The sequence below is a fragment of the Panicum hallii genome, chromosome 3 (genome assembly GCF_002211085.1).
Source record: "Panicum hallii strain FIL2 chromosome 3, PHallii_v3.1, whole genome shotgun sequence".
Classification (NCBI taxonomy): domain Eukaryota; kingdom Viridiplantae; phylum Streptophyta; class Magnoliopsida; order Poales; family Poaceae; genus Panicum; species Panicum hallii.
In genome coordinates this window covers 51,629,660-51,701,748 of record NC_038044.1, presented here as the reverse complement: position 1 = coordinate 51,701,748, position 72,089 = coordinate 51,629,660, and positions in this window count along the sequence as shown.

Here is a 72,089-nt window from a genome sequence, read left to right as displayed (position 1 = left end):
CGTCCTCAGTGTAGACCTCACCATTGGAAACAAGACTGTCCTGACTTCGTTCTTTGTCGTCAAAAGCAAAAGTACCTACAATGTTTTACTTGGCAGGGACTGGATTCACACTAACTGTTGCATCCCCTCCACAATGCATCAATGTTTGATCCAGTGGGATGGGGATGAGGTGGAAGTGGTCCAGGCAGACGACTCGATTGAAATTTCGCATGCCGCCATGAGCATCTGGGATGCGGAGGATCAAGAGCCGATTTCAGGGATGAGCTTGGAGGGGTGTGGTTGCATTGAGGCTACAAAAAATGGAGTAAGGCTGGTCTTATCCACCGGCCTCACAGAATAAAGGAACCGCAAGAAGCGAGACGTTGCAGCGAAGCTATAGAGGCCGATTCCTGCAATCGGCCCCAAAAAATTGAATTTTTGATGTCAAGTATTTTACATAGTTGTTATGGGATGGCCAGCGCTGGCAGCCAGCCTTATTCTTTTTGTAAGAACTTGGAAAATAATGGGATGCGTGGAGTGGCCGATCTTAACGATCGGCTGGAATTCTTTTTACTATCTTCCTTTTCCATCTGCAGCATTGATCTAACGGAGGATGGGAAGCTAGGATATGGTTTCACATCGGCTGACGAACTTGAGGAGATAGATATCGGTCCTGGGGATAAGCCACGACCAACATTCATAAGTAGGAAGTTGCACCCATCCTTACGAGAGCCGGTGATAACTTTGCTGAAGGAATATGCCGATTGTTTCGCATGGGATTACACAGAGATGCCTGGGCTGGACAGGAGTATAGTCGAGCATCGGCTCCCTCTTAAGAGTGGATTTCGACCATTCCAACAGCGGGCCCGGCAGATGAAAGCTGAAGTCCTGGTTGAAGCAAAGAAAGAAGTAGAGAAGATGTTAGAAGCTGGATTTATCAGGACTTGCAGATACGCCGAATGGATCTCTAGCATTGTGCCCGTACAGAAGAAGGACGGCCGATGGCGGGTGTGCGTGGATTTCAGGGATCTCAATAGAGTCAGTCCGAAGGACGAATACCCAATGCCTATTGCAGAGACATTAATCAATGCTGCTGCCGGCCACAAGATTTTGAGTTTCATGGATGGTAATGCAGGTTACAATCAGATTTTCATGGCCCCTGAAGATATACACAAAACTGCATTCAGAGTGCCCGGTGCAGTGGGCCTGTTCGAATATGTGGTTATGACCTTCGAAAATGCTGGTGCTACATATCAGCGTGCTATGAACCACATCTTCCATGATTTGATTGGCAATCTGGTGGAAATTTACATCGATGATGTTGTGGTAAAGTCAGCATCGGTCGAGGGACATCTGGATGATCTACGGCAGGTTCTGGAACGAACTAGAAAGTTCGGGCTCAGGATGAATCCAAAAAAGTGTGCTTTTGGTGTGTCAGCTGGGCAGTTCTTGGGCTTTCTGGTTCATGAAAGAGGAATAGAGATTGGCCTAAAAAGTCAAGAAGCCATACGCACTATGGTGCCACCCACCACCAAGAAGGAGCTCCAGCAACTTATTGGCAAGATTAACTTCATCAGGAGGTTTATTTCTAATTTATCTGGGCGGATTGAACCCTTTATGGAGTTAGTGAAAATCAAAACCAATGATGAGTTCCACTGGGGGGCAGAACAGCAACGGGCATTCAAAGAAATTAAAAAATATTTGTCGAGGCCACCTGTGTTGGTGCCACCGCAACAAGATAGGCCATTTTACATATATTTGTCAGTTGGCGACACCTCTATTGCTTCAGTGGTAGTACAATTATATGATGGCAAGGAGAGGGTGGTATTTTATCTCAGCAGGAGGATGTTGGATGCAGAAACAAGGTACCCCGATATGGAGAAACTTTATCTTTGTTTATTTTTTACGTTTACCAAGCTTCGCCATATCCTGCTATCGGCTGAGGTAATCATCATTTGCAAATCATAAAGCACATGCTATCGGCTCCTGTATTGAAAGGCCGATTGGGAAAATGGATGTTTGCATTATCAGAGTTTGATATCCGTTGTCAACCCACAAAAGAAGTTAAAGGGCAGGCGTTAGCGGATCTCATTGCTGAGAGGGTCAATACCAATATAGCAGCACTTTCTGTACGAGCCTAGGCTATGTACTTCGATGGATCAGTTTGTGGAGACGGATGTGGCATTGGCATCTTACTGGTATCGCCTCGAGGGGCAACGTATTCTTTCTCGATCAGATTACCTGCTACCTGTACCAACAATCTTGCAGAATATGAGGCGGTGCATAGAGGCATGGAATTGCTTCTGGAAGCCGGAGCTGAAGCAGTGGAAGTCTTCGGGGATTCAAAATTGGTAATCTCCCAACTTACAGAAGAATACAGGTGCAAAAGTGAGCTGCTATTCCCGTTGTGGGTTCAATGCCAGGAGCTAATGGCCCAGTTCAGGTATATAAATTTTTATTGGATACCTAGGGCTCGGAATGCAGAGGCCAATGATCTAGCGCAACTGGCTTCAGGGTACAAAACCGATGGGTCAAATCATCAGGTGTACTTACTGGACCAGGGAGATTGGAGAGCCGATATCTTCAATTACTTGAAGGATTCGGCTCAGGGGGCACCCAAGAGGATACGGTACAAAGCCATGAGGTATGTCCTGATAGGGGATGATATGTTTTACAAAACCTTGGAAGGGTTATTGCTTAAGTGTTTGGGGCCGGTCGAATCCAATCAGCTCCTGCATGAAGTTCATGAAGGAACATGTGGGACTCATCAGTCGGCTCACAAGATGAAGTGGCTAATTGGCGATCAGGGTACCACTGGCCCACCATGCTTGAAGATTGTTTTAAGTATTATAAAGGGTGTCAAGCATGCCAGAGGTTCGGAAAGATCCAGATGGTGCCAGCGTTCGTGATGAACCCCATCATTAAACCATGGCCGTTCAGAGGCTGGGGTATGGATATGATCGGCAAAATCAATCCTCCATCTAGCAAGGGTCATCAGTTCATTTTAGCTATCACAGATTATTTCACCAAATGGGTGGAAGCGGTCCCAATGAAATCGGTGGCATCTAAGGATGTTATTCAATTCGTCAAGGAGCACGTCATTCACAGATTTGGGATCCCACAGACCATTACAACAGATGGTGGTTCAGTTTTTATTTCAGAAGAATTCAAGAAGTTTGCCGCTGATATGGGTATCAAGCTAATTAGATCATCTCCGTATTATGCTCAGGCAAATGGACAGGCTGAAGTGTCCAATCAGAGCCTTATCAAGTTGAGCAAGAGGAAGATTGACGAATACCCCAGACGCTGGCATGAGGTTTTGTTGGAAGCGTTGTGGGCATACCGTATATCCTATCATGGGGCGATAAAGACTTCCCCTTATCACTTGGTCTACGGGCAAGAAGCCGTGTTACCATGGGAAGTTACGGTCGGGTCAAGACGCATAGAATTCCAGAATGACTTATCTGCTGAGGAATATGCTACTCTGATGAGTGACAATGTGGAGGACCTCACGGAACTCAGGCTATGGTCGCTAGAGAAGATCAAGGAGAATAAGGCTAAGGTAGCCCGTGCATATAATAAAAAGGTCAAACCGAAGGAATTTCAAGTAGGAGACTTGGTCTGGGAAGCAATATTACCACTGGGAACTAAGGACGCGGCATATGGTAAGTGGTCCCCAAACTGGCACGGGCCGTACAAGGTTGACCAGGTCCTACCTGGGAATGCGTACATGCTTGAAGAATTGGATGGCGTCAAGTTTCCAGTGGCAGTCAATGGCCAACATCTTAAGAAATACTTCCCAAGTATGTGGGCTGACGAACAGTGAAGCCGATGGCACCCATCAGGCAATAAGCCGATATGGCCAGCAAGCTAAGAAAGGTGACACGGGCCAAGCCGATGGCGTTTTGGCAAGACAAGAAATGAAAAAGGGGGCCGATGAGTATGATCAGCCAATACGTTAACAAAAGGCATCAGAACAGCCGATGTAAAACCATCGACTTTAGAAGTTTTTTTAGCAGGAAATCACCACAGGATTATCAAATAGCCGATGTACAACCATCGACTTCAGGGTCACGACATGAAAATACAGAGTTCATCTTGGGTGGGTCTTCTGGAGGAAATCATCGATGGCAGCAATGGCGTCAAGGCGGATGCAGTCAACTTCAGCGATCACCGCTTCATCTTCTTCGTCCACCCCCGGCACCACTTGCTTGCTCAGACTGCTCAGCTCGGCCAGGTCTGCCTTCAGCTCAGCGGTCAAGACTGCTGCCTCCTGTTTGGAACCCGCAATAAGATCCTTCTCCTCTTGAATGCGCTGTTTGGTGGCCCGGACTTTAGCCTCAAGGTCTTCTAGTTCTCTCTCCAGGAGATGAAGCCGCTGGGCAGAGGCAGATGTGTCAACCTTGGCGTCGAGTGCTGCTTTCTTCTTGTTGACTGATTGACACATCTCGGTGATGATAGTTCTTAAGAGCAATTGGGAACGCTGAGTCTCAATCCGATGGTGAGCCTCTGCCACTTTTGCTCGGAAAAAAGGGAGGTACCCGGCTGGCAAAAGCTTGACTTGAAGGCTCACAGGGAGCTGGGAGTTGACCTCATCAAGGATCTGCTTCACCGTGTTGGAATCCTGGATCAGGGCATCGATCGGACCCGATAGGAGATCCTTCATACGGAGAAGTCGATTGGCAATGCTGGTCAAGCCCAAGAGAGAGTCATCGGCTTCCAATATGGCCGATCCGATTGAGGCAGGATCGAACGCGAGGAGCGCTGAAAGATCTAGATTCTGGTAGAAAAGAGGGTGAGTAAGGCACAGAGGAAAAGACCGAAGTAATTAAAAAGAATAAGGCATACCTGTCCCGAGAGAGATGTAGTGATAGCCGATGAAGGAACGATCGGCTCCTGAGGGCGCGCCCCTTCCGAAGGTTGAACGACGACGGTATAGGCCAGAGGAGCCACGCCTCTAGAAGAAGAAGCAACAACCGGTAAAATAGCGGTCGGCTCTGCTGGAGCAATAGCCGATGAGGTAGCGGTCGGCTCTGCTGGATGTGTCTCTCGCGCAGAGAGGTCGGCAGTGGCTGAGGTAGTGGTTGGTCCTACTGGAGAGGGGCTAACAAGGGACGCTATCACGACTGGCTCCTGCGTACCTGGCGAAGCAGCCGGGACGTCAGCCGATGCAGAAGGACCCTCCAGGACTGCCGCGTCAGGATCATGAAGGGTGATCAAAGCTCTGATGGGCACGTCCACATCCTCCGGTACCTCCAAAGCCAAGCCCTGCTGGCGCGGGGGTTCTTCCCCACTGGAGACATCCACAACGACGGGCTGCAGAGGGAAAGAGTGAAATTAAAGAAGAGTGGCCATGAACAAAAGGCTGGTCATGTAAAAAGGGGAAGGTGATCCGAACCTGGTTGGCGACCGGGACTTCTAGGTTAGGAGGAGATGGTGCAGCTTCCTTCCAAACCTTTCTGACCAGAACCTTCCTCGTCTTAGCGTGAGCTCGGGGGCAACAGCCTCAGAAGATTGCCTCCGCTTGGGGGTCAGCTTTGCAGTACTGGGCTGGATTTGCATGATGCTCTTCGAAGGAGGAGGTGCGTTTTTGCCGAAAAGGACCAAGGGGCGATCGGCGAGAAACGGAAGGGCGATCCATCATCATTTGTCAGCTCTGGGCCATCTTCCTGCTGTAGAAATGGAAAACGAGACCAGAAAGAGTCCAATAGAAGTCAAAAAAGAAGCGTTAGTCAAGAGGCAATACCTCTTCGGCAGGGATTTCATATTCGGAATGGATCTGCTGCAGCATCGGACCTAGAGCTCTTCGGAAAACGTGAGTTTTCCACATCGACCACCACCCCTCAAAATCGACAGCCGAAGAGGTGAAGGTGAGATTGGCAGGGATAGACAGGGGAAGGTCCAAAAAAAGACTGTAACACCTTTGGGTGGTTACAGCATCAAGGAGATCCACTCTGTTTGACGTCAGGAGGTGAAGAAGGAAATGAGGAGGTACTTGTCCAAGACCAAGCTGCCAGGCTGCTATGACCAGCTGGTAAAACTCATACCCTAGCTGTGCTCATGCCAACCGGAAGGAGACAAGGCTGAACCATAATGGAATACAGACGCCTGGTGTCAGCGTCATAGTCAAAATCAGCTAGCCGGAACATGGCTGGGTTCTCAAAAAGTTCAGAGTCAATATACGGGAGAAAGTTTGGGCTGTCTAGGCCTTGGTAAAAGATCCTGAACCAACGTAAGGCATTTGGAGGGTTCAATTTCCCGCCGGGAAGACTGTACAGAGCCTGCCCAAATCTAGTGCACCTAATCTGCCTCCCACTCGGGTCAGGAAAAGAATTGCCGACTAGAGAGGGAAAATTGGGGATGAAGCTCTGGAAGTAAAGATGAGCCCATAACTAGATGAACCACCACGGACCACCAGTTCTGAGTTTTTTCTGTGAAAGAAGGCTCGAAGTCATTAGGTGAAGGTATCTGTAAAGTTCCCCAAGGAATAATTTACCAAGGCCGACAGGGTGACCCTTGGCCAGCTCGTAAGCCAGAGAGAGGTAATTCTTAGTCGGAGCAAGGGAAGGGCCACAAAAGAGGAAATGTTCAAGCCACAGGTTTAGGAAGGCCGTGTGTTCTTTCTCCGATACAGGACCCTTGCTTTTCTGATGTTGGTTCAAGTATGTACTCCAGTTAGCACATTCTGCTTTGGAAGACAGTTTGAAGGGAACTACAGAGAGCCTGTAAGCAGAGGGACAAGCTGATGATATGTCTAAGCCAGTGATCATCATAACATCCAGCAGTGTTGGTGTCATCGGACCATGCCCAAAAATAAAACAATTCAGGGCATCGGACCAGAAGTAGCCGATGGTTTTCAGAAGGTTCTCATCTTTTTCAAGAGGAGAAAGGGATAGAGACAGAGCATCGGCTATCCCGATGGATTCCCATAAGGGCTGATAGGCATCCGCCATTCTGTTATATCAAACTATCCAACCTTCAGGAGGATTTGGCCAAGCGCGGAGGCTATCTGACCAAGACTCTAGATCTATGTCCTGACTCACGAAAGGGATCCGATTGGCTTCAGATGAAATCAGATCTATGGGCTTCTCGAAGGAACGAGGCCCGAGGCAGAAAGAATTAGGGGAAGAAGGGTGTGGTAAGAAGATATCGGAAGCCTGAAAAAACCCCAAGAAAAACAAGGTTGCCGAGGAAAAAGTCATTTAACCACGCAGTAAATTTTACGGTTGCTGCATTAAATTAATGGGGGTCGAAGTTTACCTTCAGACCGAAGACGGCGGCAGCGGTCTTTGAAGATTCCGCCATCGGGAGTCTTGAATCGAGATTTTGGAGAATATTTCTAGGGTTGGTGGCGCAGGATCGAATGTGCGTTTCAAGGAGCAGAGGAGGATTTTGCGGCTGGGGTTTATGAGCAAAAGAAGTGCGCAGTCAGCCTGGATTCCAGAATCGCCGGAGATCTGCTTTGGATTTGAGGTCCGGTAGAGGGTAAAGCAAATTGGAAGGTTATTTTGGATCCGGATTGGTATATTTTAAGGCCGATGCGTTGCCATCGGCTCTTGAGCAGATTGTTATGCGCAAGAAAATTATTGATACAAAAGAAGGTTCCATTCACAGCAAGCCAGTAAGTACAAAAGAAGAGCTAACTGCTCTTTGAAACAAACTAATGGTGGCGCTACAGCCTACCACCTATACACACCAGTAGTTTTGCGGCGCTTGGTCGGCAGAGCAATGCTAGCACCACTATCATCGCTACTGTTGTCGCCGCTGTCATCATTCTCGCTGCTGGTGTTGGTGAAGCCGTCATCGTCTTCGGCTCCTTGGGTGTCGTCGGAAGCTTCGTCCGATGACCTACCAAAGAGGAAGTTACCTGCCATCGGGTCTTTGTCGGAGGAAAAGGAATCGACTTTTTCCTCTGAGGAGGAGAAGTCTTCCCCCCAAGATGCATCCTCTTCGTCTTCTTCCAGCTCGGCTTCAAAGAGGAGTGAAAGATCCTCACCGTCGGTCAGGGATTCATCATCCTCCAACTGGAAATGGAAATCCCATTCTTCTGCATCCCAATGCAGGGGGGCATGGACTTCGTAAGCAGCTATCGGATTATATTCTGGAGTTGGCTCTCGGGAGGTTTCGGATTCAAAAGAGATGACGGAGGAGGTAGAAGAAGAAGAAGCCATAACAAGAAAAAAGAAGGAAGCGTAATGGCTAATGGCTGTGAGAGAAAGATGATTGGGGAAGATGCCGGGGGTAAGTTTATAAAGGTAAACAGAAAGGTGAAGTGAATTGGCACCGTGACGGTTCCCTAGGAGACTGATACAGAGCAGTCACATCCATTGGAAGTCGAAAGGGCGTGGCTGTACGGATCGGAAGCCGAAGGGTCGAGGCGATTTTAAAATAGGTGATTTCGGAATTACCATTGCCGAAACCAGGGGGCATGTGTTATCGCCATAATCTGACCGGGCCAGAAGTGGGCCATGGAGCAAGATGGGCCTAGAAGACAGTCACGATAAGCTTGCGAATCGGACCCTGTGCAGGAGATTGGGGCCAGAAAGGCTGTGTAATTTGGATTTAGGCAGTTAAGAGTCGTGTCATTTTTGGTTAGGGTTAGTTAAAGAGGACAAGTCTACGGACTATAAATATGTACCATGAATAAACAAGAAATACAGAATCATTCTTCAACAACTCTCGGTGCATCGCATCCCCTGTTTTAGGGTTTTCATCGGGTAAGTGCCATGCGGCCCCGATCACGCTTTGCGTGATCGGGGTAGCATCACCCTTGTTCGTTTGTTCATGTGTTGCTCGTTCTGAAGCCTTGCAGATGGCGAGTAGCATTGGTTATCGTAGCACGCATAGAGTAATGTTATCCTTTTTGCATCTTAATCTTGCTTTGTTCGTTGCTCTCGTGCGCTTAATCGTTGTGTCTGATCACGGATGTGATGTTTGTATCTTGTTTTGTCTTTATCAGTAGATCCGATCTGTTATGGCTAGTTTCTGTTTATTTAGAGGCTTAGTTTGATATGTGCATGATTAGGCCTTGCAAACGAGTTGAATGTTCCGGCAGTATGTTTTAGTATCGGCTTGTAGCTTGAATAGAGGTTGCTCTAGGAATCGGCTTTTCGATTGTTTCTGTGATCTCTATTTAGGTTGTTTGTTCCGATGCTTTCGTGTATCTGTTAGGATCAATCACGTGTAGGATGTTCCGATCATGCAGTGAGGGCTTTGTCGTCGTGGGTTGGATTAGATTGATATTTATGAAACAAGATTTATTTAAATATATATATCTGTATGTTGCCTGTTCCACAGATCCGATCCGGTATTGATGCAATCGGCTCTCTATAGCCGATACCGGGGAGGAGGTGATGAGCCGATCACAGCTCGAACTAATCTTTACATATGTCTGTGCACGCAGGAGTTTGACACGTCACACCTTCCTGATCAGGTACAAGATATGGTGGCACGCCTAGCGACTCTAAGCCAGGGTGTACGCCAGATCGCTGGGAGTTGACCGAGGGATCGGGGCCCACCAGCCATCCCAGAAGCCTCCCGGCTCCTCGTGTTGCCAGTCACTGCCCGCCGGTGGGTTTTGACCGACAACAGGATGCACTTAGTCGCAAGGCACATTGTCATTGCTTATCCGTAGCAACTTTCAGTGACACTCTCTGCGATCAGATGAGAAAACTCAATCTAGAGATTATCCCTCAAGGTAGTCTAAATCTATTATCTATCGAGTCTACTCTTCAAGATAGAATCATTATGTCGCAATTCCATGATGAAGGTATCAAAATTATCAAATCAAAACTATCTCAGGGAGAAACCAAATATAAGTGTTTCCACACAGATCATCAAGGAGTTCTATGGTTCAACAATCGTATTGTTGTACCTAAAGATCACCAACTTCGTAAACAAATCCTTGATGAAGCCCATCTATCCAAATTCTCTATTCATCCTGGTAGTACCAAAATGTATCAAGATCTTCGACAGAATTTTTGGTGGACCAGAATGAAAAGAGAAATTGCTAAATATATATCTGAGTGTGATACGTGCCAGAGAGTCAAAGCCAGCCATCTAAAAGCATCTGGTACACTCCAACCATTACCCATTCCGTCATGGAAGTGGGAAGACATTAGTATGGATTTCATTGTTGGTCTTCCTAACACGTCACAAAAACATGACTCCATATGGGTAATTATTGATAGACTTACTAAGACTGCCCATTTTCTTCCTGTGCATACCACTTACTCTGCTAAGAAGTATGCCGAAGTCTATCTTGATCAAATTTTTCGGTTGCATGGTGTCCCTAAAACTATTATTTCCGATCGAGGGGCACAATTCATTGCACACTTCTGGGAACAATTGCAGTCTGCTCTGGGGACCTAACTAATTCGAAATTCTGCATATCATCCTCAGACTGATGGACAAACTGAGCGAGTCAACCAAATTCTTGAAGACATGCTCCGAGCTTGTAGTATTCACTATGGTACAAGCTGGGAGAAATGTCTTGCCTTGGCCGAATTTTCTTACAACAACAGTTACCAATCTAGTCTACAGATAGCTCCTTTTGAAGCGTTATACGGTCAAAAATGTCGAACTCCTTTGAGTTGGTCTGAGACCGGTGAATGTAAAATCTTTGGACCAGATCTAGTCATCGAAGCCGAAGATAAGGTCAAGGTTATTCAAGCCAATCTTAAAACTGCCCAGTTTAGACAAAAGAGTTATGCAGATCGAAGAAGGAAACCTCTGCAGTTCCAAGTAGGAGACTTTGTCTATCTCCGAGTATCTCCTACCAAGGGTGTCCAGCGCTTCGGCATAAAAGGAAAGTTAGCACCCCAATATGTCGGACCCTTCGAAATCCTCAAAATCTGTGGCCCAGTGGCCTACAAAATTCGCCTTCCATCTCAATTGGCTACCATTCACGATGTTTTCCATATCTCTCAACTTAAGAAATGTATCAAAGTACCCACGGAAATTGTTGAAACCCGTGCCATTGAGATCGAACCCGATCTATCTTACACCAAACAACCTATCCAAATCTTGGATACCAAGGAGAGAGTCACTAGGAGGAAGAAGATCAAAATGTATAAGATCTTATGGGATCATCACACCGAAGAAGAAGCAACTTGGGAAACAGAATCCTATCTTCAACGAAATTTCCCAAACTTCCTTCAAGCTAATCCCCAAGTCTAATTATCCAACTCCATTCTACATCGAAATCTCGGGACGAGATTCTTTTTAAGGGGGGAAGGCTGTAACATTTAGGTAATTAGAAACGTAGACACTAGGTTTTAGTGTGAAATATGTATGCTTGCGATGGTATATGTGAGTAGTACAGAGGACTAGGGGTATCATTGTAATTTCTGTGAAATATAGGTCCTTGAGTGCTAAATTGGGTGAAATGGAAGATAACATTAAAACCTAGGATAAATATAATACTAGGTGTCAAATTTATATTACGATAGGAAAGAAAGTGTAAAAGATAGGTTAAATCCTAAGAAAAATAAGTCCTTAAGTAAAAACAGGGACCTAAGCGTGATTAAAACAAAATTCATAGGGCCTTTTATGTAAAATAGTTGAACTGTAAAAGTAACTTTCATGTCTACTTAAGGACTAACATGTAAGAATACAAGTCATCATGACATCCCATGAAAACTTGTAAACATATCCAAAATTTCATCAAATCCACTTTGGTAAGGACAAAAGAATTCAAATTCTACCTTTACTCAAAAATTTAATATGTAAAGCTGTAAACTTTGGCTTTTTGAACTTGAACCTTAAAGAAATATTGTAGAGTTTGAAAAACTCTACAACTTTCATTTTGGGCATTTCCTCATTAGATCTTTATATCAGTTTTAGTTTACCGAGAGATCCTTGGAGTTTCTGAGATTTCCAAATAGGCCCCCGGACCCCCTCCCCTCTCTTCTTCTTCCTCACGCACGTGTTCCTCTGCTCTTCTTCCTGCCGCTGGCAGTGCTTCGCCCCTAGCCACCGCTCTGCTGCCGCCGCCGCGCCACCTCCTGCTGGATCAACTTCCACGCGTCGTCCTCTCCCTGCCCCAATCCTCTTCCCTCTCCCCGCTGTCCCCGTTTGCGCGCGCCACGGCTGTCGGGAGCCCTGCTCGGCCGCCACCTCGCCGTCGCCGTGGAGAGCTCACTGCGGCGTGCCAAGGCCTTATCTTTCATGCGCAACAGCACTACCAAAGCTCCTACATTCTGTTCTCCTGGTTCTTCTGAAAATTCGCGAACCCCAGCTACGATTTCCAGTGCCGCCTCTTCTTCTTCCACTCCGGCGACTCCTACTCATCGTGGGCAGCCACGGTCGACCGCCCACTGCTCTCACCGATCCCCTAATCAGCTTTCCCGACCTCTACTCGTGCTCCCCAGCCCCCAGTCGCCCTCCAATTTCAACCAGAGCACCCTTGCCGACGATCGCCGTCCGCCGCCGCCTCCTGCTCACCGTGGGCAGCTCACTCCGAGCCTTCCCGCGCCACCACAACCCCTCAGCTAGCACTACAACAACCCCGTCAAGCTCTACGACCCCTTCGTTGATTCCGTAGTACACTGTATCACCTTCCCGACGCTCGCCAGCGTCTACCTCCGCCGCCACCGCCACTGTCTTCGCCGATCGCCCCTAATCCAAAGCGTATGTTCCCAATTGACGGCACCAATACCTTCCCCACGGCTCACTGGTGCTTGCGCACAGGTTCTTCGCCGGTGTTGGCTGCTAGAGCACCGCCGTCGTCGTTGACCCCTCCGCCGCCGCTTCGGGCTCTCGTCGAAATCCCCTTTCCCGACCACCGCAACCCTCGACACGTGGTGCAATCGAACCGCCGTGAGCCCCTGAGACTTTCCCTTCCCTCGGACCTCGCCGCCGGTGACCCCCCTCGCCGAAACATGGCCGTCCAGTCCCTGCTCCCCTTCTGCCCCTGACTGAGGACCTCGAGTTTAGAAGAATTGAAAACCCAGGGGGTTATCTGCAACATTTAAGACACATATGAATAGTGCTAGAAGGACCTCGTGATGTTAATTGTGCTGTCCACTTTGAAATTCCATATCAAATAAAGGAAAAATCACAAAAATGCAAACTAAAATTTGATAGAATCCTCATTTTAAGATCTACAACTTTCCTTAAAGGATGAATTTCAGTTTCTGAATAGTTTGTGCTTTAATTTAAATACTAAGTTTAGTTAGTTGTAGGCTAAAGAAAGGTATAGTAAATAGTAGAAAAATGATAAAAATATGAAACCAATTGTGTTAGTCTTGTTTTAATAGATAGTATTTAGGAAAAATAATTAACCTACTATTTATATAATATTTTCTTAATATGTGGATTTAATTATGAATAATGCATAGTTAACCTTGTATAATAAATATCTATGGATTTAAATGTTGAAAAATCATGAAAATAATTTGAAGTACTGTTCTAGAGTAGTATAGCCTATCCCTAAATTTCCAACCTAGGGTCAAGTACAAATCAACCCAAAACAATTAGAACATACTATGATAAGTCCATAGTTTAATAATAACCTAGAGTTAGTATGAATAATTAGCAAAACAAATAAGTAAAGCTATTCAAAATAATTATTTTGGTATTTAAAACCAACTCAACATGTTACCCCATGCCATTAGTTAAATAATTAGGGTAACCAACCCTGTTGCTTAATGTAACTAGATAAAATAATTAATACCCGATAAATAACTGCCCAATAGAGAAATAAATAATAAGTGTACAAAGTAAATCATATTTTCGTTGGATTGCAACTTTATCATGAATTAAAATACAAGAATATGCATTCCTTAACTTATAGCTTTGCATATCATGTAGACTAAACTACTCTCGCTGACGGTGGCTATGAAGTAATCCTGGATCAGGAAGTGGAAGTTTCTGATGACCCTGGGAACACAGTCGAAGGTCTAACTGAAGCTCCGAACCAAAGTTCGGAAAACTTTGACCCTACTGCCCCCAACCCCACGCAAGAAGGCAAGCCCCGGACATAACCTCTACTTTATTTACACTGCAACCTATATTATTTACATCTATCTATGCATTACGTTCATAGGTATTGTATGAAAAACCCTAGTTACATTTTCCAAGGAACCAGTGCATTGAATACTAGCACTTGAGTTTGAATAACTGCTCTGCTAATAGGACCGGTAGAAGTCGAGTGATTTCCTGTCACTCGCGCGATATAGGAGTTGTAATGTTTACATTCCTGTAATCACTATAAGGATGACCGACGGGAATTTCGTGAGGTATCATGGTTGAGATGATACCCCATCTGTGTTGTTGAATTTGATAAGGTCGCAGTGTGTGGTAGCGGTGGTCAAGCGCTTGAAAGTACTAGCCACATGCCACGAAATATGGTAAGCGGTAAGCCTAGTAACCAATCGGCCCGAGGAGTGGACATACCTCCCACCACTCGTATTTTGGTTTTTCCTGTTACTCGATTCGACGTGTGGGAATACGTGTTGCCAGGCAACCAGGAGGACGGTCGTATAGTCGCTCTACAGACGTACGTCCTGCACATTGGATGTGCGTATGGTTCTGCAGTCGCTTGTGGTGGCTCTGATCCATAAGTCGGAATGAAAGGCAAATGGTTGCTTCGGAACAATCGTTGGATGTTCCAAGCATGTGAGTTAGGTTTACCCTTGCAAGGATGAAATTCGATTCAAGAATCGTCCATTTCTCGCGGAGATTGAGACTGCTTGATCCCTTTACCACGTAGAGTAACAAGAGCAACTTTGTGATTATTAAAGAGGTTGTTTGGCAAAAGATTCTACTATGCTTGAATAGCTATTGGTGCTTATCTAGAATGGATAATCACATAGAACTTGAAAGCTAAAAGTTGAAATTAAGGACCTACTCTTCGTTGCTTTTCAGCTGAAAACTCTACCCAAAACCTGAAAAGCCTTCATAAGTCTAGTTACATGGTTAAGTGTGCTATGAACGGGTAAGCCTTGCTGAGTATTAGAATACTCAGTCTTGCCTTGAAACTTTTTGTTCAGGTAATCCCCCTGATGACTCAGCTCTGCCTGTACCGTGGTCCTACCCTCTACCTGATGGTTGGTCCGTGGAGTGGGACCCGTCCCCGGCCAACATAGATGCTTCCGAGTGATATCATGCCAGGGCTAGCATGATATCTGAACTGGCGACGTGTACAGTGCCCATGCTTTAAACTCCGCTGCTTGACTTGAAACTTTGAATTGTTTGTAATAATTTCCATCAGTCGGGAACTGATATTACTTTAAAAACATGCATGTAATATTTCTGCCTGTGCTGTAAAATGTGATGGCATTTGTATCTCTAGACTCGCCTTCGTACGAGGTACCTTGTTTGATCCTGCATTCGGTGGTTTATCGGGACATTACCCGACAGGCCAAGGGGTTACACTGTTTGAAGTACGTTGGAGCCCTTGAGAGAGGACTTGCGTACTTGATCCCGTGTAATTCAGGTTGGTTCTGCCCCACTGATGGACCGTTTAAAGTGGTAGAGCGAATTAATGATAATGCATATAAGCTAGACCTACCTGTAGATTTTAGGGTTAGTCCCGCATTTAACATTGCAGATTTGAAGCCATATTTAGGAGAGGATGATGAGCTTGAGTCGAGGATGACTCAAATGCAAGAAGGGGAGGATGATGAGGACATCGCCACCAACGATACATCCGCACCTACACCAGTATCTACTTCACCAACACCACTTGGTCCTATTACTAGCACTCGTGCTCGTCGGCTTACCCATCAAGTAATTTCACTCTTAAGCTTGGGTTCATCATATTTAGATAATGGAGACACATGCAATTTTGTTTTACTCAGGAATAATGGATTGGATCAAAAGGGAAGAGGCATCGTGTAGGTTGGATTCGGACTGCAGGATGATGGCCGCCACGACTTCATCCGAACTCCGTTTTGGTCATTCAAGTACTTCCTAGAAAGCTTATCAAATATACTTTCAAAGGAATCCAGAATCACCTCCATATCTTTTCGGAGTCAACCGCAATTGTCGATTTACTATAGAGTCCTTTTCAGCCCACGGTGCTGCGTCACCCTATTTTGGCCCAATGGGCCGTGTATCAAGTTGAGTCCAATTCGGACGCATCCTAGGGTTGGAACACAACCCCAGCACCCTTGTGGTCATTCTCCCACTTCTTTATAACCATTAGCCACTGCCAAGAATACTCACATTTTGTTAGATGCAATTTAGCTTTTGCTACTTCCTTGTAGGCGCGTGTGCTGATCCAGCCGCCCGTCTACTTGTTTTCGGAACCCCACCATATTTGAGATTCAGTTTGAGACCTTCAATTATATCTTGTATTTTCAGTACTTGTTCTACTTGTTCTTGCTAGTTCTTCAATTGCTTGCAGGACGAGTGCCCTATTGGTCGGGTGTCGCGCTCCACAAGATCACGACAACCATAGGAGGTGGTGTATCAGTTGCTAAGGCGCAGCATCCTTGGAAGGCTGCAGTCGGGCCGTGAACGTCGTCTCCTCCATCAATCGAGTTATCCCACGCCTCTAATCGAAAGATCAGGAACAAACCCTAGCGGATTCGCATCAACATCTTTTGTAGAATTCCCAGAACTCATACGAGTGGAAATTGGATCCCAGATCCAAGATGATAGTGTTGGGGAAGCCGAATCAATGCAAGATATCATAGATGAAACTGAATACTCGATCTGCAAAGAGCTTTGTAATCGGCTTGTACTCGATCCACTTTGTAAAATTGTCAATAGCCACCAACAAATGAGTGAAACCTCCTAGCGCTGTTGTTATAGGCCCAATCATGTCAAGACCCCAGCATGCGAACAGCCAGGAAGGTGGTGTAGTGATGAGGTTGTGTGCCGGGATGTGAGCTTGCTTGCTAAAGAACTGACAGTTGGTACACCGACAGATGAGTTCTTCAGCGTCTGCAAAAGCCATCGGCTAGTAAAAACCTAATCTGAATGCCTTCCCGACTAGTGTCCTGGATGCTGCGTGGTTACCACAGGTTCCTTCATGAATTTCCCCGAGTATTTCTTTGCCTTCCTTAGTCTGGACACACTTCATGAGGATGCTTGTTGCTGATGCATGCTTGTAGAGTTTATCGTCGATCAGAATATACCCTTTGCTCCACCTAATGACACGTGCAACCGCGGTGCTCTTCTCATCGATGCCAGGGTGTAGTGTCTGGTCTTTGATGAAGTCGATGAAGGTTTGCCGCCAATCAAATTCGATCATCATGACCTCTCGACTAGCTTCTTGGGGAGCTTGATTGATGGTCTTTGGATCTTCTCTTTTGATGGACGGGTGGTGTAGCTCGTGAATGAAAACACCTGGTGGGATGTTTGCTCGATCGGAGCCTAGCTTGGATAGCACATCAGCCCCCACATTGTTGTCTCGGATCACATGGAGAATTTCCAGACCCGATAATTTGTTCTCCATCTTGCAGATTTCTGCGACATACGCGTCCATGGTTTCTTTGTTGATATCCCACTCCTTGTTGACTTGTTGGACTACTAGCCAGGAGTTGTTTCATGCCAAGCCAGATGTAGCCCGTGCAATAATGCCTCATAGTTGGCTTCGTTGTTGGAGACCTCAAATAGTATCTGAAATATGTATTTGAGCTTTTCGCCCTTTGGTAAGATGAAGAGGACTCTTGTGCCACTGCCTCCAAGCTTGAGTGAACCATCAAAGTACATGACCCAATGCTCTAGCATATTGGCTGGAGCTGCAACTTGATTTTCTCACCATTTTGCCATGAAATCAACTAGTGCTTGCGACTTGATGGCGATGCGAGGTTTGAAGTCATGCTGAGAGCTCCCAGTTCCACTGCCCACTTGGAGATATGTCCATTGGCATCCCGATTGTAGAGTATATCCGCCAATGGGAAATCAGTGACCACTAAGATCTTATATTCGTCGAAGTAGTGGTGAAGCTTCCTAGATGTGATAAGTATAGCATGATGGGTAACGAACCTTAGATTCAGAAAGAACTTCATTGACGAAATACACTGGCCGCAACACACCAAAGGCATGGCTTTCCTCGGAGAGCTCCACCATGATGGCCGTGCTGATGACGTGAGTAGTCGCGGCAATGTATAGTAGCAGGTTCTCATCTGGTAATGGAGTCGTGAGGATGGGGGTTGTCACACCCTAAAATATTTAATTTTAGGATGTGAATGTCTTTTAGAATGTGTTCATCCATCTTTAGGGTTTTTCGAGAAATTTTCCAGATGTTTCTGGAAATTATTCTCTTTTTTCATAGACCTAAATCCAATTATTGGAAAGCTCTAAAATCTTTTTCTTGGGCTCCGAGTTTCCTTGAAATTTTTGGGATTCTTCAGGATATATTTTTTGTGGTTTAAAAGATTTATCTGGACTTTTCTAGATTAATTATAAGCTTGAAAATATGTTCTAGAAAATGAATTCTTTTTCTTTTCATCTCAAGCTGGACTTAATTCATTTTTGGTCCTATTCACCCCAAGACCATAGAACCGTGCTGTTGAACTTGGCCACCGCCGTAATCTCGTCAATTGTCGCATTTTGACGATAAAAGGTAAATCAAAATCTTCTTCTTGAGGTACCGAAGCGGACACCCATGTTTCGCTTTTTGCCTTTCCTTTACAAAGCTTAATAGCTTGTCAAGCTACCTGACCGCCACTCGCCGTCGATCATCTTTCTTCACTAAGCTGGAGTTATCGAGAAGCCTTTCCATTTGCCCTTTCTTTGTTTCTTTCTTTATCTCGTAGTCAGGCTGAGCCGTTTCTTTGTTGTCCATCCTTTTAACTCTGCCCTCTCCAACTCCCTAAGATGCCCCATCGAGTTTCTCGTTATCCAATCCTTCTCCCTAATCAAATCACACTATAAAGGAGCCATAGCTCGATTTTGATGTTTTCTGACAATGCTCCGGTGTCGTAAATGCTAGCTACGGCGACCTGCGTCGTTGCTACATGACCTTGACCTCTGACTCGCCAAAACCTAAACCTGATCCGACCTAGTTCAGCCATCAACATCCCTCTCCTCCCTTTTTCCTCCCTCAACACGATAGCTATATCATGCCATGCTCATGTTAGGGTTACTGCACCTATAAATTGCAAAGCCAAGCCCTTCATGCTTTACCTCTGTAGAAATCATGCACCTCCGTGCAGCGCAAGCCCTGGCTTGCTTCGCACTCTTGCTGCATTGTCGCTCTACACCTCCTGCCGTTTGCCCATCAAGGCCCTGCGCGCCTTGGTGCTCATCCCCACCTCCCATCCACTAGCAGCCGGCCTCGACCGAGTCCAGGTGCTACACGACGGCCCCTTCTCCTTGGCATGCGTACCACGCCGAGCCAGGGTGTTTCACCCTATAAAAAGCCGTGAGACGAGCCTCCGTTCCAATCTGTTCCTTCTGCACGCCGTGCACCCCCACAAGCCCTCGCGCCTCCTGCAGCCAGCGCCGCTGTCGTGCACCCCTGCATGACCCCCTACTCGCACCCTTCCCTCCACCTTGCGCTGCACGCCGTCACCAACACACGAGGAAGTAGCACTGCTACTAAGCTGAGCGCCCAGGCCCCCTCCCGTTCCTCTCCTGCTGGTGAGGCAGCATGAAATCGGGAGCCAAGCCAGCGCCGCCGCCGATCCCTTCTGCTCGCGATGCTGCCTTGCCCCTGCTGCCTGTGCTCCTATCCCTGTGCAATGATACTATGAGATACTATGAGACTTCTGCAAGTGATCTTTGCAAACACAACAACTTGGGTACACAGATCGGCACAAAATAGATTCTAGGTCAACAAAAACTAAATAAATGCAAGGGTTTTTTTTTGTCTCAGGGACAGCACGAAATAAAACTGGTTTTGTGTGCAGCACACTCCACTCCTTGATTTAGATCCATGGACACTGAAAAAATGTGATTTTGTGTGAAACACACTGCCCAATTAAATTAGTCTACTCCAGCCTGGGGAGTTGGAAAACGTCTAGTAAAAAGACTGAAATGCCCCTAAGGAACAAGACCACCAGCCAGCCTTGCAGCAATTAAATATCATTTATTTAATATATTTGACTAGCAGCAACACCATACCATATTAAAGTGTACACACATAATATTTTTTTACATAACTTAACATGCTACAAAATAACTAATATGACATAAGTGAGCAAGATGCTACAAATTTTAACATGTATCAAATTTACATCAATTTGGCATGTCAAAGTTATCCAATTTACTTCCACACAGAAGCATACATAAAAACAGGCGGAAAAATCACTCCACCATCCACTCGTGGCTCACCTGTCTGCGAACTACGAAGCGTGGCAGCAATTAGAAACGGCCGTGTGGTGCCGCACCGCGGCAGGCCATGAACGGAGGCACAGTGTCTGTGGACCAGAAAATGCGGAGGAAGGGATAGAGATGAGGCAGCATGCTGCATGCAAGCAGGTGGCCGCTGCATTACCATGGTACAGCTATAAAATGAAGCAAGGGTAAAATGGTCTATTTACCATGCATCCTTTTCCCTCCCTAGCTGCAATTTTTTTTAACGTGGCCGGTGTGCAATAGGCAAAATCCTGTTTCAGAATGTCCAACCCGCTAAAACAAAGAGTGGAGTGTGTGCTGCACAGAACCACATTTTGGGAGTGTCCCATGGACAAAAAACCCTAAATGCAATAAGCGGTGGACACAAGAGATTTGTTCCCAAATTTCACTCCCACTAAGAAAGCTACGTCTCCGTTGAAAAGCTCACAAAGAGCCGGATCTTCTACTAACCCTTTACCTCAATCAACCAAAAATGAGAATGGAGTCACTTACTATGAAATTCATAAAGGATGGGTAATACAAACATTCCGAGGAGCACACACACGAGAGGACGCTCAATCGGGCGACGCCGAACCGTCTATGAAATGAACCGGATTCCCGAATCGAGGAATCCGATTCCCTGTATCATCGTGATAGTCCCTGGATCAAGCGCTATCACATACAGAACTCATTTCAGGCATAATATCACAGTCATGCTCATTGTGAGGTCAAACACGGGTTTAATTATTATATAAATCCAAAGGATCTGTAGTACGGGATTTATTACAAGCCTCTCGGCTAAATCGTATAAGCGGAAGGCGCAAAACGGTAGCTAGGTCTTCGGCCATCCTCCATCTTCGGGATCCACCTCCACAGGCGACTTGAGCGTAGCTCGGGCCTCAGTCGTACCATCCGTCGTCGTTGGGGTCGAATTCCGGATCGGATCCTGCATCGTAGCAGGCTATCCCCAAGGAATGGGATAGGTTCACGTCACCATCTGTATGCAAGCTTTATTGTGGTCTACACTACGGATATACAAGAGTTCAAGAAGTAAAGCTGGGGTTTCCCTATGCATGCAATATATATATAAATAAGAATACACATCCCCTATCGATTCCGACTCGGGCTTTTCCGGCATCCCGGACTCCCGGTCACACACACCTTCCAAAGCCACCAAGTCGATGCGAGGACTCCCTCTCCTCGCATCTCAACTGCCCCCTGGCAGGAAAATATTCTAGAGGGAGGTAGAAAACATGAGTAACACTAACTAATAAGAGCAACAGAGGAGTAGGGATGTCCATAACCGAGGACGCGGCTATACGTATAGTTTTCACCCTGCAGGGGTTGTACACCTGGACCCACTCGAATTGACACTAGCCGGAGATCAGCCGACTAGTATACGAAACACCGGTCTATAGAAACGGAATTAGGAGCCACGGCACCATCCGGCTTTCCCGGGTCTTGGGCGCATCCTCCCACGAGAGGTCGCTCCGGGACTGTGAAGCCTCCCATGCATCTCGGGGAACGTGAGGTCAGCACCTCCTTCCTCTGCACCGATACTCGATCCTCCTACCGGCTTGGTACCGCGCTTGCTAAATCCGGACCGGGCCCACCCTCATAATGGGTAAGTGGTTTGCACGCTTAACAAATTTCCACAAGTCATGGTTACACTCACCCGGTCCTTAACTGCCGAAGCGGGCATCTTCGCCAAAAGCGTATCCACCACGGTGGTCCGCAACCGCACCCTTAACGGGTGCCCCAAACACCTCAAACACGTAACCAAAACTGTACCCGCCACAGGTACTCCGTAGGGTGTGCCAAGATACACACCCCAAGCCCTCGATCCACTGTCGAGTTGGGTTGCCCACTCCCGGCTAAACCCTAATCACCAACTCCTGAAGAGAACCACTTCACACACGCCAAGACTATCCATTCATATCCCACACATACACATTCAAGGATTTACAAGGCATTTATATAGTCAACGAGTAAGATGGGTTTGCAAGGAGCAAGGTACATAAAAGAGGCCATGCGGGTTTATCTCGATATATATACATATATACACATAAAGCGATAGCATATCTACAAGCAAATGCCTAATAGGGATTCAAATCATAGATGGGCGTGAACCGGGCGTCTCTTCGAAGTCCTCCTGGGCCTCCGGGTAGTCCTGGTCGTCGGTCAGCTCCTCGCGGACGCGTCCTATTCGTAAATACGGGTAAGAGTAGGGACCAAAGTGCAAATGTGCACAAAAGGCTGCAAATAAGATCCAAATCACCACAATGCCTATTCTAACAGGTGGTTCATGATTTTAGAAGAATTATGAAACTAGTTTCATAATTTTCGGAGGTCCGGATAATTTATTATGAATTTTTCTAAGGTAAAACCTATTTCTGAAATTAATAAAAGAGTTTCAGAAAAGAAAAGCCTTTGAACAGAGACACGTGGCAGCACCAGGGCGTGCCACGTGGCATGCTGACGTCAGCATGACATCATCAGGGGGGTCCGGGATGCTGACGTCAGCAGTGGGCCCTGCTGACGTCAGTGTTGACCGGTCAACATTGACCGGTCAACGGTCAACGGTCAAGGTGGGGTCAGCGGTCATTGGGCCCCACTGGTCAGCCTCACCCCGAGGCTGACAGGTGGGTCCCTCGGGTCAGGCTGCAACAAAAAGAAAAGGGTCACGGTTTGATTCTGGGCTGGAAGCGGTGACGGGCCGGCTCAAGGCCCATCGGCTCGGCTTAGGCTTCGCAGATCAGCTCGGGATTCAGCTCGGCCTGCGGTTCAGCAGGCCGGCTCGGGCAGTGGGCTGGCTAGGCGCGAAGAATGGCTCGGCTTGAATCCTTCGCAGGCCGGCTTCTCTCCTCCGTGGGCTGGGCTCGTCGCTTCAGCTTCTCCTCCTCGCGGCCCGGTGGCCTTCGTCCTTCTCCTCCGTGCTGACAGGGCGGTCCCACTTGTCGGCCTCCGCGGGATCTGGTGTGGCGGGTCCGGATCCGGTGCGACAGAAAGGCGTGCGTGTGTGCGTGTGGGCGCCCAAAGGGCGCTTGGGGAAATGCCTCAACTACTTGGCCGCGACGCGAACGCAACGTCGTGGCCGCGTCGCGGGGGCGAATGCGCACGGCGAGGCCATGGCGCGGGCATGGCTAGGCTGGGGTGTGGCCAGTGAGGAGGCGGGCACGGCCGTTGGGCAGTGCAGGGTGTGCGTGCGCGCAGCATGGTGAAGGCGACGGCGGCTGTGGGGTGCGAAGGTGGCGCGTCGGGCTCCTGCACAAAGAGACGGCACGGCGGCCGGAGGGAAATTGGGGCTCCTATGGCCGGGCTACGGTGGGCTCATCGGCAACGCCGGCAGCAAGGGAAGGAAAGAAGGGAACGGCGGCGACGTGGCTCACCGGCGGTGCTGGAGCAGAGGGTGCTCAGGGCAGCGGTGAGGCGAGGCCGGTGGGTCGGGGCCGTGCAGGAAGAACCGCAGTGTTGATGTCATCGTATGGGACGCCGGCCTGGTGAAGCTCCGGTGGTGGCGTCGGCGTCCTCCTCCTCGAGCTCGTCTCCTCCTCTCCCTCCTCCCCTTGCTCTTCCTCTCGTGTGGCGACGGCGGAATGGTGAAGGGCTCGGGTGGCTAGGGTTTTGGGGCGGCGACCGAGGGGTTCTTATGGGAGGCGGCCCTAGGGTTTGCGGCGCGGGCCCGGACACCGAGGGCGGCGATGCCCGGCGTCCGTGCCACGGCCACGCGGCGGGCATCAGGCGGCTGCAGCGCGGGTTAGTGCTTGGCAGCGCGGGCGGCCGAGGCGCGGGGGAAAAGAGGCGCGCGCGGGTGGGCGGTTGCGCAGGTTGTCGCGGAGCGGAGCGACGCGTGGGCTGGCGGCTGACGCGAGGGTGCGGGGCCGCGGCAGGGAAAAGAGGAAAAGAGGAGCGGGCGGTTGGGGGCTCCTGTCGCGGAGCGGCGGCGAACGACAACGCGGGGCGGAGTGAGCCGGGAGAGGGAGCGGCGAGAGGAAGGGGAAAGCTGACGGGTGGGACCCGCCCGTCAGCTGCCCCGGCGGAAAGAAGGCGTGGCGTCGAGACAGATCGCGATGGTGGGCTGGGCCGGTTTGCGTGCGGGGAAGAAAGGGAGGAAGGGGAGGTTCAGCTGGGCTTGGTTGCGTGGGCCGGTGGGCTGGCGGCCCACTAGGGGTGTTAGAGGTTAGACTTTAGATTTAAATTTGAATAGCCTCTTCAAATTCAAATCCCACACAATTGAATCAAACAAACTCGAAAATCCAAATCAATTAAAATGCACCAACCCCTCCAAACCAAGATCATACACAAAATTTTTTGAAATTCATGGTTTTTGTTAAATAAACCTTCTAGGGTTTAACATGGTATGTTACAAACTCCCCCCTCACAAGAATCTCGTCCCCGAGATTAAAGGTTTACCTGGTCTTCGAAAAGGTGTGGGTATTTCTCCTTCAGATCGGACTCTTTCTCCCAAGTGGCTTCCCGTTCAGTGTGATTACTCCAAAGAACCTTGCAGTAGGGAATGGAGGTCCTCCTAGTCTCCTTGTCTGCCCGGGCCAGAATCTTCACGGGATACTCTACATACTCGAGCGTTTCTTGCAAGTCCACTACCTCTGGGGGTATTGTTTCATCCGGCACTCGCAAGCATTTGCGTAGCTGAGATACGTGGAAAACCGGATGTACCCCAGCAAGTCCTTCTGGTAGCTTCAGTTTGTACGCCAATCCTCCGATCCTTTGGATCATCGGATATTGTCCAACGAACCTCGGGGCTAGCTTCCCGTTGACATGGAACCTCTTGGTGCCTCGGAGTGGTGACACCTTCAGGTATACGTGGTCTCCGACTTCAAACGAGAGGTCCCTCCTTCTCTTGTCGGCGTAGCTCTTCTGTCTGCTCTGCGCTATCTTCAAGTTTTCCCTGATCTTGGTAACATTCTCCTCAGCCTCTACGATAGAGTCTGGACCAAAATACGATCTCTCCCCGGTTTCTGACCACATCAGCGGTGTTATGCATTTTCTGTCGTAAAGCGCCTCGAAAGGTGACATCCGCAAACTGGCCTGATGGCTGTTGTTGTACGTGAACTCAGCATAGGACAAACTCTTCTCCCAATCACTCCCGTAGGCTAGCACGCATGCTCTAAGTAAGTCCTCGAGTATCTGGTTCACTCTCTCGGTCTGCCCATCGGTTTGGGGGTGAAAGGCGGTGCTGTAATCTAGCCGAGTCCCTAGGGATTTGTGCAAGCTCTACCAGAATTTCATGGTGAATTGAGGGCCTCGATCTGATACAAGGCTTCGTGGTGCCCCGTGGAGTTTCAGAATGTTCTCTATGTACAGTTCGGATAGTCGGCTCACGGGGTACGTGGTCTTGACGGGAATGAAGTGTGCCACCTTAGTCAGGCGATCGACGATTACCCAAATGGAGTCATTTCCCTTCTGAGTCCGGGGTAACCCTGCTATGAAGTCCATGCATATGTCGTCCCACTTCCATACGGGAATATCAAGTGGTTTCAGCAGGCCGGTAGGGCGCTGGTGTTCAGCCTTGATCCTTCTACAAATGTCGCACTTAGCCACGAACTCGGCTATGTCCGTTCTCATGTCGTTCCACCAGAAACGGTCCTTCAGGTCTTGGTACATCTTCGTGCACCCTGGGTGTATGGCGTACTTGGAGTTATGCGCTTCATCCAGAATCTCGGCACGGATCCCTTGATCCTGGGGTACACACATGCGATCTTTCAGCCATATGGTCCCTTGGTCGTCGACCCTGTAGTCGGTCGCTTTTCCGTCTCGCATTGCTCGCTTGAGCTTCAGAAGTTCTGGGCATCGTCGCTGTGCTTGCCTGATTCAATCTTCCAAATCGTACTTGACTGCCATTGTGTTCAGGTGCCCTTGCTCTACTATTTCCAACTTCAACCTCTCGAGTTCATTGCACAGCACAGGCTGTTCGTCCCGAACCATCAGATTGCTGCAATAGTGTTTCCTGCTTAAGGCGTCTGCTACGACGTTAGCCTTGCCGGGGTGGTACTGAATATTCAGGTCGTAGTCCTTGATCAGCTCTAACCATCTCCTCTGCCTCATATTCAGCTCTGCCTGAGTGAAGAAATTCTTTAGGCTCTTGTGGTCAGTATAAATATCGCACTTATTGCCAATTAGGTAGTGCCTCCAAATCTTCAAGGCGTGCACAACAGCTGCGAGTTCAAGGTCGTGGGTAGGGTAATTTTCCTCGTGTTTCCTCAACTGTCGGGAGGCATACGCCACAACTTTGCCATCTTGCATCAGCACACAACCCAGGCCTTGACGAGAAGCGTCACAATAGACTACGAAGTCCTTCCGGATGTCCGGAAGAGTGAGGACTGGAGTAGTAGTGAGTCGGGACTTGAGCTCTTGAAAGTTGGCTTCGCACTTTGATGACCATACGAACGGTACGTTGTTCTTGAGTAGCTCGGTCATAGGCTTGGCAATCTTGGAAAAGTTCTCAATAAATCGCCGGTAGTAGCCTGCCAAACCCAGGAAGCTTCGGATATCGGTAACGTTTTTCGGCGGCTGCCACTCGGACACTGCTTCGATCTTCTCGGGATCTACAGCAACCCCGTCTGCAGTCAACACGTGGCCTAGGAAGGCAACCTTCTCTAGCCAAAACTCGCATTTACCAAACTTGGCATACAGCTGGTTCTGTCTCAACCTCTCGAGTACTATCCTCAGGTGCTCAGCGTGTTCTTCGGCTGTCTCGGAGTAGATCAAGATGTCGTCGATGAAGACTACGACGAACTTGTCCAGTTCTTCCATGAACACCTTGTTCATCATGTTCATGAAGTAGGCGGGTGCATTGGTCAGTCCGAAAGATACTACGGTGAACTCGTACTGGCCATATCTGGTCACGAACGCTGTCTTCAGGATATCGCTTTCCCGGATCTTCATCTGATGGTATCCGGATCTCAGATCAATCTTGCTGAAGAATTTGGCCTTCCTCAACTGGTCAAGCAGATCATTGATTCTGGGCAACGGATACTTGTTCTTGATGGTCACGGCGTTCAACGACCGGTAGTCGATGCATAACCTCATGGTTCCGTCCTTCTTCCTCACGAACAACACGGGTGATCCCCATGGTGATGCACTAGGCCTGATGTACTATTTATCCAGCAGGTCCTTCAGCTGATTCTTCAACTCGCTGAGTTCTTCTGCGGACATGCGGTAGGGTCGCTTCGCGATCGGTGCCGTTCCTGGCACAAGGTCAATCACGAACTCGACATCCCTGTCCGGTGGTAGACCTGGCAGCTCCTCGGGAAACATGTCAGGATACTCGCAAACCACTGGCACATCTTCGAGTGTCCTCTTCTCCAGGCTGTTCAAATTGTACACCTGAGGTACATCTCGGGACTTCAACGGTTCCACCTCGATCTTCTTCCCACTAGGGTGTTCCAGGGTCACCAACCTGGGCGAGCAAGATATGACACCCTTGTGTGCAGTCAATCAGTCCATCCCCAAAATAACATCTATCCCTTCTGACGGCAGTACTGTCAGGTCAGCTGTGAATGGCAGTCCCTGAATCATGATTTTCACTCCCTTACATGCTAATGTGCACCTATGATCCCCCAGCGGGGAGCTAGTGATGATAGGATGGCTTCTCGGGGTCATCGGAAGGGATTTTTGTGCAACACACTTTGAAGAGATGTAGGAGCAAGTGGCTCCAGAGTCAAACAACACCAAGGCTTTAGAGCCGTTGATAAGGTACTCACCTGACACGACGTCGGGGGCATCCCGGGCCTCCTCCTCAGTCAGGTGGGTGAGGCGGCCACGGTCTGAGGAGCGCGGAGCTTGAGCGGGCCTGCCGGCGGAGCCAGGCGCGTGAGCTGGGGTCGAGGTCTTCTTCTCGGGGCACTCGTAAGACTTGTGGCCCGGTTTGTTGCAGGTGAAGCAAACAAACGGCATCGAGCCACCGTTGGTCCTCTGTGCCGGCTGCTGGCGGTGGTAGCTGCCTCCTCCCTGGTTCTGTCCTCCGTGGGTCCTGTTGCCGGAGTAGTGGTTGCCTCCCCCACCGAAGTTCCTGCTCGGCTGACTGGAGCCAGAACGGAAACCGCTCCTCGGTGGCAGAGGTGGCGCGTTCCTTGCCTTCTGGAAGGGCCGGTCTCGTACCTGGTGGTCGGTCTGGCGCTTCTTGTTGCGCTGACGGTCTTCCCATCCCAGTCTCTCCCTCTCCACAGCAATGGCACGATTGACCAAGCTGCGGAGCGATGGGTACTCGCATCCCGTCACGATCTGACGGATGCCGTGGCGTAGTCCTCGGAGAAACCAGAACTGTTTCTTCTCCTTAGTGTTGGTGTCGTCTGTAGCGTACCTCATCATCTTGGTGAAGTGATGCTCGTACTCCTCCACCCTCATCGTACCCTAAGTCATGGTACGGAACTCCTGGGCCTTCTGGATCATCACTTGCCGGGGCACGTGCTGCTCACGGAACGCCCTGGCAAACTCCTCCCACGAGATGTGTGCTGGGTCATGATGGGAGTCGCAGTAGCTGTCCCACCATGACTTGGCGGTACCCTCAAGCTGGTGGACTGTGAGCGCGACGCACTCCTCGTCGGTGCAGTTGGTGAGGTCCAGCTTGGTCTCGATCACCCTCAGCCAGTCATCGGCCTCCAAGGGGTCTTCCGCGTAGCTGAAAGTCGGGGCCTTCAGGCGGATGAACCTCTCGATCTTGCGCTGGAGGTCCTCTTCAGGCGGGCCATGACGGTTGGCCCCGTGGTTCCTCTGATCAACTGACTCGGCCAGACGCTGGAGTAGCTGAGTCTGCCTGTCCATGATCTCTGCGAGTGTTGGCGGTGGTGGCGGTGGCTGCTGTGCTGGTTCAGCGTCGATTTCCTCATCGACCTCCTCCTCATCGGCTCCGTCCCCTCGGTGTGCCTCCCCAAAGGCATGGGGTGCGGCACCCGCGGCAGGTCCTCTACCTCTTCCACGCCCTGCTGCCGGGGTACATGCTGGGGCAGCACGTCTGCGGCCCCGGCCAAATGGGCGGCCTCATCCGCGTGCCTCGGCTGCGGCTTCCTCCTAGGCGGCTTGCTCGAAACGGGCCATCAAGCGATTGGATCTCCGGATCGACATTTCTTGTATAGGGTGAAGGGGGAAATTCTCTCCTATAAACATCGGCACTCACCACCCAAAGTAAAACAATACACACATGGGCAAACATGCCAATTATCCGAAAAAGATGCAAGAATAAAAGCAATAACATTTTAAAATGAAAGCAATTATCGAACAAAATAATGCGAGAAATAAAGAGACATAACATCAATCCATTTAAACATCATTCAGGCGGTACAAGGAATCACCGGTGTTATCTCGAGGTCAACACAAAAGCCTTCAAGATAACACCCCCAACTCACACTCTAAGAATACATCGTGAATGTTTACAAAAGAGTGGAGACTCCTATCATGTCTACCTGGACTCGTGACATCGTAGGACGCTAGCCGGAAACATGTCATCGGCTCAGAACAAGACTCATGAGAACTCTCGCCGGAATGAACCATCGGCGGCTACTTATCCTACATCTACCCCTACCTAAGACACTGACTCACTCCCTAGAAGAAGGTGACGCGTGGCTTCTTGTAGGACAGCACACGCTTGTACTCCTCCGGGTAGTCCTCCGGGAAGATGGCGTCGATGGCTGCGACGGCCTCCACCACCTCCTCGGTCTCGATCGCGGGCGGCATCTCCTCATGAGGGCACAGGTGCAGGCGAAGCTCCGTGGGGATGAGCTTGAAGTCCTCCTTCCTCACCAACGGTTGACTCTCCTCGGGTAGCTGGTTCCTCAGCTCGTGGATCTCATCGACGTGGATGGAGTCGGAAATCTCCCACGTCTGCAAGGCGCGTGCGGCCTTGTCGCGGAGGTACACGGCGGTGCGGGTCAGCAAGGCGATGTTCTTCTTGTTCCTCTCCAGCCAGGTCTCCAGTTCCTTCACCCGGTCCTCCACCTTGGCTTCGAAGTAGCCGTGCAGGGTCATGAAGTCCTGCTGGTCGTCCACCTGAGTCTGCAGCTGGCGGCACTCGGCCTCACTGTCGGTGGCCCGGTCCTTGAGCTTGCTGATGGTGGCGAGGTAGTCCTTCTCCTTGAGCTTCCACTCGGCCTTCTCCTCCCGGAGCTTCTGGAGCTCGGTCTCAGTCTGGAGTAGCTTGGCTTCGGTGGCCGTCCTCAGTTGGGTCTCTGCCTGACGCATCAAATGCGCCTCCATGTAATTCCTCTGGTTGCGGCGGGCCTCTCTCTGGGCTATGGTGTAGAGCTGGTTCCACCCCTGAATCTCATGCTGCAGGACGTGGATGTGCCTCACACTGTCGTAGAAACCCAGGTGGAGCTATTCGCTCTCCGAGGAGAGGTTCACAGCTAGGTGGTCCAGGTCGTAAAGGTAAGAGCCGGTGGTGTGAATCATGGACTGGTCCCCTCCGGTCTCCTGAACCGGGGCAGAATACATCTCCAGGTAGACGGCCTCAGGATCCTCATTGGGCAGGACGGCCCGTGGTAGCAGGCGGAAGGAGGAGTCCGCAAACTTGGTCTGCCAGAACTGGGCAAGCAGCTCCATCGTCATCTTCCGAGCGGCTGACTGGACGGCGGTCTCGGTGAGTACGCCGAAGCTGTAGACCATCTTGCCCTCGAAGGCGGGCACTGCGGGGTCTGGCAAGACGACGAGCGTGGCCATCTTGGAGTAGTATGGGGGAGCGGTGGTTGACTTCAGGGAAAGCTTGACGTAGGCCAGGTCGATGCCGATGTGCTCCACCACACGCTCGAACCACTTGAAGACACCCCTCTGGTGGTACTCCTCGTACAGCTCGAGGTTGTGGGTCACACTCTCCATCGAAGCTGCCATCGCGGTTGCTACCCTGCGTAGGAACGTAAGAATTGAGTCAGCGTAGGTAAGAGAGTAACTCAAGAGTGGAGGAAAACTGAGTCAAGGGGTCGACGAAAAATAGTCCAAGGTATTATAATAAGTGGATAGAATCGTATAGATTTCCCTAGGTCTACCGACCATGTCTAAGGCCCGTGCTACGGTCAAGCATGGCTCTGATACCAACTGAAATGAACCGGATTCCCGAATTGAGGAATCCGATTCCCTGTATCATCGTGATAGTCCCTGGATCAAGCGCTATCACATACAGAACTCATTTCAGGCATAATATCACAGACATGCTCATTATGAGGTCAAACAAGGGTTTAATTATTACATAAATCCAAAGGATCTGTAGTACGGGATTTATTACAAGCCTCTCGGCTAAATCGTACAAGCGGAAGGCGCAAAACGGTAGCTAGGTCTTCGGCCGTCCTCCATCTTCGGGATCCACCTCCACAGGCAACTTGAGCGTAGCTCGGGCCTCAGTCGTACCATCCGTCGTCGTTGGGGTCGAATTCTAGATCGGATCCTGCATCATACCAGGCTATCCCCAAGGAATGGGATAGGTTCACGTCACCATGTGTATGCAAGCTTTATTGTGGTCTACACTACGGATATACAAGAGTTCAAGAAGTAAAGCTGGGGTTTCCCTATGCATGCAATATATATATAAATAAGAATACACATCCCCTGTCGATTCCGACTCGGGCTCTTCCGGCATCCCGGACTCCCGGTCACACACACCTTCCAAAGCCACCAAGTCGATGCGAGGACTCCCTCTTCTCGCATCTCAACTGCCCCCTGGCAGGAAAATATTCTAGAGGGAGGTAGAAAACATGAGTAACACTAACTAATAAGAGAAACAGAGGAGTAGGGATGTCCATAACCGAGGACGCGGCTATACGTATAGTTTTCACCCTACAGGGGTTGTACACCTGGACCCACTCGAATTGACACTAGCCGGAGATCAGCCGACTAGTATACGAAACACCGGTCTATAGAAACGGAATTAGGAGCCACGGCACCATCCGGCTTTCCAGGGTCTTGGGCGCATCCTCCCACAAGAGGTCGCCCCGGGACTGTGAAGCCTCCCATGCGTCTCGGGGAACGTGAGGTCAGCACCTCCTTCCCCTGCACCGATACTCGATCCTCCTGCCAGCTTGGTACCGCGCTTGCTAAATCCGGACCGGGCCCACCCTCATAATGGGTAAGTGGTGTGCACGCTTAACAAATTCCCACAAGTCATGGTTACTCTCACCCGGTCCTTAACTGCCGAAGCGGGCATCTTCGCCAAAAGCGTATCCACCACGGTGGTCCGCAACCGCACCCTTAACGGGTGCCCCAAACACTTCAAACACGTAACCAAAACTGTACCCGCCACAGGTACTCCGTAGGGTGTGCCAAGATACACACCCCAAGCCCTCGATCCACGATCGAGTTAGGTTGCCCACTCCCGGCTAAACCCTAATCACCAACTTCTGAAGAGAACCACTTCACACACGCCAAGACTATCCATCCATATCCCACACATACACATTCAAGGATTTACAAGGCATTTATATAGTCAACGAGTAAGATGGGTTTGCAAGGAGCAAGGTACATAAAAGAGGCCATGCGGGTTTATCTCGATATATATACATATATACACATACAGCGATAGCATATCTACAAGCAAATGCCTAATAGGGATTCAAATCGTAGATGGGCGTGAACCTGGCGTCTCTTCGAAGTCCTCCTGGGCCTCCGGGTAGTCCTGGTCGTCGGTCAGCTCCTCGCGGACGGGTCCTATTCGTAAATACGGGTAAGAGTAGGGACCAAAGTGCAAATGTGCACAAAAGGCTGCAAATAAGATCGAAATCACCACAATGCCTATTCTAACAGGTGGTTCATGATTTTAGAAGAATTATGAAACTGGTTTCATAATTTTCGGAGGTCCGGATAATTTATTATGAATTTTCTAAGGAAAAACCTATTTCTGAAATTAATAAAAGAGTTTCAAAAAAGAAAAGCCTTTAAACAGAGACACGTGGCAGCACCAGGGCGTGCCACATGGCATGCTGACGTCAGCATGACGTCATCAGGGGGGTCCGGGATGCTGCCGTCAGCAGTGGGCCCTGCTGACGTCAGCGTTGACCGGTCAACGTTGACCGGTCAACGGTCAACGGTCAAGGTGGGGTCAGCGGTCATCGGGCCCCACTGGTCAGCCTCACCCCGAGGCTGACAGGTGGGTCCCTCGGGTCAGGCTGCAACAAAACGAAAAGGGTCACAATTTGATTCTGGGCTGGAAGCGGTGATGGGCCGGCTCAAGGCCCATCGGCTCGGCTTAGGCTTCGCAGATCAGCTCGGGATTCAGCTCGGCCTGCGGCTCAGCAGGTTGGCTCGGGCAGCGGGCTGGCTAGGCGCGAAGAACGGCTCGGCTTGAATCCTTCGCAGGCTGGCTTCTCTCCTCCGTGGGCTGGGCTCGTCGCTTCAGCTTCTCCTCCTCGCGGCCCGGCGGCCTTCGTCCTTCTCCTCCGTGCTGATAGGGCGGTCCCACTTGTCAGCCTCCGCGGGATCCGGTGTGGCGGGTCCGGATCTGGTGCGACAGAAAGGCGTGCGTGTGTGCGTGTGGGTGCCGAGGCGTGCGTGCGGGTGTGGGCGCCCGAAGGGCGCTCGGGGAAATGCCTCAACGACTTGGCCGCGACGCGAACGCGACGTCGCGGCCGCGTCGCGGTGGCGAACGCGCACGGTGAGGCCGTGGCGCGGGCATGGCTAGGCTGGGGTGCGGCCAGTGAGGAGGCGGGCACGGCCGTTGGGCAGTGCGGGGTGTGCGTGCGCGCGGCACGGTGAAGGCGACGGCGGCTGCGGGGTGCGAAGGCGGCGCGTCGGGCTCCTGCACAAAGAGACGGCACGGCGGCCGGAGCGAAATTTGGGCTCCTATGGCCGGGCTACGGTGGGCTCATCGGCAACGCCGGCAGCAAGGGAAGGAAAGAAGGGAACGGCGGCGACGTGGCTCACCGGCGGGGCTGGAGCAGAGGGTGCTCGGGGCAGCAGTGAGGCGAGGCCGGTGGGTCGGGGCCGTAAAGGAAGAACCGCAGCGTTGATGTCGTCGTACGGGGCGCCGGGCTGGTGAAGCTCTGGTGGTGGCGTCGGCGTCCTCCTCCTCGAGCTCGTCTCCTCCTCTCCCTCCTCCCCTTTCTCTTCCTCTCGTGTGGCAACGGCGGAATGGTGAAGGGCTCGGGTAGCTAGGGTTTTGGGGCGGCGACCGAGGGGTTCTTATGGGAGGCGGCCCTAGGGTTTGCGGCGCGGGCCCGAACACCGAGGGCGGCGATGCCCGGCGTCCGTGCCACGGCCACGCGGTGGGCATCAGGCGGCTGCAGCGCGGGTTAGGGCTTGGCAGCGCGGGCGGCCGAGGCGCGGGGGAAAAGAGGCGCGCGCGGGCGGGTGGTTGCGCCGGTTGTCGCGGAGTGGAGCGACGCGTGGGCTGGCGACTGACGCGAGGGTGCGGGGCCGCGGCGGGGAAAAGAGGAAAAGAGGAGTGGGTGGTTGGGGGCTCCTGTCGCGGAGCGGCGGCGAACGACGACGCGGGGCGGAGTGAGCCGGGAGAGGGAGCGGCGAGAGGAAGGGGAAAGCTGACGGGTGGGACCCGCCCGTCAGCTGCCCCGGCGGAAAGAAGGCGTGGCGTCGAGACAGATCGCGATGGTGGGCTGGGCCGGTTTGCGTGCGGGGAAGAAAGGGAGGAAGGGGAGGTTCAGCTGGGCTTGGTTGCGTGGGCCGGTGGGCTGGCGGCCCACTAGGGGTGTTAGAGGTTAGACTTTAGATTTAAATTTGAATAGCCTCTTCAAATTCAAATCCCACACAATTGAATCAAACAAACTCGAAAATCCAAATCAATTAAAATGCACCAACCCCTCCAAACCAAGATCGTACACAAAAATTTTTAAAATTCACAATTTTTGTTAAATAAACCTTCTAGGGTTTAACATGGTATGTTACAGTCTAGAAGCAAGCTTCAAGAGTAACAAATGCGAATCGATGGATGGAGATGCTTCAAGTGCTCTTTAGATGAACATCACTGTCTTCTCACTCAAATGCTCAAGCCTTACACCTCAATCTTGCTCTCACTCAAGCCCTAGCTCGAATCAACTCAAGGATTTGCTCAAAGGAAGGATTGGGGAGTGGAGTAGAAGCTTGTGGAGGTGTTTTTCTCTGAGAAGAACTGCAGCAAGTGAGGAGGGGGGCGGAGGGGTATAAATACCCGACCCCCAAAAACTAGCCGTTAGTGTGCTGGTTAAGTGATTGTCAGAACTTCCGACCCAAGGTCAGAACTTCCGACCCTATTAAAAACAGCCGGCCGAGGACCCCCTGTCAGAACTATCAAGCAACTTCCGGTAGTGGTCGGAACTTCTGACCCGTGGTTGGAACTTTTGACACACACTGAGTCGGTGAGAAAATAAAGTGTACAAGTGTGTGATTTTGTATCTCTCTTGGGTAGTTAGCATCTCAATTAAGCACTTTGACGTCTTCAAGCTATCCATTCGCATCTCTCTTAATAGTACGGTGTTTTCTATACTCAAATTCAAAATACAAACTAAATAAAGATCTTCTTTTGAGCTCCATCACCATCTATCAAGTAGATTGGCATCTTTTCACGCAAATATTTCATTTCATTGAATTTTAACCTGTCCATAGTTCGATGAACACATTAGGTCCTTAATTATGGATATCATCAACACCAAAACCCACTTAAGGGGCCAAATGCACTTTCAATCTCCCCCTTTTTGGTGATTGATGACAACACAATTAAGGCTCAAAAGTAATACCATAAACCATCTTGAATTCAATTGTATAGTTGAACTCCCCCTTAGTATGTGCATTTTTCAAGATAGAATGAAAAATGGCCTCAAATGCCATTTGCACATATTAAAAGAGCTCCCCCTATATCATTGCATTCGTGGGGTGCAAAGTGTGAGAAAAATCATCGTGATGCATATGACAAGATATATCACAACAACAAAGTGGAAATAAACATTACATCAAGTCATGATCATCGAATAGGAAATAAGTTCTAAGATCACACTAGCAGAGATAAACATAAATAAATCTTACAAATTTAAAAGTCTCACTTGGCACACCACCACACAGAACACAAATACAAGTCTCATTTGTCCACAAGCACAAGGGTTCAATGTTCAAGCTACTAGATGCTAAGATAGATAGATAGATCATCCACATCCACATATGGCCCTATGGTGAGCTCACTTCCCCTTTGGCATCAAGCGCCAAAAAGTAGAGGCCTTTCATAGCCATCACTCATCATCCTCATCATCTTCATCATCACCTTCTTCTTCATTCGTGGGTGTGTCGGCAGCGGGAACTTCCTCTTCTTCTTCATCATCCGACTCCTCATGCCCACCCAAATCTTCTTCAATACTGTCATCATCTACTTGGGGAGCACCAAACATCATGGAGGGACCTCCCATCTCCTCCCAAGGATTGTAGAAGGTTGGTGGAGGAGGGAAGTCCATTGGAGCACGAATAGGAGAGTGTGGAATATCACTTTTAGCCATTATCTCCTTTTGCCTTGCCTCAAATTTGAGGAGCTGCTCATCAACATACTTCTTGTGGGCATGAAACTCCTCCGCATTGTGGCGACCCACATTGAAGCATGCAAATAACCCTTGAGATATGAAATTGACAATCCCTTTCTTTTTTGGAGCACGAGGAGAAGGACCATGAGAGCTTGAAGGACCATGAGATGTAGATGGACCTTGGGAGCTAGATGGAGCTTGAGATGGTCCTTGAGTTGAGTGGCGAGGCGCATGAGATCCAATTTTGTGGAGATGCTCAAGGTGACCCTTCTTTGGTTTGTAGACTTGATGACCCTTGTCGGTTAAGATCTCAACACCGGTCACTTCTTTGATCACTGCAAAGATGTAGGATGCATAGTGATAGCCCATCTTGGGTGAAACTAAATAGATGATGATCTCCTCCCAAATAAAGTCAAACACGCTAAACTCGTTTTGATTGGGAGCCATTCTTGAAAGCAAATTCTTGGACATGTTGGAGATTTTTTCCGAATCACCACTTTTGGGACACAGAGTGTAGCGGAAGAGTTGGTTGAGCAGCTTGTAGTAAGATGTCAACCCATATATTATCCCAAACTTAGTGTCACCATAAATATTGTCATACATGAAGTGAAGTTCTCCATCCGTTGGTGTTTTACCGCCATGCCCACTGAGGGATACCCCCGAGATGGTGAGTTTGTAGGTAGGGTGTCGCCGAGATCAGAAACTCGAAGGTTCAAGGAATACAAAGTTTAGACAGGTTCGGGCCATCGAGAGCGTAATACCCTACTCGCTGTGATCTCTTATTTGGAGGGGGTCCCTGTCTGCCCTTATATAGTCTGGGGGGATAGGTTTACATGGAAGTCCTAGTCGGGTACAAGCCCATTGAATCTTCCATAAGCTGTTGAATGTTTCCTCGAGATCAGGGATGAATTTGTCATGGGATCTGGTCTTGATGACCACGTTGTCCACGTAAGCTTCAATGTTGCGATGTAGCTAGTCCGCAAGGCATAGTTGGATAGCCCGTTGATAGGTGGCTCCTGTGTTCTTCAACCTGAATAACATTGTTGTGCATGCATATGCTTCGAAGGGGGTGATGAATGCCGTTTTGATCTAATCTTCTTCCTTGAGAGCGATCTAGTGGTAACCCGAGTAGCAGTCAAGGAAGGAGAGCAGGAGGCAGCCAGCTGTAGAGTCAATGACCTGGTCAATGCGTGGGAGCGCGAAGGGATCCTTCAGGCAGTGTTTGTTGAGATCAGCATAATCCACACACATCCTCTATTTATTATTATTCTTTTTTAAGACTAGTACAGGGTTAGCTAACCACTCGGGGTGGTACATTTTTTTTTAATAAAACTAGCCGCGAATAGTTTTGCTATCTCTTTCTTAATAGCCTCCCTCTTGTCGGGGGCAAAGTGTTGTAGTCGTTGCTTCTTCGGAGTGGCTTTAGGGTGAACTTTTAGGCAATGTTCAATCAACTCCTTGGGCATCCCTGTCATATCTGCTAGCTTCCATGCGAATATGTCTCGATTAGCCCTAACGAAGCTGACGAGCATGCTTTCCTATTTGTTACTCAAGCCGCCTCCGATCAAAGCAATCTTGGACGGGTCGCCTTCTTGCAGCTGGATGGCCTTGATGCCGATGTCACTAGGGTTGGGTTTAACCCTCAACTGGTTAGGCAGCTAGATGGAGATCTCCATCTCTGAGTCGATGAGCTTCTGCGTGGCCATGAGTACTTTTGTAGACGGCTCTAGCACATGTGATGTTGTGGTGTACTCGATCGCCTCCTGGTCATAGTCGTACAACTTCTTCAGGTCACCACGGAGCGTGAGTACGGTTGTCTTGCCTGGCATCTTGAGTAGCAGGTAGAAGTAGTGGGGCACGGCCATGAACTTGGCCAGTGCCGATCTACCGTGGATGGCATGGTATGATGATTCGATGTCAGCCACCTCAAACTTGATGTATTCGGTGCGGTAGTTGTCCTTCATCCCAAAGGTAACTGGCGGGACCACTTAGCCAAGTGGTGTACCCACGTTTCCTGGGACGATGCCGTAGAACGGAGCTCTACTAGGGGTAACCATCTTGGAGATGTCCAGGCCCATCTTCTTCAGAGTACTCGTGAAAAACAAGTTGAGGCCGCTCCTACCATCGATGAGTACTCGGGTCAGTTATGAGCCCGCCACGAGCGGGAATTTTCCTAGCTCGAAGAAGCTGGTCCGTTGATCATCTCTAGAGAAGGAGATCGGGACCATGCTGTATCTCAGAGGCTTTTGCGTGGCCGGCTCTACAGAGAGAATTTCGCGCAGGGTCAACTTTTGCGCGCGCTTGGAGGGGAATCCGCCCTCTCCGCTAAAGATGACGTTGATGATGTTCTTTGGATCCTGGAAGTCCTAAGCCCCGACTTGTCACCCTCGTCATCGTCCTCCTGGTCCTTTCACTTTCCTGCTTGGGGAAGGGGTGGGGCGTTGAGTGACTTGCGGAGGCTGGCGCACTTGAAGAGCGTGTGTCATGACTTCGGGTGCATCAGGCATTGTTTGTGGAAGACTTTCTCAAATTGTGTGTCATTGTTCCCTGACTTCTTGCCACACGGATTGTGCTCAACAGTTGTGACTTCTTGGTCTTGCTTGCGCTTTCGAGGGTTCCCCGAGTGGTTCCGCTGGCCCTTGTCGAAGTGGCCATTGCCATTGCCCTGCTTGTCGCTGTTGCACTTGGGGAAGCGGTCATTCTCCTTGTCCTCCTGGTTAGCCCACCATGCCATCATGTCATGTTGCTCCACGGCAGTAGTCGGGCGCCCGAAGTTATGGTATGTGTTCTTCGAGAAGAGCCTGTTCTGGAAGCAGCGGATAACGTCCTCGTCGGTGATGTTGGTGATGGTGGCACGCATCTTGAAGAAACGCCGGGTGTAGGACCTCAGGGTCTCGTTCATCTCTTGCTTCACCTAGGACAGATCGTGGTGAGTGCCCGCTCTAATCATGGATCCTTGGAAGTTGTCGATGAAGGCTCGCTTGAGGTCCTCCCAGGAGTCGATGGAGTTTGGCTTGAGGCTTTCAAGCCAAGTGAGTTGCCGCGGACTCCAAAGCTACCGGGAAGTAGAGAGCTTTGGTGGAGTTAGATCCCCCTAAAACCTTGATGGTAATAAAGTAGCATCGGATACACTGGCGTGGGTCCTGCTTGCCGTCATACTTGGGGATTCCGACTGGTTTGAACTCCTTGGGATAGGATTTTTTGGTGATGTTGGAGGTGAAGGTGGGAAGCGGTTGTTGTCATCATCGTCATGGTACCTGTCGGGACGGTCTCTTCTCCTTGCTTCGATAACATGCCACGCGTCGTGGTCATCATTGATCTTCTGCCTGAGGTCGATCGTGGGGGCGTCGTGAAGGCTGACCTCAAGTGGGGCTTGGCCTTGAGGCTTTGCACCACACTGGTTGCGATGTTGGCGAGTAGATTGTTGTACTTCATGTTCAGCATTGCCACATGCGGACTGGTGGCCCTCGTTGCTGTAACACACTAAGGTAATTTTCTTAAATTTTAATGAATTTATTTGGGCTTAGATAAAATTTCTAAGGTTTTTCTTGATTATTCTTGCATTTAAAGTAATTTTATAACACAAGAAAATAAAATTCATTATAGGATCAACTTATTTGTGCATTCATGCTGGAGCATTGTTTTATTTGTGTTGAGGGTAAAGGGTTTGAATTCAAATTTATTTGAATTCAAATAGAATTGTTTGAATAGTTTCAGTGTAGGAAAGAAAAAGAAAAGAAGAGAAGAAAGAGAAAGAGCTCAGTAGCCCTCGCTTCTTTTTCTCTCAGCCCGGCCTGCTCTTGCCTCCCCTTCTTTCCCTCTCGGGCCAACACTTCCCCGGCGGACCATCTCCTTCTCTCTCTCCTTTCCGCTCTTGTTCCACGGCCCGCTTCCTTTTCCAGCCAAACCGTGGGCTCCAGTGCCATCTCCCACTCCCTCTCTCTTCCTGGGCCGCGGCGCCTCGCTCTGGCCCAAAATCTCGTGCGCGCAGCAAGCCCCGCCGGCCCAGCCCCATTTCCTCTCCCCTTTCCTCCGCTCGCTGGCAGGCGGGTCCCGCATGTCTGGACCGTCTTCTCCCTGAGCCATGCTCGAATCCGAGTCCGATCCCGGCCAGACGCCCCGACCGCACCGCGTCCGCCCTGACCCGCACGTCGAGGCCTAACCCCGCCCTATTTAAGGCTGCGCCTGCACCTAGGGTTTCCCCCAAGTCGCCACCATACCCCGCACGCCCAACCCTAGCTACCGATCGCGCCGCCGCCGCCGGTGCCACGGGCCGCCGCCGTGCCGTCTTCCCGCCGCCCTCTGCCATCGCTCGAGCACCGTGGGGTTACCCCGGTGGGGTAAGGACGCTCACCCGCCTCACTTCTCCCTCGGCCTCATTTCCCCGCAGCCGCGCGGGCTCGCCGGAACTCCCGAGCCACGGGCCGCCGCCGCCCGGCCGCTACGGCCAAGTTGGCCGCCTCTCTTTCCCCCAAAACGGTTCCCCGTGCGCTCCTCTATCTTCTCGGCCAGATCCCATCCCAAACCGACAGCGGGAGCGCGAGATCGCGTGGCCTCCGGCGAGCCACCGCCGCCCTCCGCCGCGTCTAGCGTCCCGCCGCCGCCGGAGCCCCGGCCGGGAATCCCATCCACCCGACCGACCTTTTCTCAACCTACAGATTTAGATCTGGCGGCCGTGATCAAACCCGCCAAGTCAACCGAGCCCTATACCAGTGAGCCGTTCATTTTTTTTGCAGTTTAGCCCTTAAAGTTTTCAGGAATCAACCCGCAGTCCACCCGTAGTTCAAAAGTATTTGCAGAAGGTCCTGTTTTATTCGTTTAGGCCCCTGAGTTCTTTAGAATTTAGAACCCGCCATCCACCCCCGGTGTTTTTGCGAGTTAGACCCCAGATCTAGTCTTTAATTATGTTTAGGCCCTCGGTTTTCGCACAGAAACCCTAGTTTTCCTATTTTCTTACAAAAAGGCCCCTGGACCTTGTTTTAACCATAGATTTCACGTCTTAGCTCCGTTTTAGGCGGTTTTCACGCTCACGCGATCGTTGTAACGCGTGGAATAGTTCTATCATAGTTTTGTGTGCTGTTTTTATGTAATGTTGTACTGTTTCTTATCTTTTGTCTTTGTTTGTATGTATGTGCATGTGCTGGACCATGTTTTGGGCGTTGCGATCGTGAGTAGACGCTGAGCCTTTGGACGAGTACCAGGAGCCCCTTTCTGCAGAGCAGTTTAAGCAGCAGCAGGAGAACTTCGAGGAAGGCAAGTATAACATGAATATCCTATCACTTTTAAATATAATTTCATACTGCATTTTAATTCTATATGCCTATAAGGACTTCCTAGCCACCTTTTATCCTTTATAAAAAATACCTTGGGTTGCATTTTGGTTAGTTGTGCTAGGTGCTGCGCTCTCACACACCTCGGTCCTTTTTAATTAATTTGACTGATGGTTATATGCAACTTAATCCTGAGAGTGGCCCTCTATGCTGTGTGCTTGAGCGGCTCACGTCTCCTTAAAATATGTTTTTGTTAGAAACATGGTTTAGGGGGCCAGCACGGTGCTTAGTGCTTGGTTGGCCACTCTCCATAAGGACCGGTTCATAGAGCGACAACCTGGGACAACCGCGCAACCACAAGACTGGAATGGGACGGTCTTGACTTACTAATTAGGTCATTTTGGTTCGGGAGTAATTTACCTGCGTGGGAAAGAGGGGTGGTAAGCTTCAATGGTCCCTGCTCCTCCAGCTTGGTCTGTGCTGTGTGCTTGTACCCCCGTGAGGTGGGCCCCATCGTTGCTGATCCAGAAACCTTAGCGGTTACACCTTACTAATGTGATCCTTTGTAACGGTCTCGTAGTGTGCTGCTAGTCATCTCACCTAAGGAAGTGTGATGAACAACTAGTGTAGCTCACGACTTGTGGGTAAAGTTGTGCAACCTCTCGAGAGTGTAAAACTGGTATACTAGCCGTGCTCACGGTCATGAGCGGCCCAGATCCTCCGTCTGATTAGTGGGTTGTACCTTTGGTGGTTTGGCTTGGTTTTCAGTAGTCTTATGCTTAACCTTGATTAATTATTATGTAACTTGGGTTATGGTAATCCATCCACTTGTAGTAATTAGCTTTAACAAAATTTGCCAAGATTAAAAGCTAATGCAGTTGAGTCAGCTAACCCTAGAGCCTCATAATTCGTGTTATACTCGTTGAGTACAAGTTGTGTACTCACACTTGCCTTCTCTACTCTTATGTTCTCTCTGGGATATCTTCGACTGCTGCTCAGTAGCAGGCGACGCAGAGGACTACATCAGCGGACTCGACGATTTCTAGGCGTTGTCTCCCAGCCGACATCCCTGTGGTGCCCTATTCTTCATGTACTTATTTTACGCTTCCGCAATTCCTTGAACTGATTCTTGATTCAGTTGTAATAAAGATATTCATTTATAATTTGTACACTTTTATTTCGGGATATGTGTTGTGATATCTTGAAAATTCTGTTGTATATATGCGTGACCTGATCCTGACGCATATATGATTGCTCGATTTATGTTCTTATAAATCGGGTGTGACAGAATTGGTATTAGAGCCGTGTCGACTGTAGAACGAAGCCTAGATAGAAATGGTCGAGTTCACGGATTTCCTTTCGCTTGCCTTGATTCCGAAAAACTCAAACATTCATTTCTGCTTCTATTCCTTGAGCTCTAAACCTCGAGTTTGCTAATCCTCTCTGCATTTTCCGAGAATTAGTCTGATAATTTTAGTAGACGTGGCCTGCAATTTTCTGACGGTCCTCGTAAGTATAGGTTGCCTTTGCAAAAATTCGCTAGAGCGTATGTTTGTTTTAGTCGAGTGGAGTGATGAACTCGACTAACGTGTGAATATTGAATGTTTGTGATTGTGCAAAATGTTTGAGTTGGATTTTTGGTTGATTGTATAGTTTAGAAGTTAAACTTGTTCATGCCAATCGACTTTAACGCAGACTTGAATTAAATAATAAAAAAATTGAGTTTGATCGTTGGGGGTAAAACCGTACACTCTTTTCTCTTTATTTTATCCTGTCAGAGTTTTCTTTCCGGAAGTTGTACAATAACTATCTCTTATGAATTTCGTTCTGCTGCAAACAGATGGTTAACACCAGGAGCACCGGCACCGGTTCTGGCCAGCAAGGGTAGAACAACCAGAGTACCGACCAGCCGCTGCCGATGCCTCCACCTCTGACTCCGGAGCAGTTCTTCCAGCTCCAGATGCAGATGATGGCCACTCTGAACAACACTGTTCAGACACTGCAGCAGATCCATGCTTAGCCGCCACCTCCTCCACCGCAGCAGCCCCGCGCGCGGACTTTCTGAGGGGTCACCCACCGATGTTCTCTCATGCGGCTGATCCACTCCAGGCGGACGACTGGCTTCGTTCAGTGGAGCGTCAGTTGGATGTCGCTCAGTGCGACGACAGGGAGCGAGTTCTGTACGCAGCAGGGCAGCTGCGAGGCTCAGCTCTCGATTGGTGGGAGTCCTACCCAGCTCGGGACCGCGACGCCCTCACTTGGGTCTAGTTCTGGGAGCATTTCAGGCACCACCACATCCCTGCTGGAGTGATGAAGATGAAGCATAAAGAGTTCCTTGCGCTTAAGCAGGGAGCTATGACGGTGACCGAGTACCGTGACCATTTCCTCCAGCTCGCTCGCTACGCCCCCGCTGAGGTCGCCCATGATGGCGATAAGCAGGAGCGCTTCAGGGAGGGACTCGATGACCACCTAGAGTACGCGCTCATGAACCACCGTTTCGACAACTTCAACCAGCTGGTTGACGCTGCCCTCAACACTGAGCGCAAGCGCCGGGAGATTGAGGACAAGAAGAGGAAGATGGCTCCTACTGCGTCTGGCAGCAACACCCGGCCTCCGTACCAGTACCCGCAGCAGCAGCAGCACCAGAGGCAGATCCAGCAGTACCAGCAGTGCCAGCAGCAGTACCCGCCCCGTCCCCAGCAGCAGCAGCAGGCGGGGCAGGGCCAGAGGCTTCCAGCGCCTCTGGCACACTCTGCTCCACCAGCTCCACCAGCTCCGCGGCAGAGAGTGCCTACTCCTCCTGCCGGGCAGCAGGCTCCAGCACTGCCACGAGTGTGCTTCCACTGCGGCGAGCCGGGACACTATGCCAACGTCTGGACAGCAGGGGCGCCCAGCTTAGCCCAAGGCGCCATCCTAGGGTAGGGTGAACCACGTGATGGCTAAGTCAGCGGCCGAGGCTCCCAATGTGGTTATTGGTACGTTCATGGTCAATACTCACCCTGCTACAGTGCTTTTCGATACTGGTGCTACGCATTCTTTCATTACTCAGTCTTTTGTTGAGCATTATGGCATTCATACTAGCACATTAAAGAAGGGCATGTTGGTATCTTCACCGGGAGGGCAGTTAAGGTCTCATATCTTCTGCCCCAGAGTCAGTGTTGTCATAAGGGGGGTAGAGTTCAGTGCTAATCTGATGGTGCTAGACACCAAGGGTATCGATGTGATCTTGGGAATGGAAACCCTTGTTAGATGGGGTGTCAAGATTGATTGTGCTCAGAGAACTGTCCACTTGTTGGCACCGGATGGACAGGAAGTCACAGTCAGTGCTTCGGAGCCTTCTAGAATTCTCTGTCAGATGGAGGCTAGACCCACGGACGGTATTGGTGTAGTGTCTGAATTTCCGGATGTCTTTCCGGATGATTTGCCAGGTATGCCGCCTGATCGCGACATTGAGTTTTCTATTGATCTCTTGCCGGGCACAGCTCCTATCGCTAAGCGGCCCTATCGTATTGCACCCATTGAGCATGAGGAAGTTAAGAAGACTATCGATGAATTGCTAGCCAAGGGTTATATCCGTCGTAGCTTCTCTCCTTGGGCTTTTCTTGTATTGCTTGTAGAGAAGAAGGATGGCGCGAAGAGGATGTGCGTCGATTATCGGGATCTGAATGCAGTCACCATCAAGAACAAGCATCCACTGCCTCGTATTGAGGATCTTTTTGATCAGCTTCAGGGTGCTTGTGTATTCTCGAAGATTGATCTGTGCTCAGGTTATCACCAGCTGAAGATTCGTTCCGAGGATATTCCGAAGATGGCATTCACCTGTAAGTATGGGCTATACGAGTATACGGTCATGTCCTTTGGCTTGACCAATGCTCCGGCTTTCTTCATGCATCTGATGAACAAGGTTTTCATGGATTATCTAGACACCTTTGTGGTGATATTCATTGATGATATCCTGATATATTCCAAGTCAGAAGCAGAGCATGAGAAGCATCTAAGGCTTGTGTTGCAGAGGCTCAGAGAGCACAAGCTGTATGCCAAGCTCAGCAAGTGCGAATTCTAGATTGACGAGGTTCCATTCCTCGGTCATGTCATCTCCAAGGGAGGTATTGCTGTGGACCCCGGAAAGGTGAAGGATGTACTTGACTGGGTGGTACCGCAGACAGTGAAGGAAGTCCGCTCTTTTATGGGCTTAGCAGGATATTATCGGAGGTTCATTGAGAATTTCTCCAAGATTGTGAAGCCTTTGACTTCCTTGCCGGAGAAGGGTGTGGATTTCTCCTGGACTGATGAGCGTCAGAAGGCCTTCGAGGAGCTGAAGAAGAGGTTGACTACGGTGCCAGTCCTTACTCTGCCAGACCAGAGCAACAGGTTCACAGTGTATTGTGATGCTTCAAGGGATGGTCTTGGTTGCGTTCTGATGCAGGAAGGCAGAGTTATCGCTTATGCTTCGCGGCAGTTGCGCCGGTACAAGCTGAATTATCCCACTCATGATCTGGAGTTAGCCGCAGTTGTGCATGCTCTGAAGATATGGAGGCATTACTTGTTTGGGCAGAGGTGTGATATTTACACTGATCACAAAAGCCTCAAGTATATTTTCACTCAGAATGAGCTGAACATGTGGCAGAGAAGATGGCTAGAGTTGGTCAAGGATTATGACCTGGAGATTCACTACCATCCGGGCAAGGCCAATGTTGTAGCAGATGCTCTGAGCAGAAAGAGCTATGTTAACATGGCCGTGGCTTTTCAGATGCCTCAGGAGTTATGCGAGGAGTTTGAGCAGTTAAGTCTGGGTTTCTTGCATCACACCTCGGGTACATCATTCGAGGCAGAACCCACTCTAGAGGCGGAGATCAGGCAGCATCAGAAAGAAGATAGGAAGCTGCAGGAGATTCATGAATTGCTCAAGATTGGCAAGGCACCTCATTTCAGAGAGGATGATCAGGGTACCTTGTGGTACAAGGGTCGGATATGTGTGCCGGATGTAGCGGATCTCAGGAAGCTGATTTTGAGTGAGGCTCATGATACGGCATATTCCATTCATCCGGGCAGCACGAAGATGTATTATGATCTCAAGGAACGATTCTGGTGGTATGGAATGAAGCGTTCCGTTGCGGAGTACGTGGCTATCTGTGACACTTGTCAGCGTGTCAAGGCAGAGCATCAGAGACCAGCAGGTCTATTGCAGCCATTGAAGATTCCACAGTGGAAGTGGGAGGAGAACACCATGGAGTTCATTGTGGGATTGCCTCGTACTCAGAAAGGGTATAACTCTATATGGGTAGTAGTGGATCGGTTGACGAAGGTTGCTCGCTTCATTCCGGTAAACACTACTTACTCCGGCGCTAGACTCGCAGAGTTGTACATCGCCAGGATCGTCTGTCTGCACGGAGTTCCGAAGAAGATCATATCTGACCGAGGATCTCAGTTCACTTCACGGTTCTGGGAGCAGTTGCATGATTCGTTGGATACAAAGCTGCGTTTCAGCACTGCTTATCATCCTCAGACAGATGGGCAGACAGAGAGAACCAACCAAGTGTTGGAGGATATGCTTCGAGCCTGCGCTATTCAGTATGGTACCAGCTAGGATAAATGCCTGCCGTATGCAGAGTTTTCATACAACAATAGCTATCAGGCCAGTCTGAAGAAATCCCCTTTCGAGGCCCTGTATGGTCGGAAGTGCAGGACTCCGCTATATTGGGATCAGATTGGCGAGAGGCAGGTATTTGGTCCAGATATTGTTGAGGAGGCAGAACAGGTGGTACAGCAGGTGCGAGAGAACCTGAGGGTCGCACAGACTCGTCAGAAGAGTTACGCGGATGTTCGTCATCGAGATCTGACCTTTGTAGTGGGTGATCATGTGTACCTGAAGGTCTCGCCGATCAGAGGGATCCGCAGGTTTAATGTGAGAGGGAAGCTAGCCCCTCGATACATTGGTCCGTTCAAGGTGCTGGAACGGAAGGGTGAGGTGGCTTATCGTTTGGAGTTACCTCCCAACCTCTCGGGAGTGCATGATGTGTTCCACGTGTCTCAGCTGAAGAAGTGCTTGAGGGTGCCAGAGGAACAAGCGCCGTTGGAAGGTTTGGATGTGCAGGAAGATCTGACCTACACCGAGCATCCAGTGAAAATTCTGGAGATATCCGAGAGAGTTACCAGGAACAAGAAGATCAAGATGTGCCGTGTTCAGTGGAGTCATCACACGGAGGATGAGGCTACCTGGGAGCGAGAAGATGAGCTGAGAAAGACATATCCCGATCTCTTTGCTAGCTAGCCTATTCGAATCTCGGGACGAGATTCCTGTAAGGGGGTAGGTTTGTAACACCCTAAGGTAATTTTATTAAATTTTAATGAATTTATTTGGGCTTAGATAAAATTTCTAAGGTTTTTCTTGATTATTCTTGCATTTAAAGTAATTTTATAACACAAGAAAATAAAATTCATTATAGGATCAACTTATTTATGCATTCATGCTGGAGCATTGTTTTATTTGTGTTGAGTCTAAAGGGTTTGAATTCAAATTTATTTGATTTCAAATAGAATTGTTTGAATAGTTTGAGTGTAGGAAAGAAAAAGAAAAGAAGAGAAGAAAGAAAAAGAGCCCAGTAGCCCTCGCTTCTTTTTCTCTCAGCCCGGCCTGCTCTTGCCTCCCCTTCTTTCCCTCTCGGGCCAACACTTCCCCGGCGGCCCATCTCCTTCTCTCTCTCCTTTCCGCTCTTGTTTCCACGGCCCGCTTCCTTTTCCAGCCAAACCGTGGGCTCCAGCGCCATCTCCCACTCCCTCTCTCTTCCTGGGCCACGGCGCCTCGCTCTGGCCCAAAATCTCGTGCGCACAGCAAGCCCCGCCGGCCCAGCCCCGTTTCCTCTCCCCTTTCCTCCGCTCGTTGGCAGGCGGGTCCCGCATGTCGGGACCGTCTTCTCCCCGAGCCAGGCTCGGATCCGAGTCCGATCCCGGCCAGACGCCCCGACCGCACCGCGTCCACCCTGACCCGCACGTCGAGGCCTAACCCCGCCCTATTTAAGGCTGCGCCTGCACCTAGGGTTTCCCCCAAGTCGCCGCCATACCCCGCACGCCCAACCCTAGCTACCGATTGCGCCGCCGCCGCCGGTGCCACGGGCCGCCGCCGTGCCGTCTTCCCGCCGCCCTCTGCCGTCGCTCGAGCACCGTGTTGTTACCCCGGTGGGGTAAGGATGCTCACCCGCCTCACTTCTCCCTCAGCCTCGTTTCCCCGCAGCCGCGCGGGCTCGCCGGAACTCCCGAGCCACGGGCCGCCGCTGCCCGGCCGCTACGGCCAAGTTGGCCGCCTCTCTTTCCCCCAAAACGGTTCCCCGTGCGCTCCTCTATCTTCTCGACCAGATCCCATCCCAAACCGACACCGGGAGCGTGAGATCGCGTGGACTCCGGCGAGCGACCGCCGCCCTCCACCGCGTCTAGCGTCCCGCCGCCGCCGGAGCCCCGGCCGGGAATCCCATCCACCCGACCGACCTTTTCTCAACCGACAGATTTAGATCTGGCGGCCGTGATCAAACCCGCCAAGTCAACCGAGCCCTATACCAGTCAGCCGTGCATTTTTTTGCAGTTTACCCCTTAAAGTTTTCATGAATCAACCCGCAGTCCACCCGTAGTTCAAAAGTATTTGCAGTTAGGTCCAGTTTTATTCATTTAGGCCCCTGAGTTCTTTAGAATTTAGAACCCGCCGTCCACCCCTGAGTTAGACCCCAGATCTAGCCTTTAATTATGTTTAGGCCCTCGGTTTTCGCACAGAAACCCTGGTTTTCCTATTTTCTTATAGAAAGGCCCCTGGACCTTGTTTTAACCCTAGATTTCGCGTCTTAGCTCCGTTTTAGGCGGTTTTCACGCTCACGCGATCGTTGTAACGCGTAGAATAGTTCTATCATAGTTTTGTGTGCTGTTTTTATGTAATGTTGTACTGTTTCTTATCTTTTGTCTTTATTTGTATGTATATGTATGTGCTGGACCATGTTTTGGGCGTTGCGATCGTGAGTAGACGCTGAGCCTTTGGATGAGTACCAGGAGCCCCTTTCTGCAGAGCAGTTTAAGCAGCAGCAGGAGAACTTCGAGGAAGGCAAGTATAACATGAATATCCTATCACTTTTAATTACAATTTAATACTGCATTTTAATTCTGTATGCCTATAAGGACTTCCTAGCCACCTTTTATCCTTTATAAAAAATACCTTGGGTTGCATTTTGGTTAGTTGTGCTAGGTGCTGCGCTCTCACACACCTCGGTCCTTTTTAATTAATTTGACTGATGGTTATATGCAACTTAATCCTGAGAGTGGCCCTCTGTGCTGTGTGCTTGAGCGGCTAACATCTCCTTAAAATATGTTTTTGTTAGAAACATGGTTTAGGGGGCCAGCACGGTGCTTAGTGCTTGGTTGGCCACTCTCCATAAGGACCGGTTCATAGAGCGACAACCTGGGACAATCGCGCAACCACAAGACTGGAATGGGATGGTCTTGACTTACTAATTAGGTCATTTTGGTTCGGGAGTAATTTACCTGCGTGGGCAAGAGGGGTGGTAAGCTTCAATGGTCCCTGCTCCTCCGGCTTGGTCTTTGCTGTGTGCTTGTACCCCCATGAGGTGGGCCCCATCGTTGCTGATCCAGAAACCTTAGCGGTTACACCTTACTAACGTGATCCTTTGTAACGGTCTCGTAGTGTGTTGCTAGTCATCTCACCTAAGAAAGTTTGATGAACAACTAGTGTAGCTCACGACTTGTGGGTAAAGTTGTGCAACCTCTCGAGAGTGTAAAACTGGTATACTAGCCGTGCTCACAGTCATGAGCGGCCCGGATCCTCCATCTGATTAGTGGGTTGTACCTTTGGTGGTTTGGCTTGGTTTTTAGTAGTCTTATGCTTAACCTTGATTAATTATTATGTAACTTGGGTTATGGTAATCCATCCACTTGTAGTAATTAGCTTTAACAAAATTTGCCAAGATTAAAAGCTAATGCAGATGAGTCAGCTAACCCTAGAGCCTCATAATTCGTGTTATACTCGTTGAGTACAAGTTGTGTACTCACACTTGCCTTCTCTACTCTTCTGTTCTCTCTGGGATATCTTCGACTGCTACTCAGTAGCAGGCGACGTGGAGGACTACATCAGCGGACTCGACGATTTCTAGGCGTTGTCTCCCATTCGACGTCCCTGTGGCGCCCTATTCTTCATGTACTTATTTTACGCTTCCGCATTCCCTGAACTGATTCTTGATTCAGTTGTAATAAAGATATTCATTTATAATTTGTACGCTTTTATTTCGGGATACGTGTTGTGATATCTTGAAAATTCTGTTGTATATATGCGTGACTTGATCCTGGCGCATATATGATTGTTCGATTTATGTTCTTAAAAATCGGGTGTGACAGTTGCGCTGGCTACTATCATTGCTCCGGTTCCCGGGGCCTCTTCTGGGGGTGCGACTGACTAGTGCGGTGTCACCATGGTGCTCAGATCTTGAGGGCATGTTCCGAGTGGAAGACACTGGATGCTGCCCGTCGAGTTGCACGAGCGCACGCTGGGTTAGATACTGTAGCCTTTGAATCTGTGGTTTGGGAGGTAATTGTTGGGTTAGGAGCACTGCTTCTGTGATGGCGCCAATCAGTGTACGATACTCCTGATCCTCGGCTGCTGCAAAAGCATTATTGAGGTTCCTTTAGTATATTGGATTGCGAGAGCGATTTTTCACGTTCTGTCTCACCCGGTTTAGAAAAGGTAACCGAATGCATCCCATATGTGCGCCAGGATCAAGTTCCGCACATGTAGTAGACGTCACAAGTGTATACCCGAAACAATACATTAACAAAATAGAGTATAATAGTATTTTATTACATGATCGACAGTCTTAATCTTAAATGAATAAATAAACATTTATAACTAGCAGTGGACTTCAACTTCACAAGCAGATGAATGGGAGACATACGCGTATTCCTAGAAATCTTTAGGGAACTCCGGACAATTATCTTGTTTTGAGCAGCATTTGTTTTAATAAAGCAAGTGTGAGTACACTTATAGTTGGTACTTAGCAAGTGGAGTAAATTATATGACATGGAAGGCCCAAGTCAAGGAAAAGCTGACATGGTTTGACTGTGATAGCATTTTTAGTTGATCAAATTTTATTAAGCAAGCATTAACTAAGTGTAAATAAATACCAATCCCTTAAACAAATATCAGAAATAGATAATCAATGACATAAATAAATAAATAAAATCGATTTAGATCATCTTTAAGTTTAATTATCATGTGAGTGTCCAAGCCGCTCTTAACCGTGAGCACGGCTGATATATCAGTTTTCACTCTACAGAGGTTGTACACTTTAACCATAATTCATGTTTCCCTTGATGTCCAGGTTTGCAAGGCTCTTAAACACTTCCAAGGTGAGTGGCAGTGATTCACTACGAGGCCTTTACAAAGATTCCCTAACTTATGACAATCCGCTAAGATTTCAAGTCAAAGCAGTCATAACTCTCTCCCTAATGAGGCAGACGCCTTACCCCAGACCATATCACACCCTCAAGCGGACCGAGCTATACCCTGATGATGCAACCCCTATTTCCCTTTCGGTAAGATCATCATAAGCTAAAGTTTCTAATTAATTAGCCAAGACCAGAGCCATGTAGTATTGTGGTTGTACTGTTTTCCTAGGGGGTTCTCCATGTTCCAATTAATGAAATATTCTTAATAATCATCAATAAAGTAACCCATAACTTGAGTAAAATAGTGTAACGTGACTTTCAGGTTATCCAACCATACTCTAGGTAAAAGCAACTAGCGTAACTACAACATAAACATAATATCCCAGGCTTAATCAAGGAAATTTAATAAAAACTAGGCACATCCTTAGTTTGGGATCCATCATATTCTAGACACATGCATGCATATAAAGTAAATATGTGTGTTTATAAAGTTATTAGGACTAAAGCATGATCAAGAACCACTTTCCTTCATCAATGAACTGCTGCTGCTCGGGAACGTCTTCAAAGCTCGGCTCTTGCGGAACCTCGAACTGCGTACCGTCTATCGTAGCACACAAGTACATACGAGCAAACAAATACAATAAATAAGAAACAGTACTCCAATCTGTATAAACAAAGAAAAATATTGTAATAAAACTACTAAATATTTCTTAAGGATCACGTGAGCGCAAGAATTGGTAAAAATGGAGTTAAAACGGAGAAGTTAGGACTAAAACATGATTCTAGGGTCTTATTTGTAGAAGATTTGAAACTAAAAGGGCTCTGACCGAAGAAACTGAGGGCTAGATTATAATTAAACCTTAGACCTAGGGGTTAGATTGTAAAATAGAAGGATTAGGACTGTGGGTTCTATTTTTGAAAAAGATAGGGGCCTAACCAGAAGAAAAAGGATCTATTCGTGAATACTTTTGAACTATCGTGGACTGCGGGTTGATGGTATCTAGATCTATTGACTCGCGTGGGATCTAGATCTGACGACGTGGGATGGTTGGGGGCGTGGGGCGGCGGCGCGAGGCGCCGGCGGCAAGGGAGAGCGGTGGCGGACGGCGGTGGCTCGCTGGGTAAAATGCGTAAACACGCTCCCGGCCTCATTTCTGAGCGAGGATTGCACTGGAAGCAAGAGGGTGACGTGAGGAACACATCTAAGGGGTTAAGAAGGAGCGCCGGTGACCGAAGGAGTCGCATGATTGTGTTGTGCGGCACGGCGGCGACGGCGAGGTTGCGTGGGTGTGAGAAGGCAGGGAAAAGGGGAAAAGAGAGGCAGGCGAGGATCCTCACCACCACGTGAAGCTTCTGGGCCGCTGGCTCGATGACAGGGAGCGGCGGAGCAGTGGTGCAGCGAGCACCCAAAGCTCGGCTATGGCGTGTGGCGGCGGAGCTTGGTTCTAGGGTTCTTTGAGCGAGAGGCGGCGGCTGCGGCTTGGGGAGACCTAGGGCACGGGACGGGGCTTTAAATAGGGGCGGTTGTGGCCTTGGCGTGCGGGCCTGAGGCCCCTCGCACCGCGGGGGAAGGCATGCCGGCGGCGGTTAGGGACAACCTTGACGGGTGGGCCCCGGCTGTCAGCGGAAGAAAGAGGAGAAGGAGAGGGGTGCGGGCGGACTGGGCCCGGGGAAAGAGAAAGTGAGCTGGGCCGTGTGGGGAAAGGAGAGAAGGAAAGAAAGGCCTCCTGGGCTGGGCCGTGTGGGAGAGAGGAGAGAGCCGGCTGGGCTGGGCCGCAACAAGGAAAAGAAAGTGGAAAAAAAGAGAAAAAGAGAAGTGGGCCGGGCCCAACTAGGAAATGAGAGAGAAAAAGAAATGCATTCAAATGCATTTGAATTTGAATTTGAAATTTAAATTCAAATGGACCATATCACACCCTCAAGAGGACCGAGCTATACCCCGACGATGCAACCCCTCTTGCCCTTTCAGTAAGATCATCATAAGCTGAAATTTCTAATTAATTAGCCAAGACCAGAGCCATGTAGTATTGTGGTTGCACTATTTTCCTAGGGGGTTCTCCATATTCCAATTAATGAAATGTTCTTAATTATCATCAATAAAGTAATCCATAACTTGAGTAAAGCAGTGACTTTCAGGTTATCCAAGCATACTCTAGGTAAAAGCAACTAGCGTAACTACAACATAAATATAATATCCTAGGCTTAATCAAGGAAGTTTAATAAAACTTAGGCACATCCTCACTTTGGGATCCATCATATTCTAGACACATGCATGCATATAAAGTAAATATGTGTGTTTATAAAGTTATTACGACTGAAGCATAATCAAGGACCACTTGCCTTCATCAACGAACTGCTGCTGCACGGGAACGTCTTCAAAGCTCGGCTCTTGCAGAACCTTGAATTGTGTACCGTCTATCGTAGCACACAAGTACATATGAGCAAACAAATACAATAAATAAGAAAGAATATATCAATCCATGTAAATAGAGCAAAATATTGTAATAAAACTACTACATATGTTGTAAGGATCGCGTGAGCGCAAGAATCGATAAAAATGGAGTTAAAACGGAGAAATTAGGGCTAAAACATGATTCTAGGGGCTTATTTGTAGAAGATTTGAAACTAAAAGGGCTCTGACCGAAGAAACCGAGGGCTAGATCATAATTAAACCTTAGACCTAGGGGTTGGATTGTAAATAGAAGGATCTAGGACTGCGGTTCTATTTTTGAAAAAGATAGGGGCCTAAACAGAAGAAAAAGGATCTATTCGTGAATACATTTGAACTACCGTGGACTACGGGTTGATTTCTAGAAAAGCAAGGGGCTAAAGTGCAAAATAACCTTGGGTTTACCGGTATCTGGATCTATTGACTTAGGTTAGATCTAATCTAACTCATTGGATCTAGATCTGACGGCGTGGGACGGTTGGGGGCGCGGGGCGGCGGAGCGAGGCGCCGGCGGCGAGGGAGAGCGGCGACGGACGGCGATGGCTCGCTGGGGAAAATGCGTAAACGTGCTCCTGGCCTCGATTCCAAGCGGGGATTGCACTGAAAGCAAGAGGGTGACACGAGGAACGCATCTACGGGGTTAAGAAGGAATGTCGGTGATCGAGGGAGGCGCACGACGGCGGTGTGCGGCACGGCGGTGGCGGCGAGGTTGCATAGGCGTGAGAAGGCAGGGAAAGGGGGAAAAGAGTGGCCGGCGAGGATCCTCACTACCATGTGAAGCTTCTAGGCCGCTAGCTTGATGGCGGGGAGCGGCGGAGCGGTGATACGGCGAGTGTCTGAAGCTCGGCTATGGCGTGTGGCGGCGGAGCTTGGTGCTAGGGTTCTTTGGATGAGAGGCGCCGGCTGCAGCTTGGGGAGAGCTAGGGTACATGACAGGGCTTTAAATAGGGGTGGCTCCGGCCTTGGCGTGCGGGCCCGAGGCCCGTCGCACGATGGGGGAAGGCGTACCGGGGGCGGACTCAGCCTCGAGCCCGAGTCCAGCTCGAGGTCGGGGACAACCCTGACGAGTGGGCCCCGACTGAAAGAGGAGAAGGATAGGGGTACGGGCGGACTGGGCCGGGGGAAAGAGAAAACGAGCTGGGCGCGCGGGGAAAAGAGAGGAGGAAAGAAAGGCCGCCTGGGCTGGACCATGTAGGAGAGACGAGAGAGCCGCCTGGGCTGGGCTGCAACGAGGAAAAGAAAGAGGAAAAAAGAGAAAAAGAGAAGTGGGCCGGGCCCAACTAGGAAATGAGAGAGAAAAAGAAATGCATTCAAATGCATTTCAATTTGAATTTGAAATTTAAATTCAAATGGAAGACAATCAATAAAACAATGCAATGGGGCATGATATGCACAAAACCTATAGTTCCTTATATTTCTTTTTATGGTTTATTAAATATCTATAAATCAGTTAAATGCTCTAAAATCAAAATGAGGAGATAAAAACCTTATGGTCCTAAGAGGAATTCTTGCAAAATTTATTCAAGTTCCCAAATTCAAAAATTAGTGTGTTACAAAACAAACCCCCTTAAAAGGAATCTCATCCTCAAGATTCAGCTGGGCTAGCAAAGAGCTGGGGAAATTCTACCTATAACTTGTCCTCTCGTTCCCAAATAGCCTCATCCTCTGCATGGTGACTTCACTGAACCCTACACATCCGTATCCTCTTACTCCGGGTGATGCTCTCTGCTGTGTCCAGGATTTTGACCGGGTGCTCGGTGAAAGTCAAATCATCCTGCACATTCAACTCCTCCAGTGGCAACTGTTCCTCTGGTACCCTCAAATACTTCTTCAACTGTGATATGTGGAACACGTTGTGCACGTCTGACAGTCGCGCAGGTAACTCTAGCTGGTAAACTACCTCACCTTTCCATTCCAAGATCCTGAACAGGCCAATGTAACTAGGTGACAACTTCCCTTTGACCTTGAATCTGCGCAAACCTCTGATAGGTGACACTTTCAGATACACATAATCTCCTTCCTCAAAAGTCAACTCTCATCGTCGAGTATCTGCATAACTTTTCTGCCTTGACTGAGCCACTTTCAAATTCTCACGAACATCCTGTACCTATCTTTCGGCCTCTTTAATGATCTCATGCCCGAACAACTGACTTTCACCCGTCTCACTCCAATACAATAGAGTTCTGCACTTCCTACCATACAATGCCTCGAACGGTGCCATCTTCAAACTGGCCTGATAACTGTTGTTATAGGAGAACTCTGCGAATGACAAACTCTTATCCCAACTGCCTCCACGTTTTAGGGCACAAGCCCTAAGCATATCTTCCAACTTGGTTGGTCCATTCTGTCTGCCCATCAGTCTGCGGATGATAAGCGGAGCTGAAATTCAACTTCGTATCCATTGACTCATGCAACTACTGCCAAAACCGGGATGTGAACTGAGTACCTCTGTCTGACACTATCTTCTTAGGTACCCCATGCAAACACACAATCCGAGAGATGTATAACTCCACTAATCGTGCCCTTGTGTAAGTAGTCTTCAGCGGTATGAGGTGAGCTACCTTAGTCAATCGATCCATTGTGACCCATATGGAATCATATCCATCTTGTGTGCGTGGCAATCCCACGATGAAATCCATACCAATCTCTTCCCATTTCCATTCTGGCACCTTCAATGGCTGTAACAAACCGGCTGGTCTCTTATGTTCTGCCTTAACTCTCTGACACACATCATACAGTGCCACATGAGCTGCAACATCATGCTTCATGCCATACCACCAATATCTCTCCTTTAGATCCTGATACATCTTGGTACTGCCCGGATGGATAGAATAAGCTGAGTCATGAGCTTCCTGTAGAATTTTCTCACAAAGATGATCCACACCGGGCACACATATCCTCTTTCAGAACCACACAATTCCATCCTTATCTTCTGTGAAGTCAGGTGCCTTGCCTGCTCCTACCATCTCCTTTATCTCCTGAATCTTAGGATCCTCAAGCTGACCCTTCCATATCTCTTGCTCAAGAGTTGGCTCTACCTCTATAGTGATTCCTTTCGTATGAGCGATGAACCCAAGATTGAGTCGTTTAAACTCTTTATACAACGCCCGAGGTATCTGGCTAACCATCATCGCGTTCACATAACTCTTGCAACTCAAGGCATTGGCAACCACATTTGCTTTCCCTGGATGATAGTGTATCTCTAGATCATAATCCTTTATGAGCTCTAACCATCTTCGTTGTCTTAGGTTGAGGTCATTCTGAGTGAAAATATACTTCAGACTCTTGTGGTTGTGTATATCTGACATCTGTGACCCAACAAATAGTGCCTCCATATCTTCAGAGCATGGATCACTGCTGCTAACTCCAAGTCATGTGTAGGATAGTTCTGCTCATGCTTCCTCAACTGACGATACGCATATGCAATCACGTGTCCCTCTTGCATCAACACATAGCCAAGACCCTGTTTGGAAGCATCAAAGTAGATGTTGAAACTCTTGTGAATGTCAGGCATAGCCAATACTGGTGCGGTAGTCAGCCTTTTCCTCAACTCATCAAAGCTATTCTGACATGCCTCTGACCATATAAACTTCTTGTCTGTCTCTAATAGTGATGTAAGGGGTTTCACTATCTTAGAGAAGCCTTCTATAAATCTCCTATAATATCCCGTGAGTCCTAAGAAACTCCAGACCTCCGACACTGTGGTTGGCGGTTCCCAATTCAACACATCTCTGACCTTTCTTGGATTCACTGCAATACCTCCGCATGTGATAACATGACCAAGGAACGAGACCTCCTTCAACCAGAATTCACACTTGCTGAGCTTAGCATACAACTGATTATCTCTGAGTTTCTGGAGAACAAGCCTCAGATGTCCCTCATGTTCCTCCTCATTCCTGGATTACACCAAAATATCATTGATGAACACCACCAAGAACTTATCAAGATACTCCATGAACACCTTATTCATCAGGTACATGAAGTAAGCTAGAGCATTAGTCAACCCAAATGACATGATTGTGTATTCATATAGCCCGTATCTGGTGGTGAAAGCTGTCTTGGCAATATCCGAGGGTCGTATCCTCAGCTGATGATACGCTAACCTCAAATCAATTTTGGAGAATACTCTAGCTCCCTTCAACTGATCAAACAGATCTTCTATACGTGGCAACGGGTACTTGTTCTTGATGGTAACCTCATTCAAAGCTCTATAATCAACACACATCCTCTGTGTACCATCTTTCTTTTCAACAAATATCACAGGTGCTCCCCAAGGTGAAGAACTAGGATGAATGAACTGTTTATCTAACAATTCTTTTAGCTGTTTCTTAAGTTCTTCTAGTTCACCAACTGACATTCTATATGGCCCTTTAGCAATAGGTGCAGTACCAGGTAGAAGATCTATGATGAACTCAATGTCGCGTTCAGGGGGCATACCTGGCAAATCATTGGGGAAGACGTCCGGGTACTCATAGATGACTCTGATGTCCTCAATCGAACCTGCCTTCAACTGATTCACTGCATAGTCTACTGCCGACGGAAGTGTGGCAACGAACTCAAACCGTTCACCTACTAGGCTCTTGAGGAGCACTAGCATGTGGTTGGACATGGAATGCATGGGAATACCATGTTTTGCGACAAACTGAGCAGAAATAAAGGAATGTGAAGCTCTAGAATCAAATAAAACTGATGCGGGGGCTGAGTTGACGAGGAACATACCGAATACAACGTCCTGAGCCTCCTGAGCGGTCTCCGCGGCCACATGATTCACATGCCCGCGGATGAAGTTCTGCTGACCCTTGTTGTTCTGCGGCGTCTGGTTGTTGTTCCTGGGCTGTTGCTGCTGTGGAGTCTGCCTCTGTCCACTGTTGTTGAACTGGCCTAGAGTGTTCTGGGCATTTCCCTTGGGACAACGGTTGGCATAGTGTCCCACTTCACCACATCTGAACCACGTGGTACCACTAGTGGAAACAGGGGTATTGTTCCTCATAGGTGTCCCAGTAGGGGTGCCCTAGCGTTTCTACAGAAAGTTGGGACGCTGCACTGACTAACCGGCACGCTGAGCTTGCTGCTGCTGCTGAGTCTGTTGGTTGGGGCGCTAGTAGTGATTCTGCCCGTAGTTGACATTCTGTCCTCCTGGGCGGAAAGGTGTTCCTTGTGGGGGTGTGAAACGAGGGCGGGAGTTGTTACTGAACTGCCCTGATGACTCAAACTTTATTTTCTGCTCACCCATGTCCTTGCGAGCATGCTCCACCAGGATGGCATTGTCCACCATCTTCTAAAAATTCTCGAAAGTATGCACCATCACCTGATACTTGATAGGACCAATCAGACCATCCCTGAAGTGATCCTGCTTCTCTGCTTCATCTCCTACATCTGCGGGAGCGTAGCGAGACAATTGGATGAACTTGTCCCGATACTCACTCACAGATATGGATCCCTGTTTCAGTGCAAGGAACTCATGCTTCTTGAGCTTCATTAGACCCTTGGGTATGTGGTGCTCCCTGAACTAGTTCCTGAACTCCTGCCAGGTAATGGTGTTGGGGGTGTCATGGGTTGCGGTGTAAGCATCCCACCAATCTGTAGCGGTCCCTTCGAATCTGCCTGATGCATAAAGGACCTTCTCCCTGTCAGTACACTGGATGATGTTCAGCATTTTCTCCACTATCTTGATCCAGTCATCAGCTTGAAGAGGATTAGATGAGTGAGAGAACGAGGGAGGTTTGTGGCTCATGAACTCCCTGTGCCTGTCTCTTGCTGGTGGTGGTGGAGGTGGTGGAGCTTGGTTCATCTGAGCCCGCATGTTGGCAATAGTGTTCGCCATGTTGGTAAGCAGCTGAGTCTGGGCGGGGAGAAATTGCTCCATCCCTGCAGGTGGCGCCTGGTGTGGTTGACTTTGTTCAGGATCGGGGTTGGTAGTGTTGCTCGTTCCCTGTCACGGCACTACAGGCTGATCAGCTCCTTACCCGGACCTCGTGTTCACCATCTGATCAGTTAGAAAAATGAGACTCATGAAATTAATCATGAAAAAAGGGTAGGAGGAAGGATAAGATAAAGATACTAAAGAAGATAGGCAACCCAAGCTTTACTAAACTATCTATTTGTATTATAAACTTGATATAATTGTGGTCATTACTCCACAATTTTATCGCAATCATTACAAAGATCCAAATCACATTGTTTTCAAAAAACCAAGCACACTTACACATTAATCTAAATTAAACACACTATCAAGACCATTTCAATCTAGCGATTACAAAAGACTCTTAGAAAAACTTCTATCTAAAAAAAATACTCCTATCTTAACTCCAAGATCTATCCTCTCTAACGATATCAGGTGCGGTAGCCGGGCTCTCCGTAGTGGACGTGCTTGCGAGGAGGTGACTCTGGCAGGTACTCCATAGGCTCGTCGCTCTCGTACTCTGGGGGTAACTCCAGATCTCCCCTCAGCTGAGTTTCAAGAATTGCCTTCTCCCTGATGGTCTTCATTAGCTTTCTCTTGACCTCCTGGAGCTTCTCCGGCAGCATCCAAGTCCGTGCTGAGAGCAGTGACCAGCTCCTGTGTAGTGTCCATGAGCAAGCTTCCTTCACCAGGGGGCGGGGCAGGAATCTGCGCACAGGTGGCTCCCCTCTTGCGCCGTGGAAACAGCTGAAACTCAATGCCCAGAAGTTCATCCTTGTAAGCGTGGCAGAGATAGTAGAGCGCTCTCCTGGCGGCTTCTCTAGTCCCTACGTCCAAGGTCCTCCTGGGCACATCATCAATGTGCTTAGAGTACTCCACTCGGCTGCCATGTCTCTCATCCGGAACACTGATCACCACTGCCACCAACCACTCCTCCTCCTGCTGGGCATTCTTGTACATGTGAGCTTCATAGCGTGGCATCAGCGGGAACCAATTCTCAGCATGGCCCTCCAAAGAAGCGTGGGGAATAGACCTTCAGCAAAGTCCAAGTGATGTATCTGCTTCTCATAGTGGGGCTCAGGTGGCGGTGGGCTTGCGGCGACGGCTGGCTCTGGATCATCATCTAGGTCATCGTCACCACCATCGGGTGCATCTGAGTCATCATCACCATCCTCATCCCCATCTCTACTTGCAGCACCTGGATCAGCTCCGTCTCCTCCTGCAGGATCCTCATTGCTACCACTTGAGACCTCAGGGTGGTCCTCCGGTAGCTCCATGGGCTCCTCCTCAGTGTCAATGTCCACCTAGCCTCCTTCAGGGTGGGCGTAGTAGTTGTCATTGTTGTCTTCGAGTATCACGTACTTGGGATCCGTCTGCTCGGACTCCTCTTGGTCGGACACTTCCTGCGGATGATGGATCGGATGCGACGGTCCACGGGTGCTCTTGCGGGCGGTCTGCTTGTTCCTGCGCATGAAGTCAAGGAGGGAATTATAGTGATATAATCAAGAAATAAGCAGTTTTCAAAAGCAAGCAAAGCAAGATGAGCCTTAAAATTCAACCATTACTAACTAGGTTAATGTCCTACAGTCAACACTACTCTGATACCACTTCTGTCACACCCGGTTTAGAAAAGGTAACCAAATGATCCCATATGTGCGCCAGGATCAAGTTCCGCACATATAGTAGACGTCACAAGTGTATACCCGAAACAATGCATTAACAAAATAGAGTATAATAGTATTTTATTGCATGACCGATAGTCTTAATTTTAAATGAATAAATAAACATTTATAACTAGCAGCAGACTTCAACTTTACAGGCAGATGAATGGGAGACATACGCTTAGTATTCCTCGAAATCTTCAGGAAACTCTGGACAATTATCTTGTTCTGAGCAGCATTTGTTTTAATAAAGCAAGTGTGAGTACACTTATGCTTGGTACTCAGCAAGTGGAGTAAATTATATGACATGCAAGGCCCAAAATAAGGAAAAGCTGACATGGTTTGACTGCGATAGCAATTTTCGTTGATCAAATTTTATTAAGCAAGCATTAACTAAGTGTAAATAAATACCAATCCCTTCAACAAATATCAGAAATAGATAATCAATGACATAAATAGATAAAGAACATCGATTTTAGATCATCTTGAAGTTTAATTATCATGTGAGTGTCGAAGCCGCTCTTAACCGTGAGCACGGCTGATATATAAGTTTTCACTCTCCAGAGGTTGTACACTTTACCCACAATTCGTGTTTCCCTTGATGCCCGGGTTTGCAAGGCCCTTAAACACTTCCAAGGTAAGTGGCAGGGATTCACTACGAGGTCTTTACAAAGATTTCCTAACTTATGACAATCCACTAAGGTTTCAAGTCAAAGCGGTCATAACTCTCCCTAATGAGGCAGACGCATTACCCAGGACCATATCACACCCTCAAGAGGACCGAGCTATACCCCGACGATGCAACCCCTTTTGCCCTTTCAGTAAGATCATCATAAGCTGAAGTATCTAATTAATTAGCCAAGACCAGAGCCATGTAGTATTATGGTTGCACTGTTTTCCTAGGGGGTTCTCCATATTCCAATTAATGAAATGTTCTTAATTATCATCAATAAAGTAACCCATAACTTGAGTAAAACAGTGCAACATGACTTTCAGGTTATCCAACCATACTCTAGGTAAAAGCAACTAGCGTAACTACAATATAAATATAATATCCCAGGCTTAATCAAGGAAGTTTAATAAAAACTAGGCACATCCTTAGTTTGGGATCCATCATATTCTAGACACATGCATGCATATAAAGTAAATATGTGTGTTTATAAAGTTATTACGACTGAAGCATAATCAAGGACCACTTGCCTTCATCAACGAACTGCTGCTGCACGGGAACGTCTTCAAAGCTCGGCTCTTGCGGAACCTTGAATTGTGTACCGTCTATCGTAGCACACAAGTACATATGAGCAAACAAATACAATAAATAAGAAACAATATACCAATCCATGTAAATAGAGCAAAATATTGTAATAAAACTACTGCATATGTCGTAAGGATCGTGTGAGCGCAAGAACCGATAAAAACGGAGTTAAAACGGAGAAATTAGGGCTAAAACATGATTCTAGGGGCTTATTTGTAGAAGATTTGAAACTAAAAGGGCTCTGACCAAAGAAACCGAGGGCTAGATCATAATTAAACCTTAGACCTAGGGGTTGGATTGTAAATAGAAGGATCTAGGACTGCGGGTTCTATTTTTGAAAAAGATAGGGGCCTAAACAGAAGAAAAAGGATCTATTCGTGAATACATTTGAACTACCATGGACTACGGGTTGATTTCTAGAAAAGTAAGGGGCTAAAGTGCAAAATAACCTTGGGTTTACCGGTATCTGGATCTATTTACTTGGGTTAGATCTAATATAACCCGTTGGATCTAGATCTAACGGCTTGGGACGGTTGGGGGCGAGGGGCGGCGGCGCGAGGCGCCGACAGCGAGGGAGAGCGGCGACGAACGGCGATGGCTCGCTGGGGAAAATGCGTAAACGCGCTCCCGGCCTCGGTTCCAAGCGGGGATTGCACTGGAAGCAAGAGGGTGACACGAGGAACGCATCTACGGGGTTAAGAAGGAACGTCAGTGACCGAGGGAGGCGCACGACGGTGGTGTGTGGCACGGCCGTGGCTGCGACGCATCTACAAAGAGAGGCCAGCGAGGATCCTCACCACCACGTGAAGCTTCTAGGCCGCTAGCTTGATGGCGGGGAGCGGCGGAGCAGCGGTACGGCGAGTGTCCGAAGCTCGGCTATGGCGTGTGGCGGCGGAGCTTGGTGCTAGGGTTCTTTGGATGAGAGGCGTCGGCTGCGGCTTGGGGAGAGCTAGGGCACATGACGGGGCTTTAAATAGGGGCGGCTACGGCCTTGGCGTGCGGGCCCGAGGCCCCTCGCACGATGGGGGAAGGCGTGCCGGGGGCGGACTCAGCCTCGAGCCCGAGTCCGGCTCGAGGTCAGGGACAACCCTGATGGGTGGGCCCCAACTGTCAGCAGAAGAAAGAGGAGAAGGAGAGGGGTACGGGCGGACTGGGCCGAGGGAAAGAGAAAACGAGCTGGGCGCGCGGGGAAAGAGAGGAGGAAAGAAAGGCCGCCTGGGCTGGGTCGTGCGGGAGAGAGGAGAGAGCCGGCTGGGCTGGGCTGCAACGAGGAAAAGAAAGAGGAAAAAAAGAGAAAAAGAGAAGTGGGCCGGGTCCAACTAGGAAATGAGAGAGAAAAAGAAATGCATTCAAATGCATTTGAATTTGAATTTGAAATTTAAATTCAAATGGAAGACAATCAATAAAACAATGCAATGGGGCATGATATGCACAAAACCTATAGTTCCTTATATTTCTTTTTATGGTTTATTAAATTGCTATTAATTCACGGTAAATGCTCTAAAATCAAAATAAGGAGATAAAAACCTTATGGTCCTAAGAGGAATTCTTGCAAAATTTATTCAAGTTCCCAAATTCCAAATTAGGGTGTTACACGTTCCGCCTGCGCTGGGCGCGCTTGGCGTTCTTCACCCGCCATATCCTTCGGTGCTCCTCGTTGTCATCCTGGGGGCGTGAGCTGTGGGCTCATCGGCAGAGACATCTGCAAGTTGCTCGTCATTGTACTCGGGACCTTGTCAGACCCAAGGCCACGGGACTGAGTACATAGTGTAGTTTAAAGAGGTTTAAGAGATTAAGTCCGTCTTGTCTCTTATTCATCTCGTTTATCTCTTATTTATCCCATTTAAATAAGAGATAAAACTAACCGATTCGGAAGGAATCTATCCGAGATATGTTCTGGTACAATTCCTTGGCTGATATCGGTTAGGATTCTTGTAACCCTGGCCTCTCGGATATATAAGGGAGGACAGGGACCCTCTCAAAACAAAATTATCAGATCATCCTACATCCAAAGGAATACAAACCACCATACAGGATGTAGGGTATTACGCACCTCGCGGCCTGAACCTGTCTACATCCTGTGTTCCTTGCACCTTTGAGTTCCTGATCTCGGCGTCTCCTCACCTAAATTTACCACCTTGGGTATACCCCTCGGTGGGTAGCCGGTAAAACACCGACAGCTGGCGCGCCAGGTAGGGGAGCGCATCGAAGATCCACCGGCGAACTCGATGGCATCTTTCCAATTTACCAGTCGGAATCGACTCCTACTGGTCGAGCTTCATCAACAAACCGTCGCAGCTCCATCAACAAGCTCCACGGCTTCGTCAACATTCGTCCACGAATCAAGGTAAATGACTTATAGCTTTTCTGACTTGTTCTTCACAGGATCGGCTACCTTTTCGGGTACACCTCTCGATGGGCATGAAACCCTCAGGGGCTACACCATGATCGGCTACCTTTTTGGTACACCTCTCGATGGGTATGAAACCCTCGGGGGCTACACCATGATCGACTACTTATCTGTGTACGTCTCTCGACGGCATGAATCCCTCCAGAGCTACACTTCGCCGACTACCTATCTATGTATGTCTCTCGATGGGCATTGAAACCCTCCAGGGCTACACTTCATCGACTACTTTTGTGCACTGTGCATCCTCTTTGTTGCATGACGACTACATTCTGCGTGTGTCTCCTCTTAACGGTCGCTAATCTACTCGGGTAGCACATGCCTTAATCCGTGAAACCTTGGCTCTTCTGTCACGCCTAACGCCTCTATGCGTACACGAGACAAAGATCTCATACACGCTATGAGCAACGGCTAAAATAGGACCAGGTGCTTAAACGTAACACGTGGACTGCTCGGGAGATTTAAATGGCCTAAAAAGAGCTCGACACAGCAATTTTTACACCGAATAAATTTTGGTGTCTTCACATTATTACTGAGTACTACTCGGTATCTTCGCATTATGCTATATAATGTGTGCATTGTCTTTTTTCAGGTCAAGCTTTAGCAACAACCCTCCAGGCAGCGCGGCGTGCCATCGCAATTCCGCCAGTTCTCAGGCTCGGGGGCTGGGCGATGCGCACTACTCGACATGGCTCCTTTCACTCTCCTAGCTTGTAAGCTCGGGGGCTGGATGCCGCAAAACTACTCGAAGATGACTCATATGAAGACTGAGAGTGCAGAAGAAACCTTAAGTCACTGCGCGGTTAAATAAACCAGCGGGAGGCTTAATTTCACTACGCAGAAGACGAAGAGTTTTTCTCGGGATTTCAGAGTAACACCAATGCAACGATTCTTGGATCCTTTTTCCCAAATTTGAGAGATTTGGATTCAAGGCTCGGGGGCTCCGGGATACGTGGCATCGACTACTTATTTTTCAAATTTATTTGGAAAGTAAGGAGGATTACAGACTAATGTGAGCTTCAGCCTGATTCTCCGATTCAACCTAAGGCTTGGGGGCTTTTTTCAATCGCATACCATACAGGACTTCAAGATGCAGCCGAGTAAGTACTCGAAGAAGGACTTCAAGATGGAGCTTCAAAGAAGCCGAAGACTACTACAAAAAGTACTCGATAAGCCTGCAGTACTCAGCTACGAAGAGCTCGGGGGCTTGTCAGACCCGGGGCCACAGGACTGAGTACATAGCGTAGTTTAAAGAGGTTTAAGAGATTAAGTCCATCTTATCTCTTATTCATCTCGTTTATCTCTTATTTATCCCATTTAAATAAAAGATAAAACTAACCGATACGGAAGGAATCTATCCGAGATATGTTCTGGTATGATTCCTTGGCTGATATCGGTTAGGATTCTTGTAACCCTGGCCTCTCGGATATATAAGGGAGGACAGGGACCCTCTCAAAACAAGATCATCAGATCATCCTACACCCAAAGGAATACAAACCACCATACAGGACGTAGGGTATTACGCACCTCGCGGCTCGAACCTGTCTACATCCTGTGTTCCTTGCACCTTCGAGTTCTTGATCTCGGCGTCTCCTCACCTAAATTTACCACCTTGGGTATACCCCTCGGTGGGCAGCCGGTAAAACACCGATAGACCTAGCTCATCATCATCCGTGTTGCGAAGGAAGGCCATGTAGACTTGACGATCCGATGAGTTGTTAGCCGTATGGCTGTACTCGAGTAGCTCTGTGCCACTGTCTCCCTCTTCCATGATGGGAGAGAGAGGTTTGCCCTCCTGGAAGGGTAGTTCCTGCGTGAAGGCTACAAGGCGGGACTCGTACTCGAGTAGTTCGGAGGGCTCTAAGCCCTTCCAGTACACGAAACCGCTTTGCGACGTAGATGTTATGGTTAAACCTAGATGGTTGCCCTAAAACAATTCAGGGTAGCCATTGGGTTACGAGTGGTTTTCAAGAGTAGGGCCCCCCGACTGGCGGTGGCTTCCTCATCTCCGAGTCCTCCTCAGCTCTGGCTTGAAGGTGTAGTACTAAGCGACGAGTACTCTTCGTTGGAGCCCGAGTTGTTGTCTAAAACGGGTGCCCCCTGGCAAGTGGTGTCTCCCACATCCTTGAGCTTGAGCAACAGATCTAAGTCCTCCTCCAAGTTTAGATTGTGTGGTTCCCTCAGATTGGTTTCAGTCTGATCCGACTAGTTCTAGTGCATCACGAGTGGGAGTCGCATCAAAAATGGACATCTTTTCGATCTATAGGGCCAGATCGGGGAGCCGCAACTCATCGAGGTTGTTGATGACCCTGTTGAGGTCGCTGCTCCGAGTTGATATGGAGGTCTCCAGCTTCCTGGAGTTGACTAGGTGGCTGTTGAATCCACCCAAGCCATTGGCAATGCATATCTAGGAGCCGAAGATGAAAGTTGTGCCCTCTTGTCACACCCGATTTTAAGGACAAAACCGAACGCATAACTATATGTATGCCAGGATCAAATTCCATACATATAGTGACTTCATCAGCGAATAATCAGCAACAGTATCACAAAAAGAGAATTAAAAGACTATAAAGATTATCAGAGTTATACAGCTTATCCTGAAAATGAAGACTCCAAACTTCACAGGCAATCGACCAGGGGTTGCATAGGCCTAGAACTCAACATCATCTTCAAAAGACTTCATATCACTTTCTCCTCTGAGCAGCAATTATAACAAGCATGAGTATACTTATGGTTGATACTCAGCAAGTGTTGACAATTATATGACATGAAGGCCAAAATTAAGGAAAGGCTGACTGGCTTACTGCGATAAGCAATTTTAGTTGGTCAAATTTTATTAGCACCTGATTACTAAGGTATAAGTTCATACCAAAACCCACATTAAAAGAAACAAAATAGGTATAACAGAAATATAACCATAACCATAAATATGGTCCACGATTTAATTCATCTTCAAGGTCAATTTCATGTGAGGGTCCAAGCCGCTCTTAACCGTGAGCACGGCTGATATATCAGTTTTCACTCTGCAGAGGTTATAAACTTTACCCACAATTCGTGTCTTCCAATTTGCCCGAGGTAGCTAGCCTCTTAAACACTTCCGAGGTGAGTGGCAAGGAATTCACTATGATGCCTTTACAAAGATTCCCTAACTTATGACAATCCGCTAAGGTTTTAGGCCGCAGTGGTCATAACCCTCCCTAATGAGGAAGACGTCTTAACCAGGATCATATCTAAGCCTGAAGAGGACCGGGCTATACCCCATCAATGCACTTCCCTTTTGCCCTTTCGGTAAAATCATCATAAACTAGAGTTTCTAATTAATTAGCCAAGACCAGAACCATATAATATTGTGGTTGAACTATTTTCCTGGGTGGTTCTCCATGTTCCGATTAAAACATATGATCTTGTGATTAACAACATAAAGAGCATGAACATGGATAAAATAGGTGTAGCATCATCATTGTTATCATCATGATTATAAATTATTCCCAAACCAGAACTAATTATAGCAACTAAACAGAAATTACCCAACAAGAAAGATAAAACCCAGGTTGACAAGGAATGATGGTAAAGACTAGGCATATCCTTAATTAGGATCCATCAAAATTAGAACACATGCATGCATATAGAAAAAGTTATATTTATTGTGATTATTAGGATAAAAGAATGATCAAGGAAACACTTGCCTTTCTTTAAGAGAATAGCTGCTCAGAGTCTTCAACCTTTCTTTAAGAGAATAGCTGCTCAGAGTCTTCAACTCTTGTTATTGAGACTCTAAATCTTCAAAACTCTTGGATTGCACTTCTTCTAACGTCACACAAGTATCGGGCCCAAGCATACAAGCAAATAAACAAACAAGAACAACTAAGAACAAATACACCCAACAAAGAGAAGCCTAACAAGAGCATATAAAGGATAGGGCTCGTTGCTACGGTCACGAGAGCGCAAGAAACGCGGAAAATGGAGGTACAGTTGAAAAGAAATAGCTATCAGAAAATTTATGTTATAAAAGAGAACAAAGAAACTATAAGCTTCATTTATTTTAATTTAAAAAAGTAATATAAAAGGTATTCAAAATAGAATATCCCTAATTATAATTAACTCATATTATATTTGTATTTATGAAGACGAGGTACAACTTAGTCAAATGTTATATATAATTAAATTACACTAATTAAATAATTAATTAGAAAAGAACTTGTGAGAGCATATAAACGCATAATTTTATGATTCGTGTTGAACTAAACAAATTATAACTAAAACACATTTAAGTTGACATTAATCAAATTAATATTAATTAAGTAAACCGGAGTAAAGACTTAATTGGATTTTAATTGGAAGAACTAGATGAGAGGTCATTAATCAAATTAAATCTATATTTAATTTTAAAAATAGGAACTATGGTACAATAGCACTACTAAACAATAGCTTAGTGTTTTAGAAGACTAACGCAAAAAGAACGGATTAAAACGGATCTAAAACGCGAAAACTACGCATGAAACAAGGCTGCAGGGACCTATACGTGATTAATTATAGATTTCACGAGCTAGCAAGGAAGATCTGCAAGATAGAAAATAGTGCTCGCAAATAAAGAAAAGTTTAGGGTTAGATCTGAAAAATACCACGGGTGGGGTTGGGTTGAAAAGATGCAATAGATCTAGGTGTTTTCTGCGAAGTTTGCAAGACGCACGAAAAACTGCAGGAATTACAAGATTTCCAGGGGGCTAAATTGCAAAAGCTTAGGAACAGCTCCTATGGCAGCCAACGCCCACTGTTTTACAAATTCCGGTCGTTCTAGGGCACGGCAGATCACGAGGAGCGAGGCAAAAGAAAGAGGACGACGAGGGAATTCGATTCCATACTTTCCTTACCGCGGGGATGCGTCATGGTGGCTGAATTTCGCCGGAGAAGAGGGCGGCGGCGCACTGCTCTGAGCGGCGGCACTTGTGTTCATAGCGAGGTGGCCTGGGCGGTCCAGGAGGGAGGGTGGTGCGGCTGCAGCGGTGTGCAGGGCCAAGGCGCGCACGCCCAGAACGGCGGCGGTCCACTGGAGGCGCTGTGCAGGGCGACGCATAGAGAGCAGGGGCGCAGGCATCAGGGGCGGCGGCGCTCGTGGTGACACGCGCTGCTACAGGGGGTGAAGCTACAGGACAGAGGGGGCACGATGCAGCAGTGCAAGGGGTAATGGGGAGGCCGGTAGGGACGCATGCAGGGAGTGATGCGGGGGAGGGCGACGGCAGCGCTGGCTGCAAGAGTCGAGCTGGAGGGGACGCATGCGGCAGGGGCAACAGGGGAGTAGGGGCTAGGGCACAGGAAGAAAATCAGCGCTGGGAGGTGGAGTGCGAGCAGCAGGGGGCACGGGGGACGGCGCCCACGACCAGGTGTGCGAGCTGGAGAGCGTGCTGTGGCAGGATAGGGTGGAGCCCTGAGGGTTTGCTCGCCCTTCATAGGGGTGCTTGGGACCCTAGCGTGATGGGCACACTTGGGCATAGGCTGCATGCCGGGAGTTCCTAGACTCGAGCGGCTGCAAGGCAGGCTGGGCCCAGTTAGGTCCACGAGAAGAGTTAGGAGACGCGGAGACCTTGGCCGACGCTGCCAGGCTGACCTGGTTGGGGTGCCGTGCGGGGAGTCCGAGCTCTCCCCGTGCACGGGTTGGGCCTGAACAGAAAATGAAAGGGAAAAAAATGATGGCAGGTGGGGCCATGATGTCATAGAGAAGGATCAGGGAGAAGAGCGAGGTCGAAAAGAGAAACGAGCTGTCCGAAGCCGTACGGGATGTTCGAGAGCATGAAATAGAAAAGAAAGAGGGATCGAGTGAGCTGAATCTTTTTATTGAAAGCAGACGGTTGTGCTTGCGTGATGCACAAATCGAGGATAGTAATGCCGGCCATCCACTCTTGGATGAAATCCAAAACAGGCACATGAAAAGCAGCTAGTTCGGGCTGCAGGTGGCGTACGAGGGTACGATGAGGTTTGGCATGCGTGGCCAAACCGGACTCGATCGGCGAGTTCAAATAAAATACTCAGAGCCCAAGAAAAAGATTTTAGAGCTTTCCAATAAATG